Below are 72089 nucleotides of genomic sequence, written 5' to 3'. Positions count from 1 at the left end.
CCAAATAAGATGGCATTTATTTTCTTACGAATCTCAAATGAAACCTTTTTCAGGGCTTCTGAAATGGTAGTTTCTTGCCCAATGCTATTGAGATTTGATTTGTAAGAGAAATCACCACCCTTTCCCTTCCAGGGCTAATGGGTAAATGTTACTGGGGTTCTGCTCTGCAGTGACAATGTGGGAATGCTCAGCCAGTAGGGAAAATTATGTGGAGTTGAGTGGATTCAGGGGTACAGAACTGCTTGTGCTAAAACTGGTGGACGGGAGCAGAGGGGCACCGCTCTTCCCAATCTGTCTGGCATGCTGGGGAGGGGGTGCTGCAGGCTGGGCTCACGAGGCTGACTGGGGGTGCCTCTGGTGTCTCCCTCCCTCAGGCTCCTGTCATGTGCAGTGTCAGTCTGTGGGTGATCCTGTGTCTCAGGAGAGCAAAGCAGCTCCTGGAGCTGTGCCTCCTCTGCAACGCGACTTCTGGGGAGACAGGGTGCAGCAGAGCAGGAGGCCTTGGTGTGGTCCTTTTTCCTCTCCACCCTCAGCCCATGCACCCAGCTTTGCTGTAGCCATGCTGCTGTTGCCATTGTCGCCATGACAGGTAAAGTGGCAACAGGCACAAGGTCCTGGCGGTGAGGCTGGGTCCTTTCATTAATGGCTCTACTAAAAATGATTGCCCCTCCTGATAAGCCCTCAGCCTACCAGGTGTGGCAGTGGAGATAGGGCCAGGTGAGTCATCGTGCACACCGTGGTGGCACTTCCTGGGCGAAGGGTAACGCCTTCCCCTTGTCACTCTGCTGGACTGGCTTTGAGCAAACCCAGCGGGTCAATCCCAGCAGTGACGAAGGGCTGTGCCAGGCATTGGCTGGGGCTGGGAGGAGGAGGTATAGCTCTCTTCCTGCCGTGGGGGATTTCCTTTACAGCTGTGAATTCACAGGGATGTCCTGATTTCTCATACATAAGCTGTGGCTGCAGCTTATGAGGAGCGACCTTCAGTAGAAATTACATGTGAAAAAACAGAGTAAACCCATTTAAACTGAAGCTGAGGATGGGTGCGCCTTTCCTGTCTAGAGTTCAGCTGGCCAGCTGTAAATGAAATAGCTCCAACAGCCTTTTATTCCTACGACTAATCAGATATTGCTCATCAAGTGTAGATACGCTGTGCTTCACCATGCTAAATCCCAGCTATATAGACAAAGGACTTAGGGGTGTGAAACCGTGTTAGGCAATTCCTGGTGCATACGGCACAGAGCTAATGTGTAAATATGGCCCCACCCCGAGCTTTTAACTCCTCTGCACTCAGGCAGCCGTGGAGCAAAGCGACTGCCTTCCTGAGTAGTGGCATTTGGAGACCTGCACCCTCTATTCCCATCCCACATCTGGAATGGCTGAAATCTGCACAGCTGGGGCAGGCTCCCCTTGGGTGCTTTTTCAGTTTTATTCCTCTAAGGCTTGCTCAAGAAGAAGGAAGGGCCACCAGGAAAGTGTGGTAGCACTAGTTAGTGATATTTTGGGCACCAGAATTGCAGATTTTCTCCTGACTGGCAGGTACAAGTGAGGGGAAAACACACATAGCCTTTTAATAAAAATCTGAGTGTTGGTTCCTGTTTCTCCACAGAAATTATCCTAGTGAGTCATGGCAGTAGCTAATGAAGTCCATTCTTGACAAGGTCAGCTTTTGACTTGGACATCTACACTTTGCTCAAGTCTTAAAATAGTAATTTAGCTCCTTCCCTAAATCCTGTTGGTTCTTGTGGGATGATGTCTCTGACTAGGAACTACCAATGCATGGCCCACCTGTGACTGAGATGCTGTACCCTCTTGAAGGTCTGATGCATACAAGTCCTAATCCAAACGAGGAGCTTGCTTTGGCCAGCGGTTCAGAACCCAGGCTTTAAGTTACCAGGTAATATTAAAACAGCTTGTGTTCCTGGGTTACACATAATACATGCTACTGCAACTCTTCCAAGGTTAATGAAATAATGGGCTATGATATGTATCTTTACAGCTTGTTTAGTGGTTGTCTTCCTGACTCAGTGGGCAATCTAAGAAAATGCTTCCTGAAATTAATTACTTTTGGGGCAATTAACATGATCCATGATCATGAAACAATGCAAGCAACAAGGCTTCTGGTTTTTCTCATCTCCCTAGGGAGGAAGTACAGGTCTGGGACCTGAGTCAAATAGCTTCAAGCAAGATGAGACTTGAAAAGGATGACTCCTCTTGTCCTCTGAAGGAAAGAGGAAGGCAGAAGCTCTTTCCAGACTCTATCACGTAAGGTTATGACCCATTTTCCTGGCTCATCACATGAACGGAGCATGATGGCTTGCATGCAAACACTGAGATATTATTTTCCTGGAGTGCTTGTCTTCTGATTAGCTAACACTGCATTTCATGGGACCTGGCTCACTCTGTCGTTCCTTGAAAACCCTGACCTGCAGGTGCAGCACCACAAATTGGCCAGCGATGGTCCTGGCTGGGGACCTGTGATGGGACTCGGGGACCTGTGATGGGACTCAGGGACCTCACTGAAAGGCACATATAAATCAATTGCATTAAATAATAGCAAGAAAGAGGGTAGCCTGAGAAACTCAGTTACTATCATTGTGGTCTTAATTTCTCCTGATGACTGCAGCAAGAGTCTTCCTCCTCTGGTGAGCAGGGCGCCCATCAGGTCACACATGTCAGAGCCATAGCCACCATGGCTGGTGACATGCCAGATTGAGCTGTGCTGGAGCGTCTGCAGGCAGAGCCTCAGCCTGCCCCTGGCCATGCGTGGCTGCCCTGCCCTTATGCCACACGTGCCTGACACCCAGGCAAGCTGTCTGGAGAGCTACTTGGGCTCAAGGGAGGCACACTAAAGAAGGTGAAAAAAAGAGAAGGAGGTGTTGAATAAATGCCAGAACTGATGCAAGAGAAGGCAAAGGGAAGGTATAGTATTGAGGGAGGAAACAGCAACTGTTTAAGTTAGTTTAAACTATTGCAAAACCATACTCTGAGCCAGAAATGACATCTAGATCAAAACACAGGATTTCCCTGTCCTCTATGATGCTGTTGTGAGTCCCTGTCTTTACTTTGTTGTCCACAGTAAACATTCTTCACTGCAAGCTTTAGGCTTCTAAGTGCTCCATAAAACTGCTGAATGATCATGTGTTGAACAACCTCCCTAAGGAAGCAGTGCAAATACCTGCAATTTATAACCAGTTGAAAACTAGTCAGCAACTAGATCAGACTGGAGAAGCATTCTTTACAAAGAGAGTCAAAGTACAATTAACCAGTGGTTCATAATACCTTGCGGCAATCTTTCTTTGGTTTCATTTGTTTGTTTTTTTCTCTTTCAGTTAAATTCAAAGTCAATTAAATCTCACCTTAAATCATAGAACATCTTTTGCTTGTTGCCAGTCTTCTTTTGCTGAGCCTGTGTGAAGACACAGTGGTGATGGCAAATCAGGGAGCCTACTCGCTTAACCATTGCTCTAGCTTAATTTCAATGGGAGAAGCATTTTTTTTTTCAAATTTGGGTGACAGAAGCAGCTGTGAGATCACCTAGTAAATCCTTAGCAAGCAGTGTATTAGGCGCTCTCAGTCTCTGTCTGTCTTTGTTGTTGGAATGGAGCTTTGTATATCTTACCTAAGATTACGTTGGTTTGACTGGTCTGTAAATTCCTGGCCTGCCTTTTACCCTCCCTACAGATAAGCATCGTGCTTACCATCCTGTGGTCCTTTTGAACCTTGCCACTCGTTCTGGAGATAAATAGTTACCTCCAGAGATTATTTCTGTTTAAGTATTCTAGTATGCATTTGTTTTACTAGACCCTAACAACTGCAGTATGTATTTTATTAGATTAGCAATTCACTTGTTTTCATCCAGTCTGTTTTGTTTCATCTGTCTCCTTTATCTTAGCAAGATTTTGTGTGTAGCTCAAGGGTCCTCTTAGAACACTGCCTGATCTACGTGAAAAGGTGAAAATGAGCTTAGGCAATTCTGATACTCTACTGAGACTAACAAGAAAGCAGTTAGGCCACTGAAATTAATACAGTTCAAACTTCTTGGATGGCTACAGAGCTGGATGTGCTACAGGCCTCGCTGGAACAATTTTCTTAATTTGCCTCTTTGGTTTAGAACTGGAAAATAATATACAACATAGGTCAAATAAAAGTATGAGGAATTATTTTATTAGCATAAACCCCAAGGTGGGCATTCCCTGTGAAAGGAAACATGCTATCCTAAGAAGAAATCTGAGCAGATATCAGCTTCTGCAAAATGATTTCTGCAGACCTACAAAACTGTAGAGCTGAAACACAAAATGCTACGCTCTGCCTGAAAACTTGCTCATTTTAATTAAGCTCCCTTCTTCCATTCTGGCCAAGCTAGAACTGTAGTTTTCTGGAATGCATAGGAGATGATTTTGGTATTGCCACTGAAGGAGCTACACTTGCAGTCTGCAGTCAGGCCCTCCAGGCAGGCCCTGGCCCTGTCCACCCTGGCAGGCAGAGCAGCTTGGCCTAGATCACCAGTAGCTTCTTCAACATTTCACATGTTATAAGAATCCATTTTGTTGTAGGTTTTCTCTGGTTCTGGCAGAAATATGTTTTGGAAGGCTATGCTTTCATTTAGAGCTGTTATTGTCACAATGAGAAGGGTATTCTGAAATACAAAGGGTTTGTTTCTCACCAGGGCTTCCTTGCCAAAAATGGGCTAGAAAAACCAGCCATTCTAGTTTACCTGAGCTGTTTAGCCTTTTAATTCTCCTTTGCAATGTCAGTGAGAAACAGGGTCTTGTTGTTTTCCTGTATTTGTATTTTTTTTTAGGTGCCAGGGGAATTCGTGGAGCAGGTAGGTATGTAAGTCACTGCTGCTCTTGTCTGTGCAGAGCAAATTTAAAAGTAATATTCTAAAAATGCTGTATTCTCACTTTTCTACAGGTAACTTCTGTCATGGGACTTCACTTTGTGGTCCTAAGTGCACTGCAGACATGTTTTATTGGCAACATTCAAAACGTAGCAGAAGCTTATATCTAAACTTGGCACCTCAACACCTCCTTCCAGGATTGCGAGGATGGGTTGCCAAAGTTCTCTTCAGCATTTATCTGTGCATCTGGCCCACTCTTGGCATGGGATGGGCCTGTGCAGTGTGAAATGAAGTTACAACTTCAGCATAATGTTAAAATGTAATAAATTAAAGCCTCTAGCCAAATGAAACTTGTAATTGGCATGCCACTTAAGAGTGAGAGAATGGCTCAGGCAGGTTCAGTGTTCTGCCCGAGTTGCAGAACTACTGTAATTATCCTGTGTGGTTTTTAATATTGCTGAGAAAAAGAAAGTGTGCTGATTTTTAGAACTGCAGTCTGCTGCCAACATGCAGCTGGCATCTAAGTGCTTCAACCAGATCAAGTGTTCCTGAGTGCTAAGGCAGGGTCAAAAATTACTATTGCCAACACAGGCTGAGTTACTTGTAAAATACTGTGAATTCTTGTGGACATAGACATTAGACTGTCATTAAAATAGTAATTTAAGTTCAAGATTAAACTCTTCCTCTCTGTTCCAATGCAGAATGTCTGCTGGAAACATGAGAAGACAGACTAAAAAATGTAAGTTTACTGCTCGTTCCTAACTTTCAATGCTAGACTCTTTTCCCTCATTCCTGAGGGCATTCTTCTTACAACCATTGTACATAAATTTGTATGGACACCCAAAAACACACACACATATAGAGAGAAAGACATTGGAATTCAGTGTGCCTGAATAGATTTCACACCTTTCTAGAAACAGCCTAGGTGATATGAAAGCTCTCTTGGCAAAAGGGTGCCCTTGAGCTAGCATACTGCATGAGGAAGATCCTACAAGAAATATGTGTGCGAGTTGCTGAATATATTTCATCTACATTTGTCTGTCAGAAATAATAAATCTCAAAAAAAAAAAAAGTTGATAGTTATTTGACCTTGAAGGTAGAGTAACACCCAGCAACTCCTGAACCTGCTGTGCTTAGAGCTGTCTAAATGCTCATGAATGCAGGTAGCACTGCTCGGAGCATCGATGCTCTTTGAAGTTTCTTTAATAGCTAAGTATTGATGTAATTTTCACATATTCAGTGGCCAAAGTCAGATCAGGGAGATAGAAATAACTGAAATTACAGTCCATCCAAAGTGTAAAAAAGTAGTGTTAAGTGAGAGATTTATCCATATCCTTGTAGCCTTGAAAAATTTGTCCAGGTCTTTGCTCACGTGGCTGAGATGCAATTGTGTATTTTTCCTAATCTTAGTCCGAGGTTGAATCCGGGCTGCAGCACTGTCTGCTGGTTTATACAGCTGAGTTCAGGCATGTTGAGCTGTAATATGGATGGACTATATATACATTTGGAAAACCCATGATTTATATTTTTAATAGTAAGAACAAACTATATATTATTTAAAAAAATACTAAACCAATATATTTCTGTGTTAGCTAATGCCTGCCCATTCTATAACTGTGAGTTATGTAGGCCTTCCCTTTCTTATTTCTTTCAGCAAGGATGGGAAAGTGATGTACGGCCTCGCGCCCATGTGTGCTTTGCACTCAGGAGGGCTCAACAGTGTCCATTGCTACAGGTTATCAGTAAAGAGCAGCTCTCTTCCAAAGTGATGTATCTACTGAAACCAGAGAGGACTATTAAAAAAAAAAAATAAAAGCAGCAGATTTTCAAGTTAGTGTACATCATATAACTGTGCATTTTTCAATGAAAAGATTTGATTGATATTGCTAATACTGCCTCTAGCTCCACAGAGATAAGTGAGTATTGCCAAGAATGTTTTGTTTCTAAATAGAAACTTTGAGTTGCTGTGGATATTCCCACTGCCCTCAAGAACAGTTTTGGTAGTATCTTTGACCTTTTTTTTTTTTTTTGGTGTATGTGTGTGTGGTATACAGCCCTGTAAGTTCATTTCACATGCACGTGGGCTCCTACCAGATGCTGAGAAAATTCCACTTAGAGCAACTATAGTCCTTTTAATAAGCTTTTTCAAAATATTGAAAGGCTACTTCAAGAGCAACAAACTACCACATCAGTACTTTGCTGAGGAAGTGGCATGGATTGTCATCACTGGAGAGTAACCTGGGGTGGATTTTAGGGTAGAATGGAGCTATGTCCCTATCGTGTTTGAGGTGGCAAAGGTGAGGTTATTTCACTCACTGCTCTTCTAGGTGATGCCTGGGAAGACTGGTTATTTTGAAGGCCACCATGTTCATAACAGGTTTTACTGATGCCAAGAGCCTTTAATTGATCTGACAGGTGAGCAACAATAAATAGATCACCTTTGGGTGCAGGAATCCAGTAAATTCTTCAAGAACAGGTAAAACTTGTTGGTCTTTTCCTGCAGTACATTCTGAACCATGACATTTGTATGGAGAATGAGATTTGAGCACAGGTTGTTATTTCCTCTGTACTTTTGTGTATGAAGAGGCTTAGACATGCAGTGCTTGGGCTCTGCTGGTTACCAGGTATCTCAGTTTTGTAGGAGAAAACAAACTCCTCTATTAGTAATTACTGCTAACTAGTTCATATATTTTCACAGAACTATAACTGAGGCTGGTCAATATAGCAGAATTTCTGAGACAAGGGGCTTTTAGCAGATATTCCTTAAATTTTACATCAAGTAAGAAGGAAACACAGGATTTGTCTTGTGAACAAACTACTTCCAGCTTCATTACTGCTGTTAGAATAGCAGATTACTGTGATATTCTGCCTTGGAGGCATAACAAGTAAATTATGTCAGTATGAAGTTCTTTCATATGATTTTTTAAAAACTGGGCTGTTCCCTCCTGAACTGTGATATCTGTTTCTTCCTTTCACTTTGTTCAGCATTTACCAAGTGACAGTCGCACTACAAACTTTACCCATCTATTTACTGCTACCCACAGGCCTAGGTCTTTTCCCAAACCCCTTACCTAAGTAGGAACTAACTTTCTAATATATTTCAGAATATAGACGCAGTCTCCTTGGGCACTTCTTTAACCCATTGCTTGTTTACATCTAGGTTCTCAGGTGAGCTAGCATCTCTAACTCACAGCTGTTGAAAAAAAAAAAGTGGAATAAAACTGATTTCTAAGTTATCATATTAACTACAAAAGAAGCTCCAAAATATCAAATGAAGAAGACTTCTACAATACATTATTATCCTTTTCCTCTTTCCTCCTTGATTTTGATTTCTATCTTAAAAACAAAAATAAAAAAATTAAAATAATTAAGGCCCATAAACAGAAATGAATCTATACATCCAAGTCCTAGCACTTTAACTAATGATAACCTCTAATATTTTTTACCTACTGAACATGGTGATTCACAGTAACATAGTAACTGTCATGAGAAAAACAAGTGCCACATTATGCAAACATTTGCACTGAGAGCCCGAGACCTGAATCCATCTGGAAGCCATCTATTGATTATAGCTGGTGAAACAGCTAACGAGCAAGGTTAGATTTCCTGCTTATCAGACTTTTTTCACAATTGACTGCATTGCTCATTCATCAGCTAGGCAAGGCTCAAACTCCTTTTAAAAGATGGGATGGCTTCTTGATGTGGGGCTCTCACATATAAGCTCTTGATTAGTGAGTTGATTAAAGGAATTTACAAAGCTGGCCCAGTCTGACTGATGGTGATTATTACAGCTGTAATGTGAGAGTTATACTGAAAGGAGAGGACAAAAGGATAAAAGTACAGTAAAGGAAGCTCTCAGCATTGAGGAAAAATCAAAGCTCAAGCAAAAGTACAGTAGATTCTGAAAAGAGATAGGAGGAAGCTCTTTTATAGTGATGATTTTAAGACCCACTTCAGAAAAGTCTGTAAGTTAGTGTTGGTTTTTTTTTTTTTTTTTCTTTTCCTCAACATGTATTTTTCCTGTCAAAGTATTCCTAGGAAACTTGATTTTGCAAATCTCATAGCCTATTTATCTTGAATAATATTTATATATAAACCTGAAATTATTTTTACAGGTTTTCTGTTATTTGTAATACTCCTGGATGCCAAAATCTCTAGTATCTCCACTAGTAAGTCCTGACCAAATCCTCTGTTTAGTGCAGACGTTATCAGCAGCAGTGTGGCTGTGAGAGGAGCATGCCTGTGTTTTACAGGGACCAGCAAGAATACATGTTAAAACAAATGAAATGTTTATTTAACAGCAACAAATTGATTTGATGTACATGGAAGAGTTGACCACCTGTAATGATACATGTATAATGTGTGTGATAACAGGGATAGATGCTGTACCCAAACACGCCTGTCTTGAAAGAATAGGATGGCAAAGCTCCTGAGCCCCTAAAACTGGCTGGGTTTAAGGGTAAGAATTTAAAAACTACAGACCAAAGAACATGAAGGATTTCTAAGCAGTCTAAATCACGTGCTGTTTTATTGCTGGGCTAAAAAAAAAAAAGTTATAGCTTCGGTTACAGAAGATTTTTAAGAGAACTTGAAAATCCAAGGTGTGGTGATTAAATGTTGGTTTTTTTCTTCTTTTCTTTTTTTTCTTTTTTTTTTTTTTTTTTTTTTTTTTACAACCTGAGGTTTTACCACATCATTGTTTATATCAAACTGCAAGCTCTTCTTCCACAGAAATACCCCTCCCACACCCCCAAAAGCCCTTAGAGTAGAAAGCTGCTTCTGCGAACAGGTGTCTCATAAAAAGCCTTTAAAAAAAGACTGCAAACAGACTTCATCCTATGAAATCTCTAAAATGGATGCTGTTATCAGTCAGGTGCAAAGAACTAGGTATTGCACAGCATAGGTGGGAGAAAGCTGTTGCATCTCCTTATCTGCAGATTACAGGGGTCAGAGCTATACAGGGAAGAGTTCAGAGGTTTGCAAAAGTCATAGTGGGAAGAAGAAAATGGCAAGTGATGCAATGTGGGGGTGGTCTGCTAAAGTCAGCTCTGGGTGAGAGCCAGTGGGAGTTAAACAAGCTGGCATAAAGAAGGAATATGAGCATCCAGGGCTTTCAAATACCACTTTACGCAGAAATGCTGGGGTATTCCCACAAACCACCACCTCAGCCTTTATGGTACATTTCTGAGAAGTATGTCTGGGGAAATACTGGACTCCAACAATGAGAACAATGTTAATGAAGATCCTTCCAATCAAGGCTCTTCAGAGAGTAATAAATAGGCATAAGACTTTTGCCATGGCTGTCTTGTCCCTTCAGAAATTATCTTGCATGTGAACAAAGTTTCAGTGAGCAAGACTGCATCTCCTGATAGATCCCCTTCCAGGGAAGTGGCGGGTTGGAGAGCAATCCTGAGAGCTTCTGAAATCTCTTGGCACTGACAATGAGGTATCCCTTATTTTTAGGGGTATCTGCTACGGGCCCCATGTTCTTAAATTCCCTCTCACTTCCCTGGAGGCATCAGTTCTCTGTACTGCAAAACACTCTGTGTGTGTGTGCATGGGGCTTTTCTGCGCTGTTATAACCTTAACCTTCCCCACCTGGGGAGAGCTTGTAGACCCCTGAGCAACCAGTGTGTTAATGCAACTACTGTTGTAATGAAGAAGGACCCAAACAGATGTATCTCACTTTGTTTTGGCAAGAAAACCCTCAAACCACACCTGCAACATCCTTTGTTTTGGAAACCTCCCTTCCCTCCACCCTGTCCTGACTTTTCTGTGTCTAGGAATGTATTCTGGGTTATATGGAGGCAAGCAGAATGTTACCCTGACTTCACTGGTACATTTACAGGAGGTGGAACTGACTTTGATGTGGGAGCAGATCTGGGACTGCTGGATTATTTCTGATTCTCTCTCTTTGTGAGTGAGATGTCACCTTCAGAGATTGCCTGCTAAGCCAGAGTAAAAATGATCTGTACTTTATAGCATGTTTGCAGTTTTCAGCAAGTTTGTACAAAGAGGTTCCCCCCCCAAAAAAAACATTAATTGATTTATCTTGGAAAGGGGTGAGGGAAGAATAATATTTTGCTTAGTTTAGGAGGAGAGTTATTGTTATGGCCTACAAAGAGAAAAAATGTTGGGAAGATCTTCACAGAAACCCTCCCTTGCTTTTCCTCCTCATCTTCATCTTCTTATCCTGAAAAAAGCTATTGTTAAACGGCATGAAAATAAAAATTAAACTGTTCCACTTCAATAAAGATGCCTTTGCTTAATGGACAGCAGCACAAGTCAGTGTAAACTATGAGTTATTTGCTGTCCTTTTTGTGAAGACAGCAGGTCATGCTGGGGCTTCATGTGCAGGCAGAGCTAAACACCCTGGGCACTGCCTGGGGTGGAAGAAATAAACCTTGCCAGTGACAGTCAGGAGAGTATCTTCCTGCCCAAACCATAGGGTCATGAGGTTTTAACAAGAATTTTGTTAAAAGATTTCTCTGGCTTGAGATGTTACACTGATTTTTAATTTTTTTTCAGCTGCATGTCTACAGAGGAAAAAAAAAAATCCTAGCCAAGGCCCTACAACCAGACTGCAAGAGTGGAAACGGTGGCAGAGCAAAATATACATCTGCTGCAAGTGGTTGGTATCAGCTCAAGAGAGATCAGGGACCATTGTCCAGGGCTACACCTTATTTACCTTTGTCTTCTCTCCTGGCTGAGAATCAACTAACTGCTGTTTGCTGACTTTAATGGAGAACCTGAGAGCAGACGTGCACTTTCCAAGGGTTGGCCAGCCGCAGTTAACGCAACTGTTTGATCGATGCTGCTAGGTGCATTTTTCCCAAGGAGGGAGTACCCAGAGGACGGATGGAAAGCAGCCGTTGGCCTCTCTGCTTACAGGTTGCGCCCACCCCAATTTTGTTCAAACAATCCTTGCCAAAGCAGCTGGCTAGCTGAGAGCATCGCTTTTGCTGTGGCAGCGGGGGGGGAGGGGGGGTAAAAAAAGCACTGATTCACACAAGCAGATGGGTAGAGCCTCACAGAGCTCAGGGATGGGCCAGGAGTGGCTGCCACAAGACAAGCTGCTGTCTGGCCCTGCATATGCGGTGACAGAGCAGATGACATGTGCCAGCCATTTTGTTGTTGAAGTTGCACAGTGAAACTTGCACGTGGACCAATAAATGTTCCTCTAAAGCTGCTCCAGTGCTGTGCTGCAGTGGATCAGGATGGGGGTGTTGGGCTTTTTTTTTTTTTTTTCCTCTCTCTGAGTCAGAACAGTATGATTTGAAAGCACTTTTCCATTGAAAAATATACAAAATGGCAACAGTAGGGCCCAACTTTTAAATCTACATAGAAACAGCTTCTTAGATCAGGCCACCTCAGGTTCTTATGCTTTTTGTCTTTTTATTTTAATGCTAATTTAACAAATCTACATCTGTAGCCACTGCAGTAGATGTGAAGAACATGAAGTTGCCTCTAAAATGTAAGTCCATGTCTTTCAGGTGTACTAAATGCCTCCTTTTTATGGATGAGCATATTATAGACTACAGAATTCATTGTGCCCTGTTTTCCATCCATAATACCCCCCCGATAACTTAATTACAACCCTGAGCCCAGGTAATGGTGAATCTGTGCTGGACTTCAGAAACCTGCAAAACAGAACTTTTTAGCAATGCCCAGCCCTTAAACCTTGGCAATATGCACTCCAGCTTCTCATTTGCTCCACATACAAGCTAGGAGTTGTGTGCAACCCCGTCACAGTTTGCAGTGAGGGTCTCCTGAGGTAAGTCCTCCTTGCTGGAGGCTCTGGAAGTGCTGCTGACCTGGCAGCCAGATGGTCTTGCTTTCAGCCAAGTGAATTTCAGAGCTTCTGAAATTTCTCCTTTCTTTTGCTCGCTGCTTTCTTGGCCTTTCTCACTTTCACAGTTTACCCACCCCATACTTTTTTGCAAAGGTAGCATTTGCTGCCTGACCCTGTCCAGTCACACTTCTCGCTGGAGGTTCGGCATCCCTCCCCTCTCACCAGAGAGGAGCCAGCTCCCTTCCCTTCTCCCCACGTTCTGACTTCCCTGCCCTTTCCTCGAACCGCTCTGGCACTCACATCTCTTTCAAATGCCTCTGCCCGTCTTTCACACCAGAAGACAATTTTTCCTCCATCACTTTGTGTCATCTAAGCTGTGCAAAAACTTTTGCAATAACACCTGCAGGAGCATTACTGCTATGCAAGGCATCAGTTATTGACTTCCAGCTTTTAAGTATTTTCAGGTTGAGTAGTAGTATCATTAAAAAAAACCTAAGACTACAAAAATGTTGCTTGCAAATATTAGTTTGTAGATTCTCCTTTTCATCAGTGTGTACCCCATCAGGCCTGGGCTTCTCATCACTCTCTCTTTACTTTAAAAACTCTAAACTTTGTCCATATGCCTTTAAAACATCAAATACAATCCTATTAATAAAATATTATTTCAAGGTTGTACGTATCATATGTTTAGAGCAGCTTTTTTTCCTAACATCATGAAAGAAGATACTTCTTAAGGATCCTTATTTTAATTTTAAAAAAGACAGACTAAAATTCCTGTAATCCCAGTTTTGTTTTTAAGCATGAAGCAGCAGCTGGATAAAACAGCTAATCCAATGTGCTAGGAAACAGAAAGTGCCGCCCTGTCCCTCCTCAAGGATAAAGGTTGTTGTTGAAAGCCTCCATTGTTCTCTGTGCAGCATCCTGCATGTTACCGTGTTGTAACTGCAATGCAAAGGCAAAGGTAACCACAGCACAAACGCACTGTACAGACCTCTCCAACTATGCCACCAAGCAACATTTTTTTTACAAAGCGGAAGTTTTATGATAGACAAGCATATTTCCTCTTTACACTATTTCCTCATTTTAGGCAACAGCTTTTTTTTTTCTACAAACTTCATTTTAATCTCAGTTACAGATAATTCATCCTGCATTCCACATCCAAGGTTCTTCAGCCTTAAAAAGCTGTGTGGTGTTTAAACTTGTGCACAGTTTTAAATTGGGCTATGCCCAATGTCCAGTGTTTTGAGTTAAACTCAAGTGTGCTCATGTATCCTGAAGCACATTGTTCTTTCCAGGCAGAGTTCAAACATTACTGATTTATTTTGTTATTATTCCAAGCCAAACACAGCTATTCTGGCTGGGGGCCATTATCTTATGACCTTCAATGGGCTTCAGAAAATTTTTGAACTTTCTGAAAAATATTACCCTCTTAGGCGGCAGCTAAAAAAGCCCCTTCATAATTTTGCTGTGCTCACCCAGTGGCTCAGGCTTGGCTATTTCAATTCCTGGTGAAGGCACAGTAAGATATGTTTTTGAGGGTCAAAAAATGCCCTTAGATCTCTGTAGAACTGAGGGAGACCTGAAATCTCTTACTTAAGTTACAGGGGCTCCCAGATGTCCAAATACATTCAAGGCAGTAGTGGTGTCCCTCTGAGCCCCAGAAAGCAAGCGCAAGCTGGGGACTTTTGAGGCCAACACCTTTCAAGATGATATGTGAGTGATGGCAGCTCAGCTCGTAGTCCTACAGCTGCTTACAACTTAAGAGACTGCAAAACACAGGCATAGGTGAGAGTGGGCCTTGCACAATTTTGGAGGGAATATGTGGTGAGCATGGAAAAATGAGCCTAATGATGGGTGCACTGTATTTGCAACTGGTGTCACTGTTCCCTTTCATGGTCATGCTGCTGCCTGCTCTGTGACCAAGGGCATGGGCATGTTCAGAAGGCTCTGATACCTTGGGGGGATTTGCAGTATTGGCTCTGAACTGTAGCTGCTAAGGAGATACAAGGCAAATGCCTGCTTCCTCTTTTTTATATCTGTGGCTATTTAGGCTGGTCTGAGAGCTCACTAAGCATAATAGGATACAAATAAGGGAATAGGAGCTTAGGTTGAATAATGGAAAAATTTGTAACAAATGTTAAGTTTCTAAACCTGAATTATTTACAGTCACACTGGACACACCACTGGAAGATACAGCAGAAGAAAGGATGCAAGCAAACTCTGATTTCTGATCCTGAGCTGACAATATGTCTACTGACTATAGGAAAATGGTTTTGGCTCTGAACATGCGAAATGAGATAAAAACGGGCTTATTTCCTCATCATATGCAAACCTATTAAAATATCCAAGGTGTGACTGTAGAGCATGGCAAAACCCTGCTCTGTGTATACTCTCTGCTCTAAACCCCTTTTTGCCTTTGGTGTATTTGAGCAAATCTCCCTGCTGGGTTTCCAGTGGGCAGATGCTCTGCAGCATCTAAACCAATATGCTAGGTGTAGACTCACACGCTTATATTCACACTAGATTCTTCAAGCCTTGTCTTTGATGCACTGTGATGTTGAGCTCAAACATGCACTTTCCCCAGCCTGATTTCCAGATCTTTGTCTCATATTGGATGATGCCTTAGGGTCATGTTATCTTCCTCATGGGCTGCATCTAGAGTATGAGTCAGGAATGCAAGCTGAGGTTTTAATCAGTAGCAACTAAAGTAAAAGAACGGAAGAGCAGCTGCTGGAGTTGAAATAACTTTGGAAACATCAGTCTCATCACTTTGCATAGCTTGTGTGTGATTCACTCTGTGACTGTGCTCATTAGGCTATCTTATGAACCATCCCTCCCAAAGAGGGCTGTGAAGTCATACTGTTGGGCTTTTTGGTTCTGAACCCTAAAGACAGGAAAATGTGACGCTTCTGGCAAGCTGGAGCCTAAGGGCTAAACACAGTATTAAGCAAACGGGCAGCCTGAGATACAATCCCTCAGCTTTAATGAGTTGCCTTTTGAGGATGTACTGCCAGGCTAAGCAGCAGACAGTGAAATGGCTGGGATTCTTGTGTCATGGATCGTGATGGTGCCAGTTCATCTCACCTGCAGTTTTGTACAGGCCCAGAAGGGATGGTTGAACCATTCTTCATATATAGTATGTTCCTACTCAAAAGATGTCCCTCCTTTCCTCCCCCCCGCCCCGTGCCCAAAAGCCATGTAACCTAAACCCCATGTCTATGCACAATATAATGCAAGGAAGGGAGAAGAAAAAGCATTAATATTTAGAAGCATTGACAGCAGGAAAAAAAGTAGGAGGATGAAATGGGGAAAGGAATGACTAATTCTCTGGCAATGAATTAATGTCTATATTCTGTGGTATCTGCTATAACATCATCCGTACTAATTAAGAGTTCCTACTAAAGCAATTCAGTGACAGGTGGTTGTACCTCAAGATAGGACTGAGGACAGTTCCCAGTTCAGCCAAAGACTTTTTGGACGCTACCCAGTATGTTTACATTCAAGGTCTCAAATCTCCTCTCTGTAAAAGACCAAGTGAGGAGGTTCTGTTTCCCAAGTCCAAGACGATGGTGAGGATGATCCTAATTATATTTGAGATCTCCAGTGGTGATATGGCCCATGGTAAAGTTTACTGGCAAGGACCAATTAAAGAGGGGTGAAGACAGAGAATGATGGTGCTTTGATAGGTCAGCAATACTAGGCAAGGAGAGCTGTAACAGATTTTTAAAACAAAAATAAATTATTTGCAGGAGCACTCTGATGCCAACAGGAGCATTACACAGCTTGCCTTCAGTAACACTCTCCTGTTGTAGAAAAGTCTAAGTTTCTGTAGCTAGATTTAATTTTAAGATTAATTTGCTCTTTTAAAGGAAAGGCTAAGGCTTGAAAATACATTTGCTCATCCCAGCAAGTAGGTTCACTAATAACAACAAAGACCAAAGACAGATTTTTTGCATTAGAGAGAACACTTTATTATTTCTCTGACTAACATTCTTTGCTTTCTTTGGAGTCCTGCTGAAATGTTTTTGATTGCATACAAGTAGGAGATCAGTTGTAATAAGGTGTGTCATTGTTTCCCATTCCTGTTTATAGCTTTCAGTTGTTGCCAGGTCTGATATTCTTCTTGGTGATTTCTGAACACTGCTTTGGTTTTAAAGGGACATTATCAATAGAAACAACCCAAAAAGTTTGTACCCTATTCTTAAGGACATCTTACTGGGAGTTAGATATACTAAGCACGGCATTTGAAAATGCCCAGTATTGGTCTCTTTTTTTTTTTTTTTAATATCATGTGAGTTTCACAGAACTAAACCAATACTTGAGTATTTCTAAAAGCCCCCTTTCTGATCTTTAAACTGCAGTTCTTCATTCCCGTGCTACTCTGTATTTAAGTTTATCTTTGTATGTTAATTTTGCCTACCGCTACTTTTTGGGCAGTAAAAGTAGCCTTGTCCAGGTTTCCTGGTGTTTATTCATTCATGGCATATGCAGTGTTACTTGGGTTAACAAGTTAGAAGAAAAAAATCAGATTTTAATTGTCTTTTTTCTATCATATTTTAAAAACATTATAAAAAAAATTTCCTCAACATGCAGTGCTCTAAGTTCCCTTCCCCTGTGTTGTTTTTGGACCTGGAGTCTTTTGAAGATGACCTTTTAAAAAAACAATAGTATTTTTAAAACCTCTTACTGGAATGCATTTGATTTGAGTTATTCAAAGCAAATGTGGAGGACTAACAGACAGTATCAGATAGGGTTTTTTAGTGCTTCTTTTCCCTATCTGAGGATCATATCATAGGAATAGCCTTTAGGTGCTCAGGAATTTTTCTCCTCCTGTTACCTATTCCCACACATGCAGACGTAGTCCTTCAGTTATCACATTGCACGAAATTGCTGCAGGGAGGATGATTATTTCAAGTAAGAGAATATGAAGCAGGATCAGATGAATTCCTTAAGCAGCACGGAGCCTTATCTCTTGTGTGTGTGCATCTGTTTCTTAAAAAATAAAGGCAAGACTCCACTCCCTTTATGATATACAGATTAACAACAGAATCGTGTTGAAAATGCAATTTTCTTAATCACTGAATCACCAGAAACTAACTCTTTCACAAATTAGCAAGGAATGATGGATCTCAGTTCAGCCCAAAGTGTCTGACACATACTGGTTCTAGTTAAAACCCTTTCTGGACACAGTTATAAATTCCAACAGCCATGTGAGGGAGGATGAGAGGAGCAAGACATGATAAGACCTAATGTAAAATTCATTTTGTTGCTGTTGCTGATGAAATCTCAAAGGAAAGAGGCTTAAGAACCAGTGAGCACATGAATACAAGCAATACAAAAATAATTTTAACTTCATTGGTGCTTTTATAATGCAGGTAGTGAAACAGCTTCTTGTGTATACTCACAAAGTCTGGAGATTCTTATTTAGCATGTGCGAAGAAACAAAAGGGTGAAAAATTACCGTGTCCTCAGCAGTGCACTTGATGCTTACCCACCATAGAAAACTATTTGTATAAAAAAGTCCAAAAAGAATTTGCTGCCAATCAGCATTTCAAACCTCTCTGTATAAATATCTGTTAGACTAAAGGCAGTCACCTGAAGCTCTGACTAGTGGTAAACCTGGATGAAACTTCACCTCAGGCATCCTGAAGAATCCATTTTTGGTTATTCTTATATTGATATATATATGGTGACAAGAAGGTGATTAGGATTAAAAATAAAAAACAGTTATCCTCTGGTCGCTCAAGTTTTATATAAAATCAGACTCTTTTTTCTGAGATACTTCCTCGTTAAAGATGGCAACATCAACTGCGTGAAGATAGTTACATTATTTGATGTATGATCTCCTCTGTCTTCAGTGGTGTTATGATCTGATTCAATCTTTTAGTGAGTTATAGGCTTTTGTGGTCCGGGTGTTGATGAAATCTGCCTTCTTAAAGTCAGCCTTTGGAATGAAAGAAACAGAATAATTAATGATCTTCAGTGCCGATTCTGCAAGGGAAGGATGGGTTCAGCTCTCTAAAAGCTAGGTATAGGGTATAGTCAACAGAGACACAAGAGGCATCTCTCAGGAGTGACTCCATTCAGTCTAAGACAGGTGAGATGAATCACTGGAGCTGCTTCACTCTCTCCACTGACTGTACAGGAAGCCTATTTTTCCAGCTCAGTTCTACAGATGCCTAACTCTTAGATGACTAACGTCAGCTGAGATTAACCCTATCTGAACAAAGAGTACAGGCCAATGCCAAAATGACTCGGGATTTTATCAGTCTCATTTGATCAAGTGATTTGTGTTGCTTCTTAGATTGACTTCAAAAACATCAGGTAGCCTGCAGTTTTCAGTGCCGTACGTGATATCTCTAGGGGACCTGATTTGCACAGGAACAGCAAGTTACCAACATTTTTTGAAACTCAGACCTGACACATTCCTTACAGGCATACCCAAAGTACCAGTGACTTCAGAAAATTCCTGCCATCAGAGATATTGCTGTACAGTAAAGTCAGGAATGTAGTTGCAAAAAAACAGAGATAACAAAATCCAGTTAGAGTTTATATGGGCACAGCACCCTTATTCTTGAATGCAGAGTTCTGGTTTGTGGGGCAGTATACCGCTGAGTGTGATGCAAGACTGTTAAAGGATGCTACACAAAGAAATTTTTTTTTGAGCAAACTTCAACAAAAAATCTACAAGAAGAAAAAAACTGCCTAATAAAGGGGAGAGCTTGAAAAAAATGAATAGTTTTAGGTTATAGGGAATTTTAGGGGACAGAAATTCTGAACAGCAAGAAAAGAAGGAATGAAAACAGTTTGAAATGCAGGTTGAAGGTAGACAGGTTTAAGTCAACCCAGCTGTATGTTGACAAAGCAGACACAGAGCTCCAAAAGGAAAGAAAGAAACTGGTTTGTTGGCTGATTCATGCTGGTCATCTTTTGTTTGATTTTTGACTGTGGCCATAAATGCTTGCCACACCTTTCCCAGGCCCTACCTTTTTGTCTGAATATAACTAACACCTGGGCTCGCAGACCATACAAACAAGAAGGGGAACAAAACTGCTCTGGTTTTAAAGCAGGAAGCTGCCTTGCCCTGCCTGTGCTTTCCTGGCACCTTAGGGCACTCTGTGTCACATTGGTTCAGTCCATGGGGGATGGACACCTACGGCGCATCACTTCTCACCATCTGAGACTTCTGGTGGGCAGCAGCAATGTTTTTCATAAATTTTGCCAGTGGATATAAAACCACAGAGGGAGAGAATACAAACACAGATGAGCAAAAATTAAGAACGTGCATTACTTGTGCAGGATTATGTACAAGTAATAGAAACACCAAATTCAGAGACCACCTGAAATCCTGTCACAGGTTGCAGAAGTGCTAAGGTCCCTAGAGGACAAATGACAGGGTTCTAGGTCCAAAATGACAGATTACAGGTCTTTGCTCTAACCCAGATCTTACCTTTTTGTAAGCGCTGTGGAGATCAGTATGTGACCACAAGGAGTAGAGGAGGACTGAAGCAGCCCTGCTAGCTTTGCTGAACTTATTACTGCAATTTTGTGAAAAGAATGATAAAATATGTTTAAATTCCACTCCATAATCACAGTGCATGTGCAGACTTCAGCAAACATAACCTTGTAGCACTTTTTCTGTCTCTCTCTCCTCCTAAATGCTATTTTACTGCTCTTTAGGTATTCTAGCACATTTCATGCTGTCCTGACTACTGAAACAGATGCAACATAGCTCCCCGCTTCACTCATTCTTCAAAATCAGAGAGAAATAAAGTACTCTACAGCCTTCATCTTAGAGCAGCTATCACACTGTTCATATTCAGTTGAGGAAAATACGCCTTCAGATAACAAGCATTCAAAAGGATCTTTCCAGCACGTAAAATCTCTGGTTAGTTAGGTAGGATTTAAACTATTCAGAGCCTCATGAGGACTCCTTTACTGAGAAAAATTTCCTCTTTCATTTTGTAAAAAGAGAGGAAGGCAAACAGAATAATTATTCATAGTCACAAAGCATTAATTATTCTCTTTTGAGTAAACATTGGTTGCACATGATTACGTATTAAATAATGATTAAAGGAAATTGAACATCTATTTTCTAAAATGCCCCTTTATAAATAATTTTTAAGTACAGTTCTATCAGCTCTGTAAAATGTATTTCTGCACTTTTCTGCTAAAGATTATCTGGGCTGTGTTACAAAGAACAGGAAATATAGAAACATTTTTGGGACAGATAAGATCTGATGGTCAGCCACCATATGTATGAGAATACAGATAATGTTGTGCTGTCATCTTCTGAGGAACTATTTAAAATGCTGGAATGTGGCAAATCTAGCTGCGGATGAGATAAGAGATTTTTCCGTATTTCCCAATATGTGCAATTCTATTCACATCCCAGTCACTTATTTAAGCTGTTCTGTACCTTAAGGTGCAGTGTTTCCCCCACCCAGGTGTCAGAGGTCAGAGTTTCTTTTTTTCCCCAAGGAAAGGAGGAGGGGGAGGGAAGGCTTCTCAGCCATCTTACCAATCATTCATGCTGATGGCAATAATCTTCGGTAGGCCATCAGCACTCAGGAGAAGCCGTGCATTGTGAGAATTGCTCTGTGTCAAGTTGTACAAGGTGTAGCAGATGGACGCTGTGGTTTCACAGACAATATCAGACCCCGGAACAGACTCGGGAAGTATCGAGACCAAATCAGGCAAAACTTCTCTAGCTACAAGTTGGAAGAGAGACAAGCAACTCCATTACTAACAGGTGCAGGTTTACCTAGGGGTCCTTACTCCTCCCTCACTCCTCCCCTTACACCTATCAGGGTGCTGTGTGCTCCCATAACAGAGTCACGGTTTCAAACCTGGATTACATCCCCACAGTTTATGTTAAGCTGCGTCTGCACTAAATTGGACAGTATGTATTTTGCTGCTTATATTCAATACATTAAAACCTGGAGCACTGTAATGAGGTCCTAGGCATGTGCTAGCAGCAGGCTGCTACTTCCCAAAGAACCCTGTGTGTCCTATAGGTAATCATGGGTAGAGTGATGTGCAGCAAACTGAGAAAGAGTGACTACAGCACAATTTTTACTGCTGAATTTGTCAATGGTCGGTCCAACCCCATCCTTGCAGGGAGATTGGACTAGATGACCTTTTAAAGGTCCCTTCCAACCCTAACCATTCTGTGATTCTAAAAGGGTATGCACACACTGAACCTTCTGAGCTGGTGTGTAAGTCATCTATTTAAGAAGAATTCCCTATTCTGAAGCCTGTCCTTACTCAAGAAACACCGCGTCACTTTGACCACACTGGATGTGACCCTACCAGCCAACTGAACAGCAAACAGCAGCTCTGGACAGCAGCTGAGTCCTACTGTATACTGTGTGATCTGTGCCCTGTGGACCAGAGCTGACAGAGAAAATTAAAGCAATAGGTCATAGCCAGCTGCTCCCAGTGTAAGAATAAGCGCTGGGCAATAGTTTGGAGCATTTTGGGTCATTCTCCCTTTCTCTGTAACCAGCGTTTCACTTGGACAGAACGCTTTGTTCTCCATGAGTTCTGCTCATTCCTCCAGATGGGTGTGTGACAATGTTCATGTATATTGAGATTAAATTACATGCAATTTAGAAAAGAACTTCTAAAACTGGATGAACCACCTGCTATACTAAGTATCAGTCAAAGCAATTATGTCAGACATAATAGTCCATTTTTTTTTTCCATTGGTAAATGAAGGAAGACGATTTTTAGAAAGTATACATTTGGTAGTGTCTTGAAAACATCTGTTCAGAACAAATGTTACTTTTTCAAGTAAAATAGGAAATTTTCTGCTGTTTTTAAATCATTTAACTTTTAGAAATGTTTTATATTAAATTAATCTCAATTTCATACCAAAGGTTCATTTTGCTTGATAAATATAGACACTTTATCTAGGAAAAAGTATGCCCTTCCAAATGTTTTCCTTCGGCCAAAATTATTTGGAGAATTTGACCTGAATTGACACATGTTTTTAGTCAATCAAAAAGAACACCTTTTCATGGAGAAAAGGTTCACCTGAAATTCTCCCAGTTCTTCCTGCCATGGGTTAAACAAGAATATGACTGTGAATGTGCAAGATGAAGCACCTTTCTGCAAAGCTTTATGCTGTTCTGTCTTTCTCATATTATTTCACAAACTATTTTCCTGATGAAATCCCAATTTCTTCTTCTCAGGTTAATTCCTACTCTTTCTGGGGGATTCACCACTTGTAGTTTTTAACACCATACAGATTATCCCTTTGAAATCAGCCCAACAACATATTATAATGTTTTCATTAATAGGGAATGTTCTCTAAGGATTAAACAGTGCCCAGGAGACTGCTCTGCAGAATTTTGAGGTTAAGCTACCCCAAGAACCAGCTGTATGGCTGTAATTTCCCCTTCCCCCTTTGGTGGGAACACAGAAAAGGACAACAAATGATGTCAATTTATTTTATCCTATCAGCATGAAAAAAACTCAAATATACATTAAATTGGAGTAAAAATACTCAGAATAGGAATAGCTTCTGATGTGAAAATAATTATAACATTTTAGGAACAAGGTCTTCCAAAAACTTTAAACTATTTTCTCTATAGAATCTTTTAGCTTCCATTCTCAAAAAACTTATACAGGAAAACTGTGCAAGCTGCAAGCTTCCAGAGCTTTGTGTCTAAAAGAAGAAAAATATTACTTTTGCCAGAAGAATTGGAGATGTTCTGTGATTTCTCCTGAAGGATTACAAAGCTGTGGCAGAACAGAACTCAGCATTCACCTTCCTTTACCCTATTTTAAGCAAAAGAAAAACTCCCTCTCCAAATCTTTGTAGATTTTACTTCCATTATGCATTTTCTGAAAGTAACATCAATGGAAGTATCTAATGAGAAATACACAATTTAGAGGAAACTTGAGGTTAGAGTCTTTCTTAGGCAAAACTCTTTGTTTTCAATTCTGTATAATGACTGCAAGTTTCTGACCTAAAAAGTCACTTTTTTTTCCCACTTTTTTATTTAAAGAAGGAAAGCTTAATGTAAAGAGAACAGAGAAAGAAAGCCCATAATGTTAGTCTTTGCTCACCTATATCACTTTGCAGAGAGGTGTTGCGAGACAAGTTCCTGAGCAGTGAGACTGCTGTCTTCTTTACTGTTGGGTGGCTTACATGCAGCATACTTCGAATACTCGGAAGGCCGTTTGCCTTCTGAACAACAGTCCGGGCCACCGCAAATGGCATCTGTTATAAAGCACGTGGCAATAACATGTCATTACCATGAATATATAGCCTCATAAACAACCACAGCAGCTTCTCTACATCAATTTAAGCACATTTAAAATAGTTTAAATCCAGAGCTACATATAAGCTGCAACAGAAAAGGAAAGTGATATAAAGGAAGTTTCAAGCCCTCTTTCTCCCATGTGCTCTTTGGCCAGGTCCTCAGCCAAAACTTGACAGAAGTCATTCATTTCTTCACCATAAAAATTATCTGTAGTTGTGTTAGAGCCTCTCCCCATGGCACTGATTACGTTCCACAGAACCACTTTTTTTTGGTGCTTTTAACATCTACTTATTCCTCACTGTGCAATGAATAGGCAAAATTCCATACGTGGGGATCTACAAAGAGGGAGAAGAAGCAGTCCCCATATTTGCAAAGCAAGAAATAGCCACACTGCCAGTTACGATGTTCCCTTTAATGTTCTTCGAGTTCTTTGATCATGTCTGTGAGACAATGACTTGTCAGTGGTTACCTGATCTCAGTACTGTGGGCATGTTACACTCCAGCCCTAAACTCTATACATTCACATTAAGAACTAAATGACAAGAAAAAGAAAAAAAAAGCTGACTTACTGGTCCAGTGCCTGCTGTGAGGTTCTGAAGAGCCCCCAGGGATGCTTCCTGGGTATAGTTTCTGGTACTCTTTGCTATTAAGGAGAGATATATCCTAATCAGTGTGGAATGCCAGAGTGATTCAACACCTCTGGGATTGCTCTTTTCCTCAGGTAGTGGGGTGTCCTGCTGCTTCTAAACACATAAACAGATAAAGTCTTTAGAAACAGTGACCTTATTGACTTAATGCATCACAAACTAAATTAGCCATTTCATAACTCTCTATGACCAGGTTATTTGCAGATTATCAAGTTGTGAACTCAAATGCCAACGTGCAAAATTTAAACATTTAATTATACCAGCCACTCCTTCCAAAAAGAGGAGAGAGGTATGGAAAGAGCTGCTTCTTTTAATCTCTCAATAACTGATGATAGGGGCTGAGACCAAGGAGAAACAGAAATAGCCTGCTAGAGTTGAACTGTGGATGGAATGGGAGAAGGCAAAATACACTCCAGCAAAACTAAAAGATGGGGAAGGTTCATCAATCTTTTCTTTCACTTTCCCTCTCCCCTGATACCTGTTTTCTTTCCAACAATTCCCAGTTGCCAGAATACTTGTGATTTGTACCACATGGCAATCAAAAGAAGAGGTCTTGAGATAGCCCAAAACCTAGCAAGTCATGGAAGTGGCAAGTCACCTTGTGCTGGTTTCACTGGTGAAACCATCACAACACCCAATCATTGGTGAGGCACTTGCACAATTGCCGTACATGGTAGAAATACCACTTAAATCCATCAGTGGGGGTGAAACTGAGTGGCAGTATTCCTAAACTAATGAAACGGTGAATTGCTATGTTATTTTCACCATCAGTAGCTGAACAAGATAATGGGTGTTAGGAAAGGCTGTCAATAAATTTGCATTTCTAGGGCAAGTAAATGTCATACTACCAGAAACATCAATGACAGCTTGTTAAGTAGATTACAGCCTTATTCTCCAGAAGTTGCTACTGATTAACAAAATAAGATATAAGTAAACATGTGCTTTACCTCTTTTACTTTTCTGCTCCGTGTTCCAAAACAGCCTGGTGTTTTATCATTGCTAGAAAGATTTCTTCTTTGCATATATATGCTCTGGGCATAGCTCTCGGGGAGCTCTAGCTCAAGCTGGTAGGAAAGATTGTGAAGAATGCACACACAGTTCTCTGTAGCCTAAAATAACAAAAGAGTAGAAATCTTGAAAGCTTTGGCATGCGTTGAAGGGACATGCATAGACATGGGAAGAGCTTTCATTTTTGGATCTTCAACAACTAACTGCAGAGCTTCTAATGGCTTACAGAAGAGCTAGTCTTCGTGCCAGTGATCCACAAGACTGCATTTACACTCACAAATTAAACATGCTCTGGGATGTCCCTGAGCACTGAGGCCAACTGACACAGAGGGCTTGCCTTTGGAGCGGGGTGCATGCCTGTTGGAAATGGTCCCGGGACATTATAATTCCTGAATTTTGCCTGGGAATTGTTTGGGCGAGTGCTATTTGGCATAGACCAGAAGTGTGCCAAGGAATGTTTAAGAGCTTAAGAGTAAAGATGATCACGTACACACCTTGTCATCACGTCAGCAAAAGGAAAGCTCTTTTTTTTTTTTTTTTCCTAAGAAGGAAGCACTTTTCTGTGGTAGAGTGCTTTTTAAAATTAGTTGTCCCTTTCTGGGCATGGCTAAGGTCAGGTGTACAACTTCTGAGTGATGAGTCTAGTGGCAAATAGCTTTATTACCAGTTCCTCCTTTTTCTTTTAAAGTAAAGAAAAAAGGAATGAGTGGTTTTGAGACAAAATGCAGCAGGGAGCTATTGGCACAACTATCATGTGCTGGATTGTCCCTGAAGCTAATGGCACTGAATGCAGGGAGATAAAGAAGCTCAAGGAACTAATCCTAGAATAAAGCCATAAATGTGCAGTAATTACCACCACACAGCACAAGTTATAGCAGGCGCGCTAGAAGTGCCTCACAGGCTACGTTAACCTTCCCATAAGTGACAACTGGTCTTCTCACCCAACTTCACCCAGCTAAAAGGCAAGTATCTAGTGTAAACAATATTCAGGGTTCATCTGCAGTCAATGCTGGGAGGAAGAGAATGAGAAGAATTGACTTCTGGAGGTGTCCACATCCTTGTAGTTATTGGCTTAGGCAGAATATGTAACTTCTAAAAAACTTAGGAAAATTAATCTCATTCTAAATGATGCAAGCTCCTAAATTACACTGTCACTCAAAGAGATTTATTTAGGTTCTTCAATTCCTAAGGGGTATAGAGCACTAAATATACAGGAAAGTAACCAGATTATTTTTTTAAGCTTCTACCTAGCTAGCTCCCTGAGACAACTAAAAAGGTAATATCTGACTCTTTAGGTGTTTCAGTATCTCTGAAAGCTGTGACTTTATGTCACATTTAAAAAAAAAGACAGAACTTTCTAGCTCTTTCTGGTGATTCTGAAAATGTTTTCCCAAAGCTAAAGTATGTTATTCTTTTAGATTGCAGGACAAAAAAACCCAACCAAACAAAACACTTCAGAAAGCTTCTTACTCAACTTTCATCTTTGGTGACAGTTCTAAAAGCCCTGGAAATAATTGTAAATTCCCCTGTTACATCACAACTGCTTCTGAACATTGGTTTCTAAACAAAAAAAAATGTTCTCCTAGCAATTTCCCCTAGGAAAAAGACCTTTAATCTCAAAGAATACCTTGTCATTAGGCTCATGGTCTGCAATAGCTCCTTGAATATAATACACGAGAGAATCAATCAAGCCGTCGCATTCTCTCATCTTCTTCCTTCCTTCTGGACCAGCAGAGCTCATGTTTCTGTGCAGGAAGGAATACACTGGTGAGAAGAGATTTAATCAAAGATATTTACTTCTGCTCCTCTGACAAACTTTTCCAGCTAAATCTTAAAGATACTGAAGTTAAGGCTGACTTCAGAGTTCTAAGATAATCTGAGCTTCTGCTAAGTAAAACTTTCACTTCAGTGCACTCCCAGACAAAAACAAATACTCCAGAAAAACAAACTTGTGTTTGGATGGATAAGGTAAGACATGACTCAAATCTTCATCTCGAAGTTGAATTAATGCTTTTTAAACAGCCAAACAGGACATTTTTCCGTTATTCCATTTGTAGTTATATTTTCAATTGGGACAGTTCCATGCACACAAATGTCCTTCAGCATTTATCTACCCCAAACCAGTTCTTGACCCAAGAAGACCCATCAACAGACACGTGTTCTGAGAGTTTTAGCAACATTTGTACATTTTCACGTAAACATAACTGATGTCAGTTACAGGCCCAAATTCAGGTGGCAGTTCATGTGCTCATGGAAATGCTCCAAAGGGTGTTAGCGGGCAGGAGGGGATGCGAATGCAGCTGAGCTGGTAGGTTGGAGCAGCAGCCCAGCCCCACCACTGGGCAAGAAGCCGAGCAGATTAATCGCAACGTGGTTGCCACTGTCAATTATGAAATGTGTGGGGACAAGGAAGAGGAAAAAATACACTGTGCTCAGCCAATTCCCAGCTCCGCAGAGAAACTGCTGGCATCTAAGCAGAAAAAAAGCTGAAGCCACCAGAAGTTGCTCAGTCAGAGAGGGAATGCCAGATGCCTTCTGTAGATGCCTTCTGTAGATGCCTTCTGCTGTTCTACCACAGGGATCTGACACAGCTCCACATGCTTTCTGCTTCCTCCAGACCCAAAGGAAGCCACTGTTTGCCCAGCTTTCCAGTAACATTTTCTGTGCTTTGTGGTAACCCAAGTACAACTTGAAAATTAATTATGAAAGTGACTTAAAATTCTTCAAAAGCCAAACACACGCTTGCTGCCTGAAGTTTGGCTCTAAATAACCTACTGATTTCCAGGGAAGTAACAACACTTACAATTTTGGGGTATAATTATTTTTACAACTGAACAAACTCTGAATTATGGAATGCTGGAATTATAAACCCAGGCCTCATTATTTTGGACTCCCGCAGCTTCGCTGGCCAAAAGGCTGCACGCAGTATCACATTCCAGTGTCTTTGTTTGCAGTAACATTAAATATAATCCAATCCTAGCATCCATCACAAACAGAGAGGCACATGTTCCTTTTGGTAGTTTCAGGGTGTTTATTTTGCATGCTTACTTTAGCCACTGGAAATTACAATGGTTTAAATTTTTATTAACAACAAAGCCAGTAAGGTACAGCTTTAAACTTTCCTGTGGCTTACGACTGTAAAATGAATGCAGTGTTTTATACACTGTCAATGCAGTTCTGATTTTGTTCCCCCTGGAAGTATATATTCAGATTAAATACTAATACATTGTAATTATAGGTCTAATTTAGGTCATGCTGTTAACAATATCCCTATATATGAGTTCATTTAGTCTCTCCTGGAATTATATATCACAGAATCAACATCCAGATTCCTCAATATGGTCTACTATGGACATCACTTTGGAATTTAATTTTACCTATATATGTCACATTTGAGGCATGCCACCCTTTCATATGTTTATGGTTATACTGACAGAAATGTACATGAACAGCCCTTCTAGTGCATAGCAAAAATAGTTTCTAAGGCACGCAGACTAAAAATACTATTAAAAGATAAGCGTGGAATTTCCCTCGCCAAAGACACTTCAGCTGATACAGTATTTGGTGTTGTCACAGTACGTTATTCTAAAAATCCCTGAACTTTTGACAACTATGATCATGCTGAAGGGCTGTGCAAGGAGAGGCCATCACCTGGCTGAGCTGTCTAGCACAAATATGGTGGGGCACACAGCTCAGGAGGCAGAGAAGAGCCTGAATGAGAGGCACTGTCCTGTTCTGCAAACAAAATGAATTACTAAACTCTGTTTCATCAAGAAGCTGACGCTCAACTGTTCATCCAGGCAGAGATAACAGGGTGTGTCTGTGCGCGCGTCTGCACACATATGGCCACTCCATTCTCCACCCTTCCCTGCTTGCTTATCACCACAGCGTGGACTGGGAAAGGAAGAGCTCCTGCTCTCCCATTTGAACAATTACAGTTGTAACCACCTTACTCTGAATAGGGTTGGAGTTGGTTTGAAGGCAGAGAGGAGCATTTCAGGCAAAACTTCAGTTTACGTTTGTTTGCTAATTACAGCTTAAGAAATTCCAGGAAATAAAAATATTATCAGATTGGGGAAAAAAAAAATATGTTTCTGAGAAGTGTCACAGAAACGTGAATTTAAAAAAAAAAATTTGAAACAATGGCAACATCTTGCTTAGAAAATCACGAAACTGACTTCATCTCAGCTTCCCAAGATTTGAGGTTCCTGACAACTGGAATACCTCCCTCTGACCTCAAAGGTTGGACTCTCTTGTACTGGAGCTCCTGGAGGCCTTGAAATACCCAGCGCTTGGGCAATTGCCATGGCTGGGCTGGCCCAGCATTGTGGCTCGTGGCAACTCCCCTGGTGAGACTTCAGGGCTACTTAGAAATCTTCAAATCTGCTATGCAAGTTTGTTTTACTGGCATTTTATCAGAAGTACACTGAGACAAATACATCCGTGACAAAAAAAAAGGATCAGTTGGAATCAAGATCAAGAGTCTTCTCACAGAAAAACTCTTCTGCTACACAGTTCCTGATATCTCTACCCTGTGTTGGTACTGAATGGTTGGGAGAATGTGGCAACGGGAGAATGCAGCCTCAGGGAGATTGCTGCTTCTAGGGATGCTCTCCTTCCAATGACACAGAACTTACATTTTGGGATCATCTAACTATTGAAAATCTCTGACTTCTGGAATGCTTAAATATGCTAATCCTGGTGACATGCCCAAATTATACCACATGCTAATGTGGATGCATTGTATCTATCTACATGCCTCATTTATCTCATCTCATATTTGTTGCTACTGTTCTTTCTTGCACACATGCACGGTGTAACTATATCTGTAACCAAAATAGCCATTTGTCCATGTTCCTGTTGTGCTTGTGGAGGATCAGCTAATTCCCTGTTGGGAAATATTGTTTTGATCCAGAGATGCGATGTAAATACAAAGAAATGTAACATACTGAAATCCAGTGCGATTTTGAAAGAAGCAGAATGATACTATATGTTCAGTTAGACTGCAAATGGCACCAAGTGAAAGGGATACTCCCTTTAAGCCAGCAGTGAGTCACCCACTGCCCAGCTACACTGGAAAAGGTTTTTGCGCTGCTGTGAATGACCCACACGACTGATAAGAAGAGGGCTTTTGCTTCTGGGACTCATTCTGCTAAAACTGGTAATTTGAATTTAACTCAATTATGTGATAACAATTTCCTGAAGTAGTTCTGGAAATTCTATTCCCTTCATGCCTGACATAGTTCAAAAATGCAACAGGGAGGGAAAAGTATCCAGGGATCTACTCAGTAACTAACAAGCGCCAGGCTGCAAGCTGCTAGCTGGAAATAACAGAATTCCTTTCAGGAATTGGAGGAGCAGATAAACTGAAGAGGAGGCAAGAGAAGATAAGAATGGATGGAAATAAACTTCAAAGAATGGCAATGATACGCAAGGGGCCTTGGTTAAAAGACTTGTTATCATCAGCCATTCATTTTATGTTCTCTCTTAGAAGCTTCCATTATGAAATTGAGCTTCCATTATGCTTTTCAACACACAATGAGAGCTTTGGCTTCACTTCCCTCTAAAGCAAATAGAAGTAGATGTTTATGCAGCCTCCTGGTCTGAAGTGCAATGACACTACTTCCTCCAACTACAGCTTTCCACCATCCTTGTGGGTCCCTGGGTAATTAATTCACAAAGAGCTTAAAAGGGAGCTGGGACAAACAAAAGGTGAAGAAGAATAATGAAAAGGGAAGTGTTACTTCTATTTTACTGGCTGGGGAACTTGGAACAGAGAAGTTAGCTGACTTTTCTGGAGACAGTTGTCTAGAAAGTTTTGAAGAATTAGGATACATAGGACCACAGGATGCTCCAGTGACAGAGCAATTAAAAAGGAGGACTCTGTAATGAAACACAACAGTTTGTTGTTAGTTGCAATTGCTAGCTCCAACGCTTAAATGAAATGTTTTGCAGGAGGAAATGTAACCACTAAACATGAATTTTGGAAAGTTCAACACTGCGTAACTTTTGGGAACAGGTATTTCAAGGTAAAAATGGAACAAGATCATTATCAGCTTTCGAGGTATAATACAAACAGCCTTCTACTAAGCCTTCCTTTTAATCAGAGGAAGAATCATGCCAGAAAATCACTTACATATATAAATAATATTCAAAACCATATATTCTGCATGGTGTTGGCATCTTACCCTTTCAGATTCAGAGAAGGAGTATGGAGGAGGAGGCAAAATATCTTGAACATTTCTACCCATTTGTATTGGAACTAGAGGCACAACTATTATGTGTAGGACTTTCAGGCCAAGAAAAAGTGACTTTACCCTAAAATCCAATGAGACTTGTCTGCAGAAGTCTGCAATACTCATCTAGAGTAATACACCAATACTCATCTAGTTTAATACACCAATTTTACTTGTTCAGCTTGTTGTCAGGCAACCAGCGAAGTCTTTTGGTTTGGCTTATTCTGCCTGTTCAGGGCACAGTGCTTTTATCATATTTCAGGACTGAACAATGCCATTACTTATTGTAATTGTTAATGCATAACTGTGTGGTGTACACGGCTTCTTTTTATTATACTAAGTTTTGAGACCTGTGATTTCTATGACCTGTGATTTCTGTAAAACTGTGTCAGAAGCAAAGCTTTAAGACAAATTACAGACCTAGAGAACGGGATTAAGAAATCCTTCTAATGTCAGACTTCCTTATCAGTGACTACATACGCTGACACAGGCAGCTGAAATTCAGGACTCCGTAACACTTGTTGCAATAATTGGTTAGCAGAGTGGGGAGTGTCCTAGTCATTCACTCATTCCAGTGTCAGTATCTGCAATGTTATCTGCTGGATGTGGATTCACTCCTCCATCTGAAATTCCGTCAAAGAGGATGAAGAGAGCTTTAATTTTCAAGTTAGTAACTGAGTGGCACAGCACAGATGCTCATGTTAGATGACAGCGTTAGATTTGGACTGAGGGTGTCCCTGTCAGTCAATAGGTGTATGTAAAATTCTGAAAAGAAATTACAGTACTATGCATAATGTATTGTACTTCAAAGTACTACTTTTACCCTGTAATAGAAGCTGCAGGCTATAGACTTTATCGCAAAACAAGCACATTAGTATTACAAAAGAGAAGACTAATTACAGATTTATATTCTGGCAAATATATATACTCTTTAAACATCTTCATTAGTAATATCATTCCCTCAGTGCACAGTTTTTTATTTTGTGGCGTGCTCTTCTTTTAGTTTTCAGCACTTTGCGCAGAGATTTTTTTTTAAATTAATATATAAGGAAGGAATACTTCTAGCGACTTAATCTGGGAGGTGTGTTAATTTCCAAAAAAAGAGAAGCAAACGGATTAATCTTTAAAATTTTGGGTATTTGGTCTGTACAAATACGATAAGCCTCATTAAAAACCACTCTTTGCTAGAAAGTATATTGGCAATCCTGCAGATCAACCTTAGCTGTGACTTTTCAAGCCCTTCTTGTTCTTCTCTCAGTTAAAATTTTTAGTGTTCAAGCTCTTAAAAATGAGAAGGACTAGAACGTGGATACAGTATTTTTAAAACCGGTAATGTATCCTTGGACATCTCGATAAGGGCAGTTTGAGAGACTCTTCATTGAGGCAGCAGAGCTAACAGCAGCTCTGAAGCAGCCCCACTCACTGACTTTCTGTACAGAGCAAGGTATGTTCAGAATCTACTTTAATTTAAAACAGGTTCATATCAAGTCATCTCAAGTTGTTGCAACAAGCTCAGAAAGAGTAATACCATGCTAAAGTGGGGAATGATCCTGTGCTCCCATCGTCTGGCTCGTAGGGAAAAGATGGCTCCTGACTCCGAATGCAGGAGAGGAACAGGTCATGCCACCTCAGAGCGGCACAACTAACAGCCAGACGGGCTTCTGCACTAATGCAGCTTGGGCTAATCAATACGCAAAAAGACAAATTCTGCCATTTCACAGACAACACCACTAGCGTCAGCTAGAAATTTTTTTTTTTTTATGGGTAGTTAATGTTTCTCTGTATTTACTTTTGAGCCATCAGAGTAAATAGAAGTTAATTATTACTTAGAGATGAAGTTAATTAGTAGTTAGTGGGCTGACAGGAATTCCTGCAGGAAAAGGTGCTTTATTGTTAAGTATTTTGTATAGTTAACAATTCATTTGTCCTCCGAAATGACTCATGAGTCAGATACAGAGCTGTTTACACAGTAAAAATTCATGCAATACAGATACAACTACTCTGCTATAGTTAGACAAAACATGTAGTTTTGCAGCTACATGTTAGCAAAACAGATATGTGTAAGGCAAAACTGGGCAGCTTCCAAGCCTCTAAATTTCAAACTTAAGTCCTTGTACTTTATTAAGAAGAGTTTAAAACTCAGGCCATGCTTTTGCACTCACACATTACTTAGTAATTATTTCAAACTATGTCCTTTCATGCATTTTTGAATGTGTAAACAAAAGACATGCATCTCTAATACTCACATTTGTATTTATTTAATATGCAATGACTTTGAACTTAAAAACACAAAGGGCTGCAGTTTTATGGACTGTTATTTTTAAAGGTGTTTTTATCAAAGATGTGATTTTTGTAACTCAGTCATTTAGGGGTGTGTTACTAAGGCCTTTGGTGTTTCTCTGTAGTAGCTCCTACTGTGTTCATGAGGCTATTAGCTGATTGCAGTAGCTATGCATGCATGAGGCCATATTTCAAAATATGATCTGTATGCAAACTCTTCTCTTGGAGCCATCAAAGTTCAAAGTGAGAAAGAAAATACGTGTGCAGTCTGTTTTATCACCACAATTGTTTTGGGTACTTGTAGATTGAGTGCTTACCTCAAGCATCCTGTGGCATTGTAGAAGATATCAGGGTCAGTTAAAACACTTGACTTTGGGTAATCTCGATCTGGCCAGCCAGAGTAAGGGATGAGAACAGCTTCGGTCAGAGTCTGCAAGGCTTCTCTAATCAACAGGTACTTCAGCTGGTCATTGGAGGACAAATTCCACAACAAACCTGTAATATCCAAATTAAAATCAGAGCGGCAAAAAGACTCCCCCACAGTTTGAAAGACCTAACCTCAAACTCCTTGAAGTTAATGAGTGAAGAAGCCTGCCTGGCACTTGCTATCCTGAAGAGGAGCAGAAGAGGGTGATAGGAGTTCACCAGCCCTCATCTGAGGACATGAAAATTGGGAAAAAAAAAGGGGCACAATTATCCACATAGGTAAAGGCCGATCTCTATACAGGCAGTCTAATGCCTGACCAAGAAGCGCAGTTTTCCATGGCTCTGTATGTGCATTGCCCATCTGCAGCAAGCATCTTCTCCATTACCAAACTATGGCAAGCTAAACAGAGCTAACACCACCGATGTCAGCGACCAGTCTCCACACTTCCAGGGAGGAATTCATCCCTTCTGGATGCCCGGCAGGACTAGTGGCACTTCCAAGTACCAAGTAAAGACCAATAAGCAGGAGAATAAACTTGCATGTGAAGAGAGTAGATGGGAGGTACACAGAGTGAGTTTACAGGTCTTTGGAAATCTGCTGGAAGACAGGAGATGCCCATTACCAAGTTTCTCTAACACTTGATAGCAAAATTCCTCACAGGAGGGAAAACTGTTAAACACTGGTTGGATCTTACTGCCCAGACATTTGTCACTAAACAAAGCATTAAGTAATGCTATACAACTTGTCTACTCACTATCTCCAAACACCAAAACAAATCTCAAATATAGTCTTGTATAATTGATTATGCTTTATATTATGTTCTATTCCAACAGATAATAATTCTTTTCAAAGTATTTTTCCCCTGGAAAAAGACATGGATTTCTGCTTTTCACTACAAAGGCATTCATTGTTTCCCCAGCTTGCTATTCTAAGTTTCACAGACCTCCTCCTCCAAACACTGGCAGAGTATTAGTGAACATTCCTTTCATCAGTTCACAACAAAAAAATGTTTCCTTTGTATCTCCTTACACTTTGAATTTAATTACAGCTATTGTGAGCAATAGTAAAATCAAAACAAAAGCCAGCTAGAAGCAGCCCATTCCTTCTTCTGGGATCAGCTCTTCAGCCTCTGAATTAGTGGATAAAAGGAAGAATGTACTTTCCTGAAGGACAAGTAAGGCTTATAGGAAATCTGACATGCAGTCCAAAAGGCATTGGTAAGGGAAGCAAGTTAAGACAACAGCACAAATGCAAGGGCACAAGGACAGAATATCATATTAAAAGGAACAAATGCATTTTGAATTATAGACAGAGACCTGGAACAGAATTGTCAGAACTGCACTTGAGATGTTCCTCACACTGTAAATTTTCCAACAAAAATCCTACCTTTACCCACAGGCACTATCTCACTGGGCTCAGAAAGATTCTCTCAGTGGCATTCTGGGTGTGAATAAATTTGTTTGCAATAGAAAATATTTTTAGGAGTGGGCTCTTTCCTTGCAGCTATGCTACAATGTATTGATAGGGGCATAGTTTTCCCTTAGATAGTTATTTGGGAAAATGGGTGGGGTCTCCTCTTCAGTTTATGTTTCTTTTAATGACAGTTCTGTTTGTGCTGTAATCTTCCCTGCAGGAAAAATTTTCTTTCTTTTCTTACATTTATGCTGCATGCTAACAAGATCAAGAGGTTAGATACTCCCTGGAGGATCATCTGGCTTACCTTCAAAAACTCATCTTTTTCTTTTTTTTTTTTTTTTATGCCACAGCCATTTTACTTTCTGTTCCTCAGTATGCTCTCCAAATACCACAAAATGCCATTCCTGTCTTGGCTCCTGCATTGTCTCCAAGTGACATCCTCCCCTACTATTCAGAAGTAATCTCATTCCTTTCCCAAGACATTTGCAAGTTTGTTTCTATGTCAAGTGAAGGACAGAGCCTACGGTTCCTTTACTTTACTTGTATCAATGATTTTAGGAAGCTAGCAAATTCAGTCAATGTGATCTTGAGGAGGTCTCAGTCCCCCTAAGAAGAGGTCCTATAAGCACAGAAATTGCACAGAGAAACTGGGCAGCTATTTTCTGCACATAGGCATTAGGTAAACTGGTCCATGGCAGCTTTCAAGCCACTATCATAAGCACAAAGCCACTTTGATGGGGGTACAGGTTTGGTGCTTTTTGTGCGTTCTCCTGGGATGCACAGACTCTGTGGCAGGACACAGTACTTGCTATAATCAGCATTTATCTCCAAACACTTTCATCGCTTTCAGTCTTTTCACAGGATGATACAAGGCACACTGCATGACTGTGCTCCAACTGTATTCCTCAGCCTAGATCTTGGCCTGCATCTGCATTTTTGGTGTGCCTATGGGAGCATAGACAAAGGGATGAGCAGCTGCGGGTTCTTATGTGTGCTGAAACCAATACAAGGGAATCACATTTTTGACCTTGTGAGATCTTTTCCTTACTTTCCTGTTACTGGCTTTTTAGTTCTTCTCTGCACACTGAGAAAGAAAGAAAGAGGAAGGAGGGCCAATACAACAGGTCAGAAGAAAATACAGGCCATCAAAATATTCTTTGAGAATATACAATATGGCTTAATAGTAGGCAAGCGTTTGTCTGTATTAACATTGCTGGCACTAATAAACTAGTGACCTTAAAGATAAGCTTCTAAGGGTGAGATGTACTTATCTCATGTGCACAAGTATCAGATCATATTTATGATGGGTAATGAAGTACGGTATGAGAAAATGTAGGTGTCTTGGAGTTTTAACGTCCTTCTCTCCAATAACTTCCTTATTTTTCTGTATTTCTGTTAGGTGGAGTGCTTCGGTACTATGCTTCCTACACACAGGAGAAACAAAAAACTTTTTTCTCCTGAGCTTAGACATCTTTATTAATGAGTATCACATGCTTTCAATCCTTGGCCAGGAGTCTTTCACCAGAGTTCAGTGTGGTATTATCAGGTACCAAGATTACTTCACTCGTCTCTTATGGGAGAAGACGTTCAGCAAATTATCATATAAAACATTTGGAAGTCTTTAATTTATGATCAAAGTAGGCAAGTAATAAGTATCATGTGGAAAGACAGATTGGCTTCTCACACTGACCAGGTGGAAGCCCAAAGGTTCTGCATTAACCTTTTCCTGGAAGTATTACAGCACTGCAGTGCGATTGCATGCATAGCTATGATATTCCACTAATCCTACAGGAAGCCAAAGGCAATGCAGGAGGAGAAATAAAACCTATAGGTGAGCTATCAGTCAGACAGGGAAACTGTTGCTCAGTGGGGTTTAACCATTTTGGTAGAAAGGCACTCAGAGATTTGCATTGTGCTTGGAAAAGCCCTATGTTGCAGCCCTTCTCGGGCGACATAGTCCATCTGTACAGGGCAGTAATTCCAGTGTTTTCTAGATATTGCTGTATGTGCCAAGATCATCTGGAAGTACTGACCTTAGCAAGCAAACACTTAACAGTGTCTACCTCCTGCCTGCAGCCCGCTCCTTGCCTGCCTTTGAGGTATGGGGTGGAAGGAAAATTAATGTTCTCACAGAAATTCATTCAAGCAGGCTGCCTTTGCCCTGAGAGCTCCTTGAAGCTTGCTAGGGAGCTGGAAGAATTCCTCAAGTGATAGCAAAAAGTATGCTCTAGTGTCATTTTCACCAAAGGACCCAGGTACTTTCTCCTAACTGTATATTTGGTCTTGAACAAAGCGAGACATACTTCTCTTATCCTGTATTTTTAAAGTCATCTCTTGCAGCTGATAGACATGAAAGCATATCAGAATATTTTACGTAAATTACAACATCCTGCTCAATAATGCTTAAATATTTTGCTGGTGTCTTGCATGTTGTATGTTTCATACGTAAATATTCATGTTCAGTGACAGCAGTAATTGCAGAAAGAAGGTGCCCCTTTATCCATTTTCACACTTGGTGAAGGGCAAGACAATAACATTCACAATATCTGTATAAGTTACCCTGCACAAACAGTCAAAGCTTTTGTCAGAAATTATGAAATTGCTAGCAAGAAGAGAGCATTAGCTTTCTGGCCACTATGCCACCATTTTCACTGGTGTGTAACAGCACTGAGAGACAATACACCATGCAGTAAGTTCCTCAGTGACCCAATTCTGCATCTGATGAATGTGAAAAACTTTGAAACATGTTAATGTTGCAGAGCTGTAGAACTGAGCCAAAAGACCTAACAATACAAAGCTTTGTTCTTCAGCTTAGGAAGCCCAGTATTTCAAATACTTAAAAGAATGCAGAATTACAGGAGGTCTCAACATGTCTTTGCTTCAAGGCAGAGCTGCTTGACACCTTCTGTGTCTTTTCAAGCACTGTTATTTTAATAGTTTGTGTTCCTGGTATCTTTAAAGCCCACTTGAAACAAATCCCCATTCATTTATTCATAATCTTTTCTTCCATTTATAAAATATAAGCCTGCTCTTCCTTTGCATGCTAACTAGAATGAATGTGGGTCACAAGCAGTTGATTTCCTAGAGACACACTATGGTCAAACAGGAGTGGAGGGACGAAGTGGTGGGCTGCTGCAAAGCCAACAGGGCAGTAATCACATGTTTCTTTGTGAGTAATGGTGGACATTTCCTCCCACCATTCCTTCTGCTACACTGATGTACAACAAGAGGTGTAATACAGGGTTTCTGACCCAAAGACCTCTTCCTTCAAAGATGCAATGGGCCCTACTAATTTTTAACAGTTCTTCCTCAAGGTCATTGGAAATAAAAGGATGAGAACGTAAGCCCTGCAAAGACTGAATCCAGAATGCAGGTCACTCCAGTGATGGTGCTGTATGATCTTTACAGTCAAATGGATGTCCTGCAGGAATTCTCTTCTCTGCACACAGAAAAGAAGCATGCTGTTGCTGTGGCAGAGTTTTCTGCTTGTCCCCAGATCTGAGAAGACAGACTCGAGTGTAAACAGCTAGGAGTGAGAGGGCTCAGAGTAGAAATTTGGGGCAGTAGGGTTTGTGGGAAGTAGGATGCTCACTTTCTAACCACAACATCTGACAGTTTTAGGGGACAGTCTTCAACAGGGAGCTCTCAGTACGCACAGGCAGCATAGTGTCAAAAGGTGAGGGCTGAGCTGCTGGGCATTCATTACGGTTCCAGGCACCTGTAGGACTGCTCTAATCACTGCTCACCAAAATGTTTCTACAGAATTTTCCATCTGGAGCCCCAGTTTCTCTGCTGGAATATCTAGGACTTTAAGCTTCCTGCAAACAAACAGACTCATGTCATTTTTGAAGAAGCTTTAAGAGGGGAAGTTGCAATTCCTAGTCTCTTCTTATGGTCTTAAAGACTAGCCTGGAGTAAGGCCTTGAGTAAGACCTTGGAATTTTACCCTAAGGGAAGCACTTAGAATAGGTGACAATGATCTTGTATTTAGTCAGTAAACATTGGCCTAAGTAAACGATAAAGTACCTCACACAAAAAGCTAGTGCGCTACTTCAAGTACTTCATGCTTTACTGCACAGAAAACACTACCTGTTATTTGCTTTTTAGTCTCTACATCCCTGGTCTGTCGGAGTACGCGGAGCAAGAGTGGGATCCCTTTCTGCTCTGACACTTCCAGTTTGTTGTCATTGTCCTCAAACACCAAGTTTCTCAGAGCACCACATGCTGCCCGCTGAATGTCCTCGTTCTGAACTTCTAGAAGTTGTAAAAGTTTGGGGATACCACCAAGTGAGAAAACCTGTGAGGAAAACAAAACACAGCAGAGAATATTTAAATACTGTAAATTACAAACTCCACCCTGCCCCCAGGAATCCTTTAAATAGTCATAGGGACTTTCTCCGTTTGCTCATATTTAAAAGACTTGAGGCACAGATCATTAATCATTCGAACATGACTGTTAACTTCTGGGCTTTCCTACGAGTCATAGTTAAAATCCACAACTAAGGGACGCCTCATATTTTAATAGTGAATGTAAGAGAATGAAAGTAAATCTCTTCTAGCTTTGCTGCAGATTTGCATTCCCTGATAAGACATTTAATTCCTCTGTATTTTAGCTTCCATTTTGGTGAAATAGATATTTAAGATTCAACTCTGGAACATTTATAAACTACTTTGAGATTTCTGGATGTAAAATGTTTCTGATGTGCCAAATTTGCTTTTTTTTTCCTCGGCAGCCAGCCTGATGGAAAGACAATATTTTTCTCTGTTAACTTCTGTGCATGTATTGAAAGTGTATTAAGTAAGAAAATATTTTACTTAGTACTTCTTATCTGTGACATACTGAGAAAAACATAGCAAACTAGTAAACTTAAAAATGTAGACCATTAAACATTGTAAGCTAGTTAACTACAGAACCACCCACATTTAACAAAGACTACTCTTCAGTGTCTAATTCTTTAGAAAATTAGGTTTTGTCCTCAAATGCATGAAAAACTAAGAGGATGTTATTTTACAGCAGCTGTACAGAAACAAACTTTCCAAGTTCTACATGTTGTGGCGAATGATGAGTCCAATATGAGCTGTGATGTGGCATAAGCAAGCCTTGGCTCATTTAGGCATGAGTTTACTACGGAAGATACCTTACATTCATGTAGAATTGAGGACTCTTTCCTCCAGCATCTCAAAATGCCATATGGTTTTGCAGACAAACTCAGCCTTGTGTAGAATCAACAGCATGTGAAAGACTTAGAAATCTGATATAACTGTTTTGAGTAGTCTGGAGTTTAATGATAAAAAGAATTCAATATGACCGACAGGTGTTGGCAGCATGAAGAAATGAAAGGTAACAAAGCCTTCTGCCCTTCATGCCCTGGCAAACTACGCTGCTTGCCTGCCTTTCCTCTGATTCTATTGTACAAATGGCACAGTTTCCTGCTGCTGCACTGCTGACCTAATTCCCCCTGATTCAACAGTCATCTAGATGTTAACAGAATGAAATACAGAAATATTTATCTTGAGTTAAGTGGAGCACAGGACACACTGAAAGCACATCAACCTATTTTATTACAGCAGATAAGCCCTTTTGACACTGATACCATAGCTGGTTGGTTTTTTTAAAAAACATTTATGAAGACTTTCTGTTGGTAATTTTAAGTGATTTATAACTCTTGTAAAATAAGTGATGCTATGTCGACCTAATGTGCAGAGGGGAATTTACAAAAGCTATTGATTTGTCCATCTAAATTTTCATTGGTAGACAAAATTCACCAAAATACTGTAAGACCACAAGTTTACAAGAAAAAGAAAATCCATGAGACCCACAGACTATCAAGTACTGGGGAACAAAGTATCGGGAGACAAAGAAAAGGAATGCAGGCTGAAAGGTTAAAAAGGGGAAACAAGACAATGCTGATGTGAGCAAGTCTGATGGGCACTAAACAGAAAATCTCAGCTTGGATATGTGGGATAGACAGGAAAACAGAAGGTGGCTTCAGGCTGACTGCTCCAACTTGAACTCTTTTACTTATCCACTTGTTTTTCAGGGAAGCTGCCTGAGAGAGGTTTGAATAATAAACCACCTTCAAACATTCAACTGTGAAGCTCTGCAGCTAAGGCTGCTAATTGTACTGGTGTTTTTTTTCCAAAACAAACTTTGATCTACTCTGAAGCAAGTTAAAACTACTAAAGGACTGAGTGATGTTTGGCTTTCACTGAACTGAACTGCATATACATGAATATGGGGTGAAGGCTGAGATTATGTATGAATAATACTAAGCAAATTATGAAACAAAGCAGGTGTGAGAAATTTTTTTAAATGGTTGAAATAAACAACCACCTTACACATTAATGTACAGAAGCCTGTTCAGCAAGAGAGCCATAATTGTGTTAGATAGTGAAATTTAAAGAAAAGAAAGAAGAGAATATTTTTAATATGCCCTTTCAAAAAACTTTTAAGAGACTTGCAGTCCCAGCAAGCCCTTATCACTTTGGCTAATCCATACGTTGTATTAACACACTTGTGCAGTCCTAGCAAACCCTGAAGCTTGGATAACTTTGCACTGTACTCGCAGAGTTTTCTTTTCTGGGCTATGTCTGTACCAATGGTGTTAGCACACCAGTCAAAAATGAGAGACAGGAGCAATTATGTCAATGAAAAGTTCAGACTCTATGAATTACTCATGAAGGATGAAAGGACTATGTTCGTTTAGCCTGGAAAATAGCAGACTAAATGGGTATACACTTAGCAGCCTTAACACATATGAAAAAACATTATAAAAGGGACAGAAAAAAACTACACTTTTCTCTGCATCCATCAAGATAGGATAGAAACTAACCAACTCAGTTTGCAAAAGGCAGATTTAAGTTATACTTTAGGAATAACTGGTAAGGGTAGTAAAGCTCTTTGCCTGCCTGTAGGCGCTTATGGGATCCTAATAAACCGGATTTTTTAAAAAGTTGGTTTGGGAGAATTCTTACCTTGTATTTCTATGTCTCCTATCACAAAATGCTAAAGACCAAATTTTTGCTAGCATAGACCAATGGCATTCCATGGATTTAAAAGAATCTGCAGCAAAAAGCATCAGCATATTTTAGGGAAAATATTCAACATCAATATGCTACAAGGTTTCTTGGAAGTATTTTTTTTTCATGTTGGCACTCAGAGCCATACAGTATAGAAAGTTATTTTCTCTACCTGATTGTAAATGGCATAAAAATAATTACTTACTTTTCTTCTGGCATCTGATTTCTGGAAGCACTCATGCTGTATGAAAGTCATTGCAGCAAGAATCCTAGATGTGGACTGTGTATTTTCACTCCTCAGTATGCTCACTGCATGCTCCAGAGTCATCTCCCCTTCTGGGCTCCTTAAAAGTATAGACAGAGGAAATATAGTGAAGCGAGACTGCAGAAAAATGATAATTTAGCCTGTAAAATTTCTTGTAATACCAAGATTTTTGTGTTTTTCAAGTAACTTTTGCTTTTCTTAGAAAATTATTCGCTTTCCGGGAGCAGAAAATAATATAAAAACTTTAAGAGATACTAATATTCTGCGGGAACGGAAAATCATAAATGGAAGTGTTGCAACAATGAGAGGCTCTGGACAAAGCAAATCATGCTTTAAATTAGAAAACCAAAATGGAAACAACAGTGGATGGAGGACTCAGATCTGCAAAAGGCAATAACCAAATTAGAGTGTCTTTTAGTGATCATGGAGATACCTCGATGTTTTTCTGAGTAATGTGATGATTGCTTTTTTTGTATTTGTTTTCTTGCCTTTCTTCAGTTTCTCAGTTCCTAGACTACGTATATGCAAGGCTCAGTACCTGCTTTTTCAGGCTTATAGAGTTGTTCTAGTTTGAAATAGATGAGTAAAGCCTTTTTTTTCAGGTGGGACAAAATAAAAACACCACTCGTTAAATCAAGTATGTGCATTGCCTGTGGTAGGATTAAAAATAGGCGCTGCCATTTTCCTCCCAACTTCCAGCATGTTTCCTTGAATGATAATTGTGTTACACAACCATATAAAAAAATTGGAAAGAGAGATCACCAGACCAATTTTTGTTTTCCCCAGTAAATGGAACACAAAACAATTAATGGCACAATCAGGTGCATTAGCTCTGGGACAGGTGGTTATGTTCCCCCGACTTCTTATTTACTTTTTGTTTCAAATACTCTCTACCTAGAGAAAACAAAAAAGAGGGGAAAAAGTGAACAAAACTGTAAGTATTCTGTTTTTTTTTTAAAACCAAATAGTTTTGTAGAACCAGATTCCAGGCTGGCCAGACAGGGTGACAGGGCAGTCTGCGAACCACAGTGAAACAAGTAGTCATTGGCAATAACTCCCTACTTCAGAGCTACCAGAAACAGAATGGTTTACTTGATAATAATCTCAGTAAGTGCATCTAAAATTAGAAATTTTGGCACAATTACCTTTTATGTTAAAATAGGTGCCTGGGAAATAAATTGGCTTAAATTGAAATGTTGATTTTTTTTTTCTTCTAACTAAGTAGAACTATTAAATAACAAACCACATTCAGAAAAGTGAAATATGAAATGTTTTGATACTGAGAAAAGAAATATTTCTAAAGCATGTGTTTGTGGACTGCACAAAGTCACTCACTTGTTCAGCTCTGAGACTGTCTCAGTAACAGACTGGCGGGAGCGAAAGAGCCTGGAGGTCCAGGCTTGCCCAGAATGGGCTGCAGACGAGCAAGGTAGACAAACCAGGCAGAAATCAGGCAGATTTCTTGCAGGGAATATTGCTACAAATGCATTGAAATCCAACCCTTTTCCCTAAAATATTTATGATGAACTCATAAGCTCTGAAATAAAAATGGATTTTGTTGGAATTTTTCCTGCCAGCTACACTGTAAATCAACATCTGCTGCTTGCTTTTGCTAAGGCAAAAGACCATGAGCATGGCTGCAAGGACAGCAAAGATCTGAAGAACAATTTTGATGCACCTGTTGCAAATGAAATTATACTCCTATACCCAGAGGTTTCCACCTGCCTTTATATTTCCCTTTAGTACAAATCATGTTGTTTCTTGTCTTCCCCTCTCCTCTGAATTAGTGTTTTGAGCAAATACACTGCATGTCCAGGTGCTGAGGCGTGCTTGTGCAAGACAAAGATGAAATGAAGGAGACAGTGTCTGGAGGATGTCAAAGTGAAATTAGACAGAACTACGTTTAGTGTCTCCAGTGCCCTGGGCTCTGGAGATGCAATGCTTACAGCTTCCAGATTTTCAGAATTTACTTCAGCTTGGATTTGAAACAAAGTAGCTACTAAGTTACTCTGAGTTGCAAGTTGGACGTACTGATCAGAAACTTACTTAAAGTTCTTGAACAATGAGTAAAGGAAAAAAGCCAGATCATATTTCTTCTTTTTACTCTCTTCTAAGTGGAACAGAAGAACAGGCTGTTCAGGCGTGGGTTTTAGTCAGGTTTCTTAAATCAACAAGGGTTTTGTGACCATGTTATACATGTGTACATGTGAGCATGCCTACCTGCCTGTTAGTCACTGCAATAATTTCAGAGTCCTTTGACCAAATTCAGTCACCTTCTGCAGAGCGGCAGACATCTCTGATGCATTAAATTGCCTAACAGCAGAGAAAGACTCTATCCATCCACGTTCCAAGGTCAAGATTGCTGCATGAGCTGATCCGTCATGGGACACCAGAGAATCTATGAGGGAACTCAGCCAAGGATGTCCCAGAGGAGAAAAGATCCATCAGCAGTCACTGCCAGGCTGAGATAAACACGTGTACAGCCAGAGACTGAATTTCTGAGTGCTGGGTGTGTAGATCTGCATTGAGATTGAGAGCAGCCCATCATTCACCAGAGTTATCCCTTCATGGCTGATACTCCCTCATATGCAGTAGCCAAAATATTCCTCTCCTGTTGGGCACTACCATTCTAGGATTGCTCCTTGTTGGATAAAAAGAACATTCACTAACATTTTATCTGACAGTAATAAAGGATGTAATACAATCTTCGAACCTCAATGGTATTCATAAAGTTGCAGCACCCTAACTTTTGTCAAAATAGAATATGATGCAATAATTCCATCCTACTACCAAAACATTTGCAGGCAAACTTAGTAGCCACATGGCTGATTAGTATGTGTAATGACAACAAGGAAATGGATGTGCAGGCAACAGTGGTTAAACAGAACAATGATTTGGCAAGTTCTGACTTCACTTTAATTGCCAGAACAGAACATTTTTGAGATACATGCATGGTGTTGTCTAATCATTTTGTGACAGCTCTCAGCACATTTAGAGGTCAGATTCTGTAATGAGCTGTTTCTCTGGCAGCTTCAGGTTGAATCTCTCTCCCTCCTAAGCCCTTGATATGAGGATGCTTTTAACTGCTTTTAACTGGTTAACTTTATCAGAAGATATGGAGATAGCATCTCTATAGTCTGATTTTTCTACTTTGATTTCATAGCATGAGCTAATTCTTCTACAGAAAGTTTGTAAATGCTTTTGTATACATTTCAAATGCAATACACTTTTAGTCCACTACTTCTCTTTAACCTTACACAACTATTTTACATCCTCTTAATTAACCTTGGCAAGACCTAAATTGTGATTTACATAAAAAAGTACAAATTTCTGGAAAAATCAAATTACTCAGAAAACAGGCTTATCTTTTTTCCCCCCCTTCCATTATTAAGGAAGCAACGGGTAAGGGAGAAATATATCAGATAATGTAACCTTAAAATCAAAGAGAATGGGAAATTATAAGAAATGTGAAAGTCTCTGCTAACTACTTAAAATGAGAAGTCTTGTCAGAAAAAATTTTTGTACTACTGGTGGAATGATGGACCTAAATGAGATATCTCTGATTTGACAGCAGTGTATACCCCAAAGAAAAATATCATCTAGTATGTTTTAAATACTTAATTCTACATTAAACTGTGCAGTAGCTAGATGTGGATGAACCAGAATATAATCCAACCAAAATAGAACTTCTGCATCAAGCCCTTCCAGTGCCAAGAGTTACAAGAGGAGTTACTAAATCTGTATTTTAGATGTCTGAAAACAGTCATAGTGTATGTGAATATCATGCACAAGTTAATACATAGGCACAGGTAACAAAAACTGACTTCAGTCAGCTAAAATGACTATAGCTTCTTCCTCATCATTTAAGAGTCCAGTGATGCAAATCTCTTGAGGAATTGTATCTTACGTGCTGCTTTTCACCATTCTCTTAACTAAGATATTTTACAAAGACTTTTTTAAAACTTTGCATAGAATAAAGAGCCCCTCACTCGCCCAAAAACCTGGCTATGAAACTAAAGTAGAATCTAGGATATTTGAAAATCTGAACAAGATATGTACAAGTAAGTTAAACAGTCAGAAGTGCTGAGATAAATCAAATCTGTAAACATCTGCAAAAGGAACTTTAGAAGCTTTCACAGCACTTCCAATTGTTTTCCTCTGTAATTTCCAGCAACAGCTGAACTTAAAAACTGGCATTTAAAGAATTAAGCTGTCAAAAAGATTTCCATTAGGTCACAAGTCTTCCACCTGGAGTTCAGCAGTTCAAGCCAGCTACTTGTCCAATGGCTGAAGATATGAAAAACATTTTGGTTGATGTTTGTGCAGGCAGACAACCAGACTCCAGTGTCTGCATCCACAAAAGAAGAACCAAAATTGCTCTTACACAAAATCAAATATTAAAATTGCTGGTTGTGGCTCAGAAACACACTCAAGAATGTGCTTAAAGTTAAGTAAATTATTAAGTCAACAGGATATATGTCTGTTTGTAAACTGTCTTACCGAGAAACAAAGTCCTCCCAGGTACCTATTTTTGAAATCACTACTCCAAATTCTTTAGCTATTGTGAGCTCTCAGCTGTTTTTTCTGGACTTACTGGCTGTAAAGACTGAATACTTAGGAGTCATATCATTAATACCAGATCTCAACTCCCACATGACCCAGAGGTGAAAATTTCAATCCAGATCAGATGTGGGCACAACACCACGTATCTTTGTAAATCCAGTCATAACACACAACATGTAGTAGATCACAGAAAATACTCGACCTGTACACAGCAGTGATATCAGATGATGCCTCATCTCACACAGTAGCAAATTTAGAAAAAGAAGAAAGTGAGCCTTCCAAAAAACTAACTTAACAGCTACACAGCTATGGAAAAAGAGACATTTCTTAATAACACTATTATAAATTACACCATGATTAACTTACACAAGAAACCTTGGGATCCTATTTGGATTACGAAACAACAGAAACCACAGTAAACAGTGCAAGTAACCATCTCCTGTTTACCAAGTGGTTTGTTCAGTCCATTGAACCTTAGGAGCTCTGGAAACAACCAGAATTATTCTATAATGAAAAAAATATTCTCTCTTGAGGGGAATTTCAGAATGGAAACATTTTCTCTTTTACTGTTTTGAAAATGCAACTGATTGTAGACATTCTGAAATCTTCTCTGGAAGGGAATTTCGGGGGTGGGGGGGGGAAGTAAATATGAAGAAAAAAAAAAAAAAAGAATGCTTCTAAATTTTTAAACAACTTTCCTGGAGTCTAGAGGCAGGTTTGGGAATTTCTGCCATGGAGCTAACAGGGCTTCACATTAAGATAGCATCCTCAGAGCACGTAGAATCTCATGGTAGTGAGGAGCTATGGGGTCTTGAGATTCAGAGCAGTTTGTATTCATTCTAGGGATGGATGGTGCTACAGAGCTAAGAGAAATTTCTGCCCGTGTTTTAACTGAAGTTTATAAAAACTAAAAAGTTTCCTTGAAAGCATGAAGGACTTTTAACTGGAAATTGTCAATCTGTGAAAAGCTGCTTCACTGGTAGGTTTCTGACCAGTGCTGAAATCATCCGGTCTCTTCTAGGAATCAAATTTACCAATGCATTACTGTGTATTGTGACTTAGTCAGTGAGTACTTCATGTCTTGGCAAAAGGGGATTCCAAACCTGAGCAGGAGGTGTGGACCCTGCAGTATGTACATACACATACATTTTTTCTCCCTTTCCTCTGTTGCACTGGAAGCGGGCTTTTAAAGCAAACCTACTTGCTGCATCCTCCACACTGACATTTCATATACCATGTTGGCTGTTGAACCATAAGCTGTCAGTTTACTTTCTCTTTTTAAACAAACAGGTTCCTTTCTGTCGTGACAACCCAGAACCAAAGCAGGTCCTGCATTGTGCTTACCCTAGCTGAGATCCATTGACAATGACTTGTTCGCTCTGCAGGAAACCATTTCTCCCTGCTGCTGCCATAGCAGCTGTCATTGGCATCCTCTTCCCATCTGTTTCTGCAGTGACACTGGTTACTGAAGCTGGCTGGGAAGCTTCCCTCCTGGTCTGTGTGCTTCTGACGGTTGTTTGGTACCAGCTGGACCTTAAAGATTGCCTGTTTTGAGACCCCAAATGGGAAGCAACTGGTGATCTCACTTGTCCCATCGCACTGCCCGAGGTCAGGTAGTTCTCTTTCTCCAGAAGGTTAGTCATACTGCGGCTGTTGCCTGCTTGATGGTACAGAGGTACAGTGGGGCTGGGATAGACACCATCAAGGACATCATTAATAGCCCCCATGTGGGAGTGTCTCTTAAAAGAGCGTCCCCTGTTCACTGAATCACGAAGAGTGTAACCAACAATCTCAGACCGAGCATATCTCGGTGGGACAGTCCCGCTGGGTCTCCTGCTATCTCCATGCCTCATGGAGAATCCAGATGAAATCCCTCTGTCATAGTGAAAATCATTGGACACGTATGCCAATCTTTCAGGATCTCGTTGGGGAGAAACCTCTAATCTCTTCAGAGGCTGTCTTTGAGCTCTCTCGCCCATTGTCCTGTAAGTACTCCTTGTCCCCCAGCCATTTGTATAAGAGGATGGTGAGACCACCTGTTCAGGGTGCATAAAAAAACAGGAGTCAGAGTAAGATCACAGCATTTAGGATTAACAGTAAAGAAACCAACAAAAAAAGAAAGTAAAGATAAAAATTCTAAGGTCTGCTATCAGAATCAGAAAACAAAATGTGAACATCACCAAAATTGTGTATTCAATTGTCTGCAGGAGATAAAGTCTAAGCATCTATTTTTAGATCTAAAGTCTAAGCAGCTAAGCAACCATTTGAGGGTTGTAGAGCACTGGAACAGGTTGCCCAGAGAGGTGGTGGATGCCCCATCCCTGGAAACGTTCAAGGCCAGGCTGGATGAGGCTCTGAGCAACCTGATCTAGTTGGAGATGTCCCTGCTCCTTGCAGGGGGGTTGGACTAGATGACCTTTGAAGGTCCCTTCCAATCCTAACCGTTCTCTGATTCTATGATTCATCTAGTCTTCTGTCATTAACTCAAAATCGGTGCATGAATCAATATGCCTGGTAGTGAACAGTCTGCTTATTGATGGAGATTTTACTTTCAGTTTGAAACTCCTTGGGGATTAACACCCACATCTGCTCCTATAATTAAATTCAAGGCTGTCCAATACAGAGAACAAAATTAATCAGTTAGATATTAAAATATTATACTAAAGCATCTGCATATTGCTATTAACCTTATTAATATAAGGTTATTTAGATCTCCTGTTCACTTTGCGGTAGGATTTAGTAAAAAGAGATAGTCCCTTCCCTGTTTGTCTAACCTCTTAAAAATGAAAGAGACTACATAAGATTCCAAGGAAACCAAAATGGCCATTTCACCATCTCAATGGTTTCCCTAATTCTACAGTTACCATTTAAGATGATTTTTCTTTTCCTGTGGGCATGGACAGTAATGAATCATGATCTTGTTTTATAATTGTCTCTTTTCTAAACTCAACAAACCCACTTCCTTCAACCTTTCTTTCTATGATGTGTCTTCAAGATTCTTACTGTTTAAGTGCCTTTTGGGGCCTCTCCAATTTTGCTACCTTGTTCTTATGCTCTAAACTGGACATTATACTCTATTCAAGACCCTCCAGAACTAAATCAACTTGTGAGACTATCTAGCCTTGAAATAGAGGAGTCATGGCCTAACTTTTTAAAAATCAGTATGCATAGTGACATCCAGCCATAAATCAAAGCCTCATATATTCTATTTCCATGTTGTATTAAACTTTTGTAATATTAAAGGCATTTTTTAAGGTAAACTGAGAACTTTACACAAGTTATTAATTGAAGGGACAGAGCTTAGCAGATAGTGGCCAGCCTGAAAGCCCTTAATTTCACTGTTAAGGAGTTATTGGGGGTGATAAGTGACTCACAAAAGGAGTAAAGGTTGCTGAATCTAGTGGGCTGAGGCAAGGATCATTGGATATATCTGTTTATTCTACAGAAGCTATGCAAGGATATCTTCATCTTTTGTTTAGCAATAAGCAAATTAGTGTTCTTGTGAAATGCTAGACCTTCTGCCTTTTTCTGCCTTTCACACAGGACAAACAGTCTCTTTAAAAAAATAAAAAAAAATCTTCCTCACTTCCCCTGCCTGGAAAATTGTAGAATTTTCTTGTGGTTCCTCCAGTCACCTCCATTCTTCCTCTTGTTGCTCTCTTCCAGGAGGAAGAGATTCAGATCAAATATTATGGACTGGATGATAGGTGAGAACAGAGGATAGGAGAACAGAGAAGGAAATCTATTTAAGTAAATGATTCTAACTCTATCCATACAGAATCAGAGCTGCTTCATTAACTGCCCAGAAGCTGGACTATTTCCTTTAACAAGAATAAGCCATTCTTGAGTAACATAAAATTAAGAAAGAATTGGCCCCTACATAAAAAGCTATTTATTAAATAAATATTTCTGTTCCCAAGGTGAACTGGCTTCAGTTTACTCATGTCGATCATGTAGAAGTGTTGCTGTTGAGCCCTGTATTGATTTCCAAGTCATAAGGTTGCTACCTCAAATAGGTTCATACCAGTTATGAGCTGTGTCACACATCCTACAGAAAACCAATTATTTATCTTAGCACTCAGGCCGTGAACCCAAGAAAAGCTGGTCAAAATAACAAGTTAATTTATGATTAGACAGTTGAGAAACACCATTGTATTGCAGGGACTGTACTGCTGAAATTCTTGTAATGCTAAAATAGGTTACAACAGGATTATTTTAAATGATAAGGAACATTTTACCTGTCATCATGAAACTAATGGAATCTGCTTTCCTGTGGTTCTGGATGCTTAATTCCCTAACCTCTTCCACTACATTCCCAGCTCCTATCTGTGTCACTCCTTACCCGGCAGGATAGATGGACTTCCTCCAGCAATCTCCAACTGTTTGGCTGGGTGAGCAGCAGCATGGCCTCCGGCCCCTCTGAGCTACCGATGTGCTGACTGACCTGAGCTGCTGCCTGGCAGGATGGATAAAGATCTGACTTGTCACAGCCTTTGCCTGAGTGGGATATTAATATGGTGGTTTAATATTAATTAATTAATATTAACCATTAATATGAATGGTTTTTCATTTTCTGCTCTGATGCCAATTCTCACAAAACCAACAGGATTGCAAAAAGCCTGTCTGCATGACTGAGTTGAATTTAGCTATTGGGCTCAGAAAGCACTGGAAGGGAGGAAAATGTTAACAGATCTCAGTTGTAAAAACCTCATTTTCTAGAAATCAGGCTTTAAAAAGCAAACAAGCAAGCAAGGAAACCTTGAAACACCATCCACATGTGATTATTTGTGGTAATAAAATGAATAAACTATGCATGTGATACTCTATTTGTTGTCTTCTTTTCCTCACCTGGTTTGACTGGTAATATGAGAAACCATAGGGAGTTCTTGGTGCAAAATCATTTTCAGTAATCCCCATGTTATAGACACGCTCTGGAACACTGGATGCACGGTGCAAACTGCCTGTAACCAAAGACTAATATTAGTAAGATTTTAACAAAACCTTTTAGTATAAAGGACAATTTACAGTACTAGGGAAATGTCCGAGTCTGCAATGCCATTAATATACACAAGTGGAAAATCAGACAGGGAAATGATGGCAAGATGTTTGCATTCGGTATATCACATTCAAAACATGGCTAAGCAAAGCTTTCTGAGGATACAAGCCATTTTTCCAGTTTCCCATTTATTTTACTTAAGACATATTTTTAACTTTTAAAGTCTTGTTGTTCATGAAGCTATTTAATAAAACTGTTTTAACAAAGCATGCTGATATTTTAAATATTCCAGATAATGACAGATGATTAAGTACTGAGAAATGGTATCACTGAACAGCTACGAAGAACACTTATTTTCCACTGTCACCACTTTGAATATACATGCATAGTTTCCACTACAGGCTGACTATAACCTGCACAGTACACATGAAATTAAAATATCACAGCTGTAGATTGTAGATGAGAAACATGGGTTGGTGTGTATACCTGTTGCTGTGCACCCTAGAGACACAATTTTCACAATGTACCACTGTAAACAAATAGCACACCCAGAGTATAGACTGATTATTTCATAGCTGTCTACCTCAACTGCTGATGTTTCTTCTCCCTTAGGTGCTAGTTTAATGATAATATATTGGAGCAAGTAATGCTTCATTAATCTTCTCAATGCTTCACCCAAAAAGCATGAAGAGTCCACAAATAAATTCTGTGGTTTACGGAGGCATGTGGCAAATGATGCTGTAAAGCAGGGTTGTTCAATGACACTTCAAATCTGCACCTGAAAGGTTCACTAATCCTACAAATAATGTAGAAGATCCACAGTTACCTGCTTTGATTCTTTTTTTCCATGACCCAGCTTTGAAAACTGAACAGTGAGTTGTGATTATTTCTTTCATTAAAACTACATTCTACTTCTAATTAAAAACCAACCAACCAACCAACAACTTCAAGTTGCTTCTCTTTCACTGATACAATGCATTAAAAAAAAAAAAGTGCTTCTATTGATATTTTTTTTAAGCAACAAATACTGCTGAAATAATTATTTGTGAGATTCCCGTGTTACTATGGGAATCTGCAAATAGGAATATAAATAACACAGACATGTTTAAACAGGTGAAACAGAAGCTGAAAGTAAGATATACCTCAAATCACTCATAAATGGGTCCAGCGTGTGCTGAAGAAATTTAGGCTGAACAGATAACAGTGGTCAATAAAGAAGTCAATTGGCCATGAATTTTCAAAATAGCAGATATTACCTGAGATACTACAGAAAAGAAATCTAAAGAACCAATCATTAACTTGGTCGAAGTGCCGAAGCCTCCACTTCCAAAAATAGTAGGAGTCATATGCCTATGGGAGTTAGGTGCCAAAAACATGAAGGCGAGCGCCTGTTGGGATTTTTGAAAGCACCTGGTGTACGTGTGCCAAATAGGTGAGGCTTTCAGATCATGCAGTCGAAGTCTGGGCTTCATTAGGTGCACAGGGGTATCTCTAGGAACTTCATTCAGTACACCTGTATCTTTGATCCTCAATGTCCCTAGTTAGTAAAGGGCTTGACAAGGATGAAAATAAAGAAGCGACTCACGTAACAAGAGTAATTGATGAATGATTCTCACTAGCACGTAGCTATCAGGATAAGTCCAAATTTGTGTATACTAGAATATAGTATAATACAATACAATATAATAGCACATTGCAATAATTTGAGGCCTAATTCAATAAAACTTTGCAGTTATTTCGCTTATTTAATCATACTTTCCAATTCTTTCATTTTAGCCATGCGAGACAGATTTAAACACGCATTGGGTGATTTGTTAAGACACATTCACCGTAACTTTGCGTCAGGAGAGTGGAATGATGCAGCTTGGTCAAACTCATGATTTGGATTGTAATAATTCCTTTGTGACATTACAAGGTTACCATAGCCCAAGGGTTACCCAAGTACATGAGAAAGCAGTAAGAGGAAACTGTTGTTTTATACTGCAAAACCCCCCCTGCTAATATACACTGACATCCAAAATCTACAAATTCATACAAATCTCTCATTTGTGTGATACAATTCTCATATCAATGCACTATTTCAGGTGCCTGGTAAGATTCCATCTTAGCCTATCGCCTATGTCTGCTTTTTAAAGTTTCACTTTATTAATTCCTTAGTACTTTCATATAATAAGTCTTTAAATACATATACATATACATATACAGTTCTTTTTCTTTATAGTCAGTATTTTTGTCCAATTTACTTTACTTAGTGAGAAATTACTCTCAGTTATTTATGTACTTAGAGCATAAAAAGCCTTTGAGCAAATAGTTTGCGCATGTTTTAGGTAACTCTAAACTCTCTGTCTTTACTAAACAAATTTTTACAAAAATTAGGATAAATTAAAAATGACAAGACTGTCCATGAACTGATCGAGGATAAACTACATATCTAACAGCTCCTTCTTTGCAAAATTAAAATACAGCCAATCATAAATTGTAACCCTCACTTATCTTCAAGTAGTTGTCTTTTTTAACCTTCAGTCTCCCTGTGAAACTATCTGTCAGTAAATATTTTTTTCTTTTGGAGATAAACACAATATATGTTAGCTTATGGAATTTCACTTTGCATTTATGGTATCTCTTGCTTGCTTTTACCACATGAGTAAATTATTTTGCCAGCATTTTATTTGTAGATTTATTAGGTAGACATAAAATGTATGTCTTTTTACTGTGTTCTGTTTACTTGTGCCAAAAACCAGTGTGTTGAAGGGAAAAGTAGTAACGGAAATGCTGCGTCTTTCCGTTAGTTATGAACTGAGGAACAGGTGACCTGATCAAATCTTGCCTCTGTCAGTGGAACTTCCTTCAGCTTATTTTCACAACACTACAAAAGCCTACATGTTTTTCACACTTCTCAGATTTGCTCAGTATTATGTATATTCAAAAATCATTAGGCAGTCCTTGTATAAGGACTCAGTGCACTGGTTTAAAAAAAAAAAATTCCTGAAGGATTTAAAAAAAAAATTAAATTGTATTATTTAAATTTTTTTACAGCTAAAATTAATATTTTCTAACTATGAGACTCAGTGCCTTAAGTGTCACAAAACTTCTCTCTTCAGAAAGTATGGACACAATTTAGTTACTCATCCAGAGGGGGCAAATCCTATTTGAAGAGGCCACAGGATACAGCACTTTATTTCCAGCAGCCAGTCAACAAAAAGATAGGTTTCCTACAGGCCCTGCATTATGTCTGTCAGCCCATGAGGATATTTTGGAAAACTCAGGCATCTCAGACAGCAGCAGACATCCATGTGTGGGCAATTGAGTGGAACCGTTTATCACACTCTCCTCTCTTCCCTGTCAGTATGAACTAAAGCAGCTCAGGAACGCTTTGGATGTGGTCAGTGGAGGAGGAACACTAAACTCTTCTGCTTTTCTTCATGCCTAAAATAAAAGCGGTACAAAGATCATCTGATATCACAACAGTTATGACAAAATGTTGTGATCTGACAAAATAATTACACTATCAGGAGGAAGACTGTACAGATAACTGAGGAAAAAATCCCATCTGTCTTCACAGAGGCTCTTCTCGAGCTCCCTTTACTCCCCTGGCTGTGACAGGTCCAACATCTCCAAAGGCTTTGAAAGTTCCTCCCCAGCAATCACTGCCTATGGCTGCAGACAGATCAATCTCCTGTTTGCTTGGCTTTCAAAAATAACAATGACAAGAGGCATCTCTAAGATACATGATATATGAAAAAGACAATGATCCTCCATTAAGGAATTAGGTGTATCAAATTCCCCTTAAATCATGTAGTGTTCACTTTCAGTTGTGAGTCTTTTTCAGCGCTTTTGTATTTGAATGGTTACCATGAAAACAAAATGTTGGCTTTAAACCCCTCACTGCAGGCATCAACATAGCTGTGCCCTGGACACAGAAGTCTGTTAAGGACTGCGACATTTCCCTGCATCCTGAGTGCCTACTGCTGAGTATCCACTGCCCACTCTTGCTCAGGGCAGGTGGGTACACATATATTATACCCACATATATATATGCATATACATATAGTATTATATCCTCAAAGGCTCCTGAGTGTCCTGGACTGTTATCTTTTAATCCTTTTTTATACTCCACCACTCACGATGGACTGAGATGTTGACATTTAAGAATGGCATATCAAAAACTTCACTGAACCACTTCATCTAGAGATCAAAGAGCCTTCTTTTTGATCATGCTCCTTCATCACTCTGCCAGCACATGCCTGGTCCCAAAGGGGTTTTTCTAACATTTTTTTACTTTGTGCTGGTCAGTACATTTACACAAGTGCTCAAATTTAAGAAGAAAATTTCTCCTGGCTCAGGAAGCAGAGGTGATGAATTTAAAGAAATTAAAGGTTTAAAGAAACAAAAAAAAAAAGTGGAAGTCACCAACAAGGAGCTTTTTCTACTTCCTTTTCCCACAAAGACATAAACAGAAAATCACTACAAAGCAGTTAACGTGGTCAGAATTCTGCAACATAGAAGGCTGAGGATAGAAAACTCCCCCAATCCCCTAAAAACAAGTTTAACAAAAAAATACTGCTAAGAATTTCAGAAATGGAGAAACACGAAGAATAAACAAGGCTCTGATTTTAATGTCTTGTAGCTGATGCCGCTGATTTGGAAATCATGTATGTTTTAATTCTCTTTTGTATAAACACACTGTGTTTATAAAACCCTGTGTTAGAGAAAGAATCTCTACACCAACAGCAGTTCATTAGGCCATTTGATTTTGTTTGCTGTATTACTCAATTCTGCCCTCATTTTTGCAATGGAACCAATAAGGATGTACAGGACATACAGGAAAGCAGACTTTAGTCCAGGGATTATACTAAAGAAACAGAAATGCCGCAAATGAATTTAAAAAGCCAATCAAAATCTAAACACAGCAAGATCAGAGGCAAGCGGACTCATAAACAGAATAAAGTTTAATAGACTCCTAAAGTATACATAAGACAATCAACACTGTTGCATCATATGTGAGCTAAAGAACGTCAGTCATTAAGGTATATGGTTCTGAACGCCATTTTTCTTTGATAAGCCTGAACTATCTACATTCCATTTCCACCTTTAAATAGCATTCAGAAACTTGATATGGCTGCTTTAGTTGTTCAAAACGTTTAAGGGCAGCGTAGTCTTTAATACATAAAGGCTCAGCAACTGATGAACTGGAAAAGTTGCAGCTGTTGTTAAACTACTGCTTGAAAAAACTACTAATGACGTTTGACAAAGTCTTGAAAGAAGGTGAAGCAGTATGTGACTTCAGCGACCTGGCAGCTGGTGGAACCCTCAAATCTGAGGATGACCTGAATTTCTATTAGAGAAGAAAGACACCCTCAAAAATGGAAGGAAAGGGCATAAACCAGCAAACAATATGGGGGTAGGAGGCAAAAAGATACTTTTCCATTGAAAGGTAATGCTGAAGGCAGCTTCAAAGGTTCCACTACAGTCAGTGGAAAACGAGTGCGCACAGATGATACTGGGTAAGATCTTTTCTACCGTTGATTTTTCATATCCACTGGTTATGTGCTTGGCTAATTTTAGGCATGTATGTGAATACTCTGGCTAGGTATGTGCTAAGTACCTTGCTGAACAGCGTCTGAAATACTCCTACAGATAGGGCAGTTATATCACAGGGGCCTGCTCCTTCTAAATCTTTCTATCATCTTCCCTGCAATGGCAAACAATATAGGACCCTTAGTGAATTCATCTAGAAAACTTGTAATTCAGAGAAAGTGGGTGCTTTTTGCATGTAAACTAGTGTGTATTTTTAAAAAGTAGCTTACATATAAAAACTCAAAAGTTTCTCAAAGCATAGTCAAATTTTGAGCAAGTCTTCGAAGAAAGCACATTGGGATAGACATACACATATATTTTTCAGGAAAGTCAACATGTTAAATACATGATAGTCATGTGATTCACATTACAGATATTTGAGAGATAGATGGACAGCCATAGTCACATATTATACATGCATATATTACATATATATATATATATAAATATATATAAATACATGGAACACATTCTGGTGCCATTTATTTTTTTCTGAGTTTTGCAGTGGGAATAAAATAATGCAGGGTGAGTTGGGCACAAGAATACATTTGAAAGAAGAAAAGTTCATTTTATGCGTGAACAATCCACATAACAGACATGACATTTGCCACTCCTGATCTTGAAGCTTAAAAGTTTTGATGTCTCAGAAATACAAAGTGCTCAAATATTTGACCTTTAGAAAAAAAAAAAGGAAACCAAGACAATTATCCCCAAATCTATCAGGTCTGTTAATATATTCCAGAGAAGTTAAGATGAGTTAGAAGGATGGGAAATTTGTCTTCACAATGTTTAATATCTGGTTTTGAGACATGATCTCAGGTTCACAACACCATCTCACTTATTAACCATTGCTTAAAAAGCTTTTCCCAGGCTCTCTATTGAGAGAAAAAGAAATCAGTTGACTTCAAAAGCGTTTAGAAACCTTATTTAAACGACAGCTGTCAAGCTAAGGACTTGCATGTGTAGCTGCACATTGCACAGCTGTGTATACCTGTTTATGCGCTGTGTGTACTTAACTTTTCTGAGCAGAGAACGTCCGTGTCTGCATTGTATGCGTTTTTTGCCATGAGGTGTTTTTTAGATGGAAGCCAGAAGAAGTACAAGGAAACATTCCTCTGCCTGACAAGACAGATTAGTAAAGTATAGTTATAAATTTAAAGACCTTCGGCCCACAGCTTTTTGCAAATGAAAGGTGACACCTTTTTTAAAGACAACTGAGCAACAGGGTATATATAACCTGTAAGTCACTCATATCTTCCTATTTAAAAACAAGATTAAAGTTTTAATGGTAAGGATTTTGCTGTTCTTATTTTTTTTTTTTTTAGTTTACTTTGAAAATAACACATCTTTTCACCATTAGTAGTTAAGACTAAACCCCTCAGGCAGCTTGCATCTAACCCCCAGCACCTGATAAAGTCACCGGATGGCTGCCCGGCGCTACAGTCGGACCCAGGTTGGGGCGAAAGACACGACTGCGCGGAGCTTACTGACAGACCTGGCCTTCTGGCTGTAAGGTCTCAGAAGCAAGGATTGATTGACTTCCATTTGTATCGTGCGTGTCAAAGACTGGCGTAAATAACGTCCAGCAGCATTATCGTTCCATGTTTCCCATTCACGCTTTTCCCAGAGTTACTTTTCCAAACTTCCTTTCAGTTCTTTATTTTTTTTCTTTTTTTTTTTTTTTTGTAATTCCAAGTGAAACAAGGAAAAATGTTTCCTGCTTTTGTTCCCATTTTATTTCACAAACAAGGCCGGTGGGTAAAGCTGAGGTATTAAAATAAGGACAGTAAGCGGTTGCTGGATTAGGAGCATTTTGGCTCCGTTCTTCCCCCCGCCCTCGCCGCTCGCCCAAGTTACGGCGGTTGGGAGGGAGAAACTTTTGACTCGCGTGGGTGAGAAAAGAAGAAAGGGAAGAGGCGACAGAGCCGTGATTTCACGACAAACCCGGCGAAGGCCAGTGACCGGTACGGCGGCTGCCCCGAGCAGCCCGCACCCCCCAGGGCCGGGGAAGCCGCGGAGGCGGCTGCGGCCGCCCGGGCCCAGCTCGGATCTCGCCCTGGGGCCGCCGTCCCGGGGCCCCTTCCCGCGCTCCCGCCGCCGCCGAAACCGGCACCGACAGCCACCGGGCAGCCCCGAGGGGCGCAGGGCCGGGGGTCGGTGCGGGCACTCACCGTTGTGCAGCGAGCCCCGGCTTTTCCTGGCCAGCGTCTGCTGGACCTGCCGCTGGATCCGCAGCGCCTTCTCCTCTCCGGCCCGGCCGCCCGAGAGCTTCAGCCTGGCCTCGGAGGGCAGCGCCAGGCTGGAGCTGTCCAGCTCCCCCAGGATCTGCTGGCCCAGCACGGTGCGGATGTAGCCCTGCTCGGCGGCGAGGCCGCGGCCGGCCATGGGCACAGCCGGGCGCCGCTCCGCTCCGCGCCGATAACCTGTTGCGCCGCTGCCGCCGCCGCCGCCGCCTCCTCCCCAGCGCTGGGGCTCAGCCGCCGAGGGCTGGGCCGGGTCGGGCCGCGCCCAGCTCCGCCCTGGGCCCTGCCCCGCCAGCCGCGCAGGTGCCAGGCATGGCCCGCGCCCCGCCCCGTCCCGTCCCCTCCCCGCCGGGGTGAAGGGTCCGGTGCAGCGGCCCTGGCCTGGCCCGGCTCAGCCGGGAGCGGCCGCCGCCTCTTCAGGCAGCCGCCGCCCGGCCTCGTCCTCGCCGCGGGGCCGCCCGCGGTTCCCGGGGCAGAGTTCCCGGGAGGGAGCGGGGCCGCCTCGTCCTGCCACCGGCGGAGGACCGGTTTCCTACGGCACCCGTAACCCCCGCGGGAAGAAACACACGCACACGTTTTAAACATATAAATGTGTACTGTCCTCATGCATCGTCCCTCATAGAGCCTTTGCGTTATGTTACGTGTTGTAGACGCTTCTATATGTTACACATGGCTGCAGTTCGTGCACCGGTACACAAGCTTCAACCCAAAATACAAGACGCTTCAGGGATAAAACTGCTTCAGATACAGCGGTCCGTGGCTGTGGAGATCAGAGTTTCAGGCGGGACTGTGTTAGGGGGCTGTAGGGTTGCTGGTTTGGGGAGGTTTTCCTACTCTCTGGGGTTTTTCAGGCTGTCCTGAGGGTTTGCAGAAAGATGAATTGAAGCCGCCTTCTCTCCGTTTTGTTGTAAAGAGGGAATTGTGCAATTAAAGGCTGAAAAACCTCAGAAAAAACAGCAAAAAAATACCCCTGTAAAGGTCTGTGCCTGTCTGCACAGTCATCACTGGCTTCTTGCCCATGGAAACAGGGCTCGGTGAATCCTCCTCCTCCTCAGTCAGCAGGAGGAAGGCTGAAGTTCTCACACTGTCTCAGGACACAGCTTGGAGTTACTGTTTAAACAGACACTCTGCTCATGGTGGGTTGAAAAGAGGAGGAAAAAAGGAACGTGGAATGTCTTGGGGATGGGAAAGTGCAGGCATTAGAAAAAGTAGATGGTCTGGGCTGGCATGATTTAGAAAAAGAATCCTCAGCAAACCAGATGTTGATATTTTAACAGAAAAGCAAATGAAAAGTGTTTCTTAAAAGCAAATTAAAATTAATGTGTCTTTTATCTTCATGTGTTGCTATTTCAGAGACATGCTGGGACTCAAAATGAGCTGGTGTGGCTTGATTTTTACCAGAACTTCAGACAGCAGTGAGGGTACAGGGTAGCTGGGGAGAAACTGAGGCAATCCTTGTCTTAGGGTATACCACAAGGTAAGAAACTGTGGCACCTTCTTTATTCTCAGAAAACTCAGGATGAGGGGAGGAACTGTTTGCATGCTGAGGAGTCCAGAATCCATTTGCCTCTCATTCACTCTTCATCTCTCTTCCATTTTTTTCCTTAAAGAGGGGGAGGGAGCTCTGGCCTTTCTCATCACTTGGTCTGGCTAGTGTCATCCCCTTTTGTTCTGATGTGGCATATCACAGGAGAGGTCATGTTAATGATACGTGAAAGTAGTTTCACTGGTTAAGAGAAACGGAGTGACACGCTCCTTCCTTATAAGTAGGGAAAGGTTATGTATGGGAGCAGAAAGGTTGGAGATAAGCTGTGGGGGTACCAGCTGGGAAAGAGGAGCAGGAATTTGTGGAGAGGAGGAAGCTGGAGGTGTGTGGCAGAGCTATGATGGAGCAGGGGAAAAATGTAACAGAAAAATGGAAGGATAAAAAAAAGAAAGAATGGGCAGGATAAGGCAGGAAAAACAATGGGGAAGACACATCACAGCTCGGAAGGAATGTGAACTATGTTAGAAACTATGTTAGACCCTTTTGCTGACATACAGACAGTCACAAAAGCATTTCCAGTAAACAATAGATACTACATTCTCAGCACATATGAGTGAGGACTACTGAGGAGATTAGAAAATAGTCTAAAAAATGTGAAACATTTCCTCCCCTCCTCCTTTTCCCTGCCCTCTTCTCCATTCCTGAACTCCAGCACAAACAGGAATTCTGGATAGCTTTTATAGTTGAAACCAATTTGATTGCATGCACAAAATGCACCTGAAATGGATTCGGGATTTAGAAAATGCCCTCATAGAGGGTGTCCTCAGATGCCACTGACACCACATACAGGTTTACAAGCTCTTGGCACATTGGCATTGCCTCTGTTGGAAAAACTGTTGAATTGTTACTAACTTTATTTTGCAAGCATGTGCATTTATTTGTGCTTGTGAGATCCGCGGCAAAAGAAACGGCAGTTTGTTCTGAGCTTTAAAATCTTCAATGAGATTTCTGAGATAGGTTTCTTTCCTTGTAACCAGGAATGCTGACTGGAAAGTTTGAGGGGGCAGGGAGAAGGGAGAGAGAAAGAATTTTGCCTGCACAGCAATTCAAACAGTGCTTAGCCAAGATCTGAAATAGAAATGAATTAAGACTTTTTCTTACCTGAAGAAAAATAAGAAAATATCATGTAACTGATTGCCCCATCAGTAGCAACTCCTTGAAGTTGTCTTACATTGGATTAACACCTCTTCTTGACTGAGTTGCAAAAAAACCCAAACCAGAACAGAACAAACAAAAAAAAACCTTGAATCTTTTGAGAGGGAAATACTTTACCAGTGCAAATTTGCAGCATAGTGCAAATGCCAGTGCAAAGCACCATAGCTGGGATTATCCCTGAAAGGATCGCAACTTGTGATGGATGATTGCTCATTAGAATTTCGAAAAAGATATTTAATTAGGATGTGTATAGTGACTAAGGGATGAGGAGTCGCATACAAAAACATTTGCTTTCTGTCCACTGTCTGATGGAGTCAAGCAGATGAAAAAACCCAGGTATTTCTTTATAAGACTTATTTCTTATTCTGAGCAGATATGCTTGGCCATGCAACCTTTCTCCATAAATAATAATATATTATTATATGTTATATATAATATTATATTTATTATATATCATATATAATTATATCTTATTATATATTATATATTATATAATTATATATATCTCCATTATATTATATATTCCCCATAAATAATATTATAATAAAGTTGCAGTAGCTGGTCCTTTCACTCTTCCTTCCCTTCCCTCCACCCCTCTCTCTGTGTTAGGACTTCTGGAACAAGCTGGGTTTGTAGCCTGGACACAGATTATTTTCAGCTGAAGGAAGCTTAGGGGAAACGAGTGTCAGTATGAACATTGAGATGTTCAGTTTAAATGTGGAACAGCTCGGCAACAAGGGCTTCAGCTTAAATACACACAAAATTATTCCTATCTGTATCTCTAGGAAAAGATGGAAAACAGTGTAATTCACTCAGCTTTTTTTTTTTCATTTTTGATTTTTGATCCCATGGTCGAAGGTGTTCTAGCCAAGTACAGGATAGTCGGAAATAGCCGGGGTGTTCCTACGTCGGTCCTTTTCCTTCTGGTTGCGTTGGAGTCACTCTGTGGAGGGAAGGGGCCCCCGCGCGAAGCGCGGGGCCGCACCGCCACCGCGCGTTCCCGGGTGGAACGGCGCGGGGCCCGGCGCGCTCCCGGGAAGGCGGGACTGGCGGAGCAGGCTCGGAGAGTGCCCAGGAAGGAGTTAACTCCCCACCTGAAAACTCCAGATCGGTATTTTACGGCGATTTTGTTTGTTACAGGAGGTAGAACTGAAGCTCGATCCGGCTGTCTTTTGCACCAGGCGCTCGTATCCTGTACTGTCCTGTGGTAACGTGGCCATTTCTCACATCCCAGCATTGTTTTTGGAAGCAGAGAAACAAAAGATCATCTATTTTGTCCTGTAGGATAATTTAAAGTAAATGTTTTTTCAGAGCCACCTAGGACAAAAATACTACTTTTGCTTTGGTAAAATGAGTGTGTCCTGTTTTCGGCTGGGATGGAGTTAAATTTTTCTGTGAAGCATGTTGATAAACACACTGATGTTATGAGTTGTTGCTAAAGAGACCAAGGACACTGTTTGTCCTCCCTGGTTTCACAAATGCGCCAGTGCAGGAAGCTGGGAGGGATCTAGCCGGAAGAGTTGATTCAAACTGGCCAAAGAGAGCATTCCATGTCGTAAATGTCATGCTCAGTATACAAGTGGGAGATGGCCAGGAGGGCATCTCTCTCTCTGTCTCTCCTTTACTTGCCGCTTGGTTTTTTTTTTCTGTGATCGCTGCTTGGGATGGGCTGTATCGGTCATTGGGACATCAGGTGCAGAGAAATCATGCAGTGTTCATTTTCTATATTTTAGTATCCCTATATTTTGTGATTATTGTCATTTTCCTTGGCTATTCTAGTAAACTCTTCATCTCAACCTCTGAGTTTTCCTTTCTTCCCAATTATCTCCCCTGTCCCACTGGGAAGGGGGAGGGAGAGTGAGCAACTGTGTGGTGACCAGGGCTAAACAATGACAGAGTGTGATAGCAGCTCTCTGCCTGACAGAGGTGTGACAATAAATGCAGTAAGAGCCGTGATGGAGACTCTCTACCTGACCTAGATGGAGTTCAAGGGAGTGGCAAATTGCCTGAGGAAAGAAAACACACATGGCGACACACACACAGACACACACAGACAGACATGGGGACACACACACAAACAAACACACACACACACACACAAAGAAGATGACAATGATGCACATTGGAACATCATAAGCCTTCATTTGCTCACTTTGGTGAAGTGAGTGCGCAAATGCTGGTTTTGGAAAGCCAAGCCATAGCCTAGAGCAGACTAAACTTCCTGACTTGGGGAATGTTGTATGAAAACGGCCTTATGGCTGTGAGATTTGCTTTATGTCTCAAGAGAGCCGAGGGCTGCCGGAATTTGGGATGGTCCTGAAGTCGCAGATAACAGCAGCTCCTCAGGCATATGGCTTTTTTGTTGTGTAGTAGGACAGGACTGACTTGCATCCTGAGCTGGGGGATAAAGCAATGCTCATTTCATCAATCTTGCCTCAATTTGTTTCTTCCTGCAGCTGGAGGTGTTGATTGTCTATATCAGGGTGGCACCTGATGTTGGCTGATGTTGTAGCCCCCAGGTAAAACCTCCGCTTGAGCTAGTTCTGAGCTACAGACCGTTGAGCAGTTTTGCATGCTGTCACTGCCACACTGAGCTTGATCTGATGGGAATGGGATCATTCTACTGCTAAAGATCTATGTTGGGATATATTTACCCAGGGGATATTTTCAGATGCCATGCCCAGCACAAGATGTGGCGTTAGGTCATACTTGCACACATGAAGTAGATAGAGCAGCCTCCAAGAGAAAGCGGGGACGTGTGTGTGGCTGCCCTTGTGTAAGATGTCCTTCTTTGTGATGCTGTAAAAAGTTTTTGATGCAGTGGATGAGACGAGCAGGAAGAGAGAAAATTGAGGTAAGGATTTTAACAGGCCTGACTATGAATCACCTCTGTGGAGATTCCCCAGCAGAGTTCAGACTGGTATTACTTGTTAGTGGGCTCCTCTTCGCACAGTGGGCAGGGGAGAGCCTGGTTGCACAGCTCCACTGGGAAGATATTTTTCAGTAAGCAAGAGTGGAGGAGACAGGGTTAGTCTAGATTTCCCATCAGCAAGTTTTGGGGGAAGGTGGTAAAGCCCATTCTGTCCCAGCCAGTCAATATCTTATGGATGACATTCTCTTGACTGCTCTCTTCTTCTGCAGTTTATCACAGCTGGCTCAAGGCTTCTTAGCAAAGCAGGCAAAATGGAGGAGCAGGGAAGCACGGGTGATGCTGGTAATGCTGCATTTAAGCACAGATAAAATAACAGCACGGCCTATCCCTGTACTGGACATTGGACTGTTTGCTGCCTGAGTACCTGCTGCCCTAGGCAGCTCCCTGTGCCTAAGGCTTGCTCTCTTGTCCTCATTTCTTTTCTTTCCAGGTCCCTGTGCTCTGTGTTATCCTACCATTCCTAGCCTCTTTCTTCAGTAATCAAGTGCAATAGTTTAGAAGTGTAATTTTTTTTCTTCTTCTTTTTCTTTTTAGGCTCAGACACACACATAACCAGTTACTGGAACGAAGGTGGTGCTCTACATCTGTCAGTTCTTCAGTCATCTGGGCACTGGGGAGAGAGCCAGGAAAGATCTAGGAAGACATATTCAAATACCCTTATCAGATACGATGCTAAAAAAAGCAACAATATTAATGTGACTTGTTTGCAGGGTTTGGAATGAAAGGAATGAAACAGAGCTAATTTCAGTAAGCTGTGATCACTGCTTTGAGTAACACGCTGATTCAGTTGTCTCAGGCATGGCTGTTTATCCATGCGTTAGCATTTTGGTCACTGGAGAACATGTTGTGTATGTAAGTGAAGGTATAAATACTCTTAAACTGTGCAAAGCACTGGTGTTTATTTGAGTTGTTATTGTATGCAGTATCACCTAGATGGGCTCTGAATTTTATCAAGGCCCTCTTCTGGTCTTCACCTTATGGTACAAGTAAACAACACATCCAGATGACTGATGTCTCATCTTTATATACAAGTCAGGGATGGAGGAATTAAATGCTATTCCTGAAGAAATATGGTAACCCAGAAATTGAAAACAATTTTTTATTTTTTGGCTCCTAATTTTGAGATGTATGAAATGTGGTTATCGAGGACTCATTTTTCTACTGTTAGTAGAATGGTTTTTATCAGTCATATTTCCCCCATCAAAGCACCTTTTGAGATAAAACTAACACTTTCTGGATTTATTTTTTTTTAATAAGAGCTGTCAACACCCCTGCTCCAGGTAAAAATAAAATTATTAATTTCATTAAAATATTGCAATTTATATTCCTATTATATTTAGTAAGTTTGTAGAAGACAGGGCTAAAGGGACTTGAGGAGGACATCTACTCATTTCCTGCTGTAAAGTAGGATTAACTATATCTAAAATACCACAGGTATCTGTCTAATCTGCTTCTAATATGTGATTTAATACATGATGGGAGGCTACTTCTGTGTCATACTGTTTTTCCATAGCCTAAGGATGCACAGATGAAAGATCTGTTATAAGAGATGCTCATCTGCATAGTGCCAGATTAATGCATCCAAACCAGTCACCATAAGAAAATTAAAAAATGCAGTAAAACATCCAGGAGATTAAGTTGGAAGAAAAGTGAAGTGTACATGCATATTCATTTTGGGTTGGATCCTTAACTCTTCTTTAGCAGCTGTGTGGACAAAGCAATCAGAAAGCTGGCTGGCTGGCCTGTTTCCTTGGGAAAGGAAAATTCTCAGATTGGCTCCAGTTGCCAGAATAGTTTATAAGCAATCTGTCTTTAAGACCATCAGGTCCAGCTGGCCAGCAAGAACTGCTATCAAGAGCTGCTCTGTGAAAACAATGATTCCCCAAGGAGCCTTGTTTCCTATACTTTTCAATTTTTATAACTCTCTCTCTTTTTTAGATTTTTTTTTTTTTTTAGGTTTTGTTGTAAGAGAGCAGTGGGTTTAATACAATGAAAAAGTTCATATTCTAGGCATTCCCAGCACAGTTTAGGGAGTGACATAAGAACAGAAAAATGTCTGTCTTGGATCAGACCAAAGATCTAGGTAGCCCACTATGCTGTCATGGTGACCAACAGTGGATGCCTAGTATAGAAACAGCACAAAGGGGGAATAGTACTTCCTTAGTACACTTCTGCAGCTTACAGCAATGTGCGGCTCAGGGATCTCTTTAGTCAGAGGCAGTGCCTTTGTGATTAATTGTCTTTAATGATTTTCCCCCATGAATTTGAGTAATGTCTTTTTGCATCACTATTGCCTTTTATGTAATGGGTTATACAGCTTAATTATAGGGTATGAGAAGATATATTCCTTTTTGTGTTTTTTTTTGAATATGCTAGAAGATAATTTCACTTGATGTAATCTATTTTTGGTATTAACAAAAAAAAAAAAGGGAATAAGAGTTTCTTATTCATCCTTTCTGTGCTACAGATTATACAATTCACTATTATGTTCCTCTGCAATTGATTTTCCAGGCTGAAAAGTGCTAACCTTTTAGTCACTCATTGCATGCAAATTGTTACAGACTGTAGATCATCTTTATCAGCCTTCACTTTTCTAGCTCAGCTGTAGCAGTTTTAAGATGGGATGCCGGAAATGCACACAGTATTTGAGATGCTGAGACACATTGGATTTATACAGTGATATATCCATTATTTTCTGTTTTCTTCCATATTCTGCACCTCATAATTCCTTTATGTTCAGTTAGCTTTTCTTACGGCTTCTAAGCTGAAGTCAAGCACTAGTGCAGAGGGTTCTTTTTTGGCCTTCACACTTCCTGCAAGTATGTTGAATATAAACACAGTTTAGTTACTATTACAGAGTTAGTCCTTGATAGGAGCACTGTGACACAAGCCAAAAATACCACTGGGAAAAGAGTGAAAACCGGACTCTCCCCTTTGAGTTGCCTGACTAGCTTATCCATGAAATGTTCATGTTCAGTGTCTAAAAATACCTCAGTGTGACATTTAAATCTACATAAGAGTAATTAAATTCTTCTATTATTACTGTATTGCCAGTAGTCCTGGCAGACTCTCTGAATCTGATTTTTTCCTAGCTTGTCACTGTTGTTAACTGTCCTTATCTTGACTGGATTGGTGGTAATGTATGTACTTAGCCTTGAGAGTTGCTTTTAAATATTTTGCCTGACACTTCTGTATAAGAGCTGAGGCTTGCATTGGAAATCTAACCACTGCTGTAGTTTTGGTGGTCTCACAAGGTGTCCATGGTGCTGTAGAATACACATCAGCTTTACCAAGGAAGGTCAAGTTTGCAAACACACACACAAACACAGTTTTAATTTGTGAAAAAGAGCGATAGGTCAAAAGGAACTAAAACAAAATATTCAAAAGAAACGTAGTCCTTACCTGTAGAGAGTAAACGATGGAAGAAATCCAAAGTTGAATTGCTTGCTTTTTTTCAAAGACTGCAAAATGTTTTACAAGTATTCATGAACTAAACTTGACATCATCACCAAAACAGAATATCTGGCAACTAGTTCCCTACCTACAGCCATCTGCAAAATGAAATGGAATGCTGGGGATTTTTCTACAAACATGCTCTAGCTGTGTCTTGATCAATATATTCAAGCACTTTTATGTCCTCCCTACTCTTTGCTCCTTTGTTGCATAATAAATTCGTGTATATTTATCAGTACCACAGCATCTGCCATCTGTTAATCCAGGTGCTAGATCTAAACAGCAGAAGTTCTCTGTGCCAGTGGACTGTTCCTTGCTATGTGCTATGTCTCTGAAGTTAATTATAATTTTAATAGTAACAGGAGATTTGGATGTTGTTGCTTCCTTTGCCAGTTTGTGGAATCTTTTAGATAAATTATATAAATATATGCAGTCCAATTTTGGTCTCTGCAGTATCCTGTTTCTTTTTTAGCTTAGCGAAAATCATAAAAACAGGAATTTCCTTCTCTTGTACACTTTAGATTACTCTGATATACTGTGCCAACAGCCACTGGATTTCACTCCTCTTTGTCACCTCCAGACAGTAACTCCAAATGGGATATGGGAGCTTTGCAAAGCGCTTCCTGAAAATCTGAAGTAATCCAGCCGAGCATCTCCCTGATGTGAAGCCGCTGGCAGCAATGGAGATACAGCAACAGTGAACATTGCCTTGGCGTCCTTTAAATCTGTTTCATTTGGTTTTGGCGATATGCTTATGATTATTTTTTTTTTGGTTAAATGAATCAGTCAGTCTCTCCATAATCTGAAGCCAGGCTGGCTATTCTTATTCAAGCTGTACTTTTTCCGACATTGATGAAACTTAATTGATCCCTAGACACACTGTTGATGATAACTTCTTTCCTGCTGCTGCAAAAAGCCAATATCTCAATAGGCAATTTAAACAGTAATATTCAGCTGAAGAGCAGTCAAAGCAGACAAGGACACTTTTTGTCTGGATCTTAGCTGAAAGAGGAGACTGCAGAAAATTAAGCAGTGCCTGCCAGTTCCTGGGAATGCAGTGGCCAGTAATTTAACAGGAAAGATCACTGTGGGCATCTTCTGTTACTGCCAGACCTCCTGTCAGCCTCTCTAAAAGCTCTGCTGAAACTTTTTCTCACTATACCTGGAATCACACGCAGCTAGGGATTGGAATTTGTTCCCCAAAATCTGTTTTTTAACATGGAAAGGACAACAAAGGCTTCCAGTTATTAAATCAGTGTTTCATTTAGAATATAAAATAATAAATCAGGGCATGACAATTATTTAAGATGTTTTTGTAATTAAAACAGATGAAATATAATAAATCTCCCCCCTGCCCACTCTGATCTTTGCAGATCTGGTCGTTTCCCCTTGTCTATCAACTATCATTGAACAAACCCACACAACCTCTTCTGGGTTGCTAAAGAAGTGTCTGTCTTTCACCACCCCTCAGGGCACCATTTCGTGTCTCCTTTCATGGGAGTTGCCACTGAAATGGTGGTTCCTGCTTTCTTCCTTCACACTTTCAATTAAATGCTTCTGCTTTTTCCTTTGCGTTGGCTGTAGCAGTAGTTTGGACACAGGGCAAGAAGACTCACCTTGCTGCTGCTGAAAAACTACAAATTTATTTTTTGTTGGTTTAGTTTTCTTTGAGATTGGCAGATGAAGACACAGGATCAAATCTTCTGTCAGTAGTAGGCAGGTAACTCGAAACTGCGTGACTATGGCTCTGCTCCCTCTTTCAGGCCACCCTTGCTTCTCTTGGGAGTCTCGCAGTCCCCTTTGCTGCTTCGTGCCTTTTTCTTCTTTCTCCCTCTCTCCAAAGAGTTCAGTGTAACTCAGAGTGCAGTAGCCTGGATGAGGCAGACTTTGCTCTCTTGTAAGATGGAAAACATAACAGGACATGCAGTATTGGAAGCAAATTAAATAGTTTCATAAAAAAAAATATAGACATATACATATGTAAAATATGTACATGTAATTGTATAAGGAAAGATGAAAATTAGTATCTGTGTAGAAACTGCAAAGAGTCAGAAAACATATGTGAGTTACTTTCCATGAGCTATCCTCATCACCAACAACTTGTTTATTCCCTCCTGACGCTAGTAATTTAGCTCTTCTTTTCTCCATGATAGAGAGATGTTTGAAAAAAGGTTCTCTCTTCACAGGATATACTCTGTGTTCCACAGCTCTGAAACAAGATCTTGGTGATATTTCAGATCAAAGAAGTTGCATATTGCTTATAGAAATCTCTGGTCCTGTATCAGCTTTCTAGGACTGTTTTTCTCTGCTTCCTCTCCTACCCCATCGTGCAAGAGCTGCTCTGAGCTTTTTGAACTATGGTTCAGTGCCGGGCTGTGTAATGCTTTGAGGTACGGCAGCATGTTAGTAACGGGTGATGT

At 40.5% G+C, this 72089-nt stretch overlaps 1 protein-coding gene across 1 annotated transcript; it reads right to left on the bottom strand.

The window, feature by feature from the left end:
* Nucleotides 1-16578: 16578 nt before the first annotated feature.
* Nucleotides 16579-60802, bottom strand: PKP2 (plakophilin 2). The gene is made up of 13 exons (XM_086755007.1): nucleotides 60512-60802; nucleotides 52616-52728; nucleotides 49112-49803; nucleotides 43145-43283; nucleotides 40009-40216; nucleotides 34394-34571; nucleotides 27188-27305; nucleotides 25500-25661; nucleotides 24475-24648; nucleotides 23709-23862; nucleotides 21154-21343; nucleotides 20083-20170; nucleotides 16579-18576 (listed from the first exon to the last, which is right to left on the bottom strand). Exons 1-13 carry the CDS (start codon nucleotides 60723-60725, stop codon nucleotides 18508-18510), a joined length of 2499 nt encoding a protein of 832 aa, XP_086611133.1. The 5' UTR covers nucleotides 60726-60802; the 3' UTR covers nucleotides 16579-18507.
* Nucleotides 60803-72089: the final 11287 nt, after the last annotated feature.

This window comes from Chlamydotis macqueenii, chromosome 1 (assembly GCF_036417535.1).
Source record: "Chlamydotis macqueenii isolate bChlMac1 chromosome 1, bChlMac1.mat, whole genome shotgun sequence".
In the NCBI taxonomy this organism is placed as follows: Eukaryota; Metazoa; Chordata; class Aves; order Otidiformes; family Otididae; genus Chlamydotis; species Chlamydotis macqueenii.
The sequence above is the reverse complement of the archived record's forward strand: the minus strand, read 5'-3'. Positions and strand labels throughout refer to the sequence as shown.

Bases quoted from the DNA above. Each gene is read 5' to 3' on its own strand.
- PKP2 (XM_086755007.1), bottom strand. From the start codon at position 60,725: ATGGCCGGCCGCGGCCTCGCCGCCGAGCAGGGCTACATCCGCACCGTG. The intron at 34,572-40,008 runs GTAGTGTTTTCT...TGGATATTACAG, and splicing joins GACTAAAAAGCAAATAACAG to GTTTGTTGTGGAATTTGTCC. The intron at 18,577-20,082 runs GTAAGATCTGGG...TTCATTCCAAAG, and splicing joins TCCACAGCGCTTACAAAAAG to GCTGACTTTAAGAAGGCAGA.